The sequence below is a fragment of the Quercus lobata genome, chromosome 1 (assembly GCF_001633185.2).
Source record: "Quercus lobata isolate SW786 chromosome 1, ValleyOak3.0 Primary Assembly, whole genome shotgun sequence".
In the NCBI taxonomy this organism is placed as follows: domain Eukaryota; kingdom Viridiplantae; phylum Streptophyta; class Magnoliopsida; order Fagales; family Fagaceae; genus Quercus; species Quercus lobata.
Window position 1 is genome coordinate 31,362,604 of NC_044904.1, and position 72,089 is coordinate 31,434,692.

General features: G+C 34.5%; 2 protein-coding genes and 1 long non-coding RNA gene across 5 annotated transcripts; 1 reads left to right on the forward strand and 2 right to left on the reverse strand.

The window, feature by feature from the left end:
• The first annotated feature begins 9,332 nt into the window (after positions 1-9,332).
• On the forward strand, positions 9,333-12,512 carry LOC115986712. Its single transcript, XR_004090824.1, has 3 exons — positions 9,333-10,021; positions 10,337-10,403; positions 10,549-12,512. It is a non-coding gene; the product is annotated as an uncharacterized LOC115986712 (long non-coding RNA).
• Positions 12,513-13,220: 708 nt separating this feature from the next.
• Positions 13,221-16,411, reverse strand: LOC115986717 (scarecrow-like protein 33). Its single transcript, XM_031109985.1, has one exon. It carries the CDS (start codon positions 15,948-15,950, stop codon positions 13,662-13,664), a length of 2,289 nt encoding a protein of 762 aa, XP_030965845.1. The 5' UTR covers positions 15,951-16,411; the 3' UTR covers positions 13,221-13,661.
• A 39,718-nt stretch (positions 16,412-56,129) lies between these two features.
• Positions 56,130-62,901, reverse strand: LOC115986726 (telomere repeat-binding protein 5-like). 3 transcript variants are annotated; one of them, XM_031109996.1, is made up of 10 exons: positions 62,570-62,901; positions 60,946-61,147; positions 59,980-60,817; positions 59,626-59,835; positions 59,456-59,518; positions 59,274-59,353; positions 58,672-58,913; positions 57,770-58,087; positions 57,361-57,424; positions 56,130-56,695 (listed from the first exon to the last, which is right to left on the reverse strand). In XM_031109996.1, the coding sequence occupies exons 2-10, from the start codon at positions 61,024-61,026 to the stop codon at positions 56,525-56,527; spliced, it is 2,067 nt and encodes a 688-aa protein (XP_030965856.1). In that variant the 5' UTR covers positions 61,027-61,147; positions 62,570-62,901; the 3' UTR covers positions 56,130-56,524. The 3 variants fall into 3 exon arrangements, with proteins under 3 accessions (XP_030965856.1, XP_030965853.1, XP_030965860.1); XM_031109993.1 differs by having other exon boundaries at positions 59,980-60,820; positions 62,570-62,900; XM_031110000.1 differs by lacking the exon at positions 62,570-62,901 and having other exon boundaries at positions 59,980-60,833; positions 60,946-61,033.
• Positions 62,902-72,089: the final 9,188 nt, after the last annotated feature.

The window sequence follows — 72,089 nt, forward strand, 5'->3', positions numbered from 1 at the left end:
GTCCCATGGCAGGTTGAGGGAGTCCTATAGTAGCGTTTTTTTTTAGCCCTATAGTGACATTTTAAAGCCCTATAGCGGCATTCTCCTGTAAAAATTTTTCTAAGTGTGATTGTCCCATGGCAGGTTGAGCGAGCCCTATAGTGGCGTTTTTTAGCCCTATAGTGGCATTTTTGAACTCGATCTCCCTAAAATCGAGTTCTATGCTTTTTTTAAAAAAAAAATTTGATCGGACATAACTTAATTTTAAGGTAATTGAGTTTCAAAATAGGGGCATGCACCTATATAATTTGCAAACAGGGCATGTTGCCAAACAGGGGCAAAAGGCAAAATGCTAGATCCTCCTAATTTACCCTTTAAATTAAAATATATCAATCATGTTGGAGAAGAACGCGGGATAAGTTTTTAAAGTGCCAGATATTGTTGGCATTCTATGGTATCATCTTTTTGGCTGAATGCATTCTAGTGTCATCCATTTGAAGCATACACTTTTGCCACTTTGTACGACCCCAAAACAGAGAAAAGAAACAAAAACAAATAACCACCACACAATATGTCCCGTGACTTCCGTCGGCTAACAGAACAGAAGTGAATCTAGACATAGCTTTGACAGGAGGGGGTCCATCTATCTGCTGGGCCCACCAACATCATCCTCGGGGGGTCTTATTTATCATTATACAGGAGACAGTTTTCAAGTCAAATGTGGCAGAAATTTTAAGGACGACTTTTCCCTCAGAAGAACCTAAACTTTTATCATTCTATTTTATGAACCCTTGCTTATATGAATTTGCTTCAACATGGTCAACCTATGTGACGCCATTGATGACCTTGTCTCTGTTGCTTGGGAACCAAGCCTCTCTTTCTCTCTGTTGCTTATATACCTTGAGGACCAAGTATTTTGATTAGTCTTAATTAGCTCTCTTAATTTGGCCATATTTTAATGTATTTGCTTTAGTTTGCTCACATTCTACACTTTTGTATATTGCTCTCCTTTTGATTTCTTTGTTCCTTCTCCTGAATCAGCTGATTCAATCTAGCACCTACCCAAAAATTAATATAATTTAAGGTTTAGTCCATATCACAAAACTGCCTTGGATTGGACTATTATGCCTTCTCTTTTTTTCTTACTTTTCTTTTGGTTTTCCTTGACTATGTAATTGGTCAACATGTATGGATATCGTTGCCTTTTGCTTTATGAAGCTAGAAATTGTAAACCTAATTCTCTTTCATTGAATCAGACTTCTAAAAATGGGTTGCCAATGTAGACACCTCTCCTACTTGATGTGACACACAAGCTATTTTTTGTGGGTGTGGGGGTCCTTATCAGAGATTCTGAAGGCAGGGTCGTGGGTGCGTGTAGCAAGAAAATTCAGGCCACTAGGGGCAGTGGAAGTGGAGGCTAAGGCAGTTGAATTCGGACTGCAGTTCGCAAAAATTACATTCTTATATTATTCTATAAGTAATTTTGGTGACACAATTATTTACACAATGTGGTGAGTTGTGTACAAAATTGTACAAATGGTTGTGTCACCAGAATTTTTCTTATGAAAGATATAAAACAATAGATGATAGATCAAGATTAGTGAACTCTCCCCAAGGGAAGAGATATTATTACAAAGAAACTAATGTAAAAAGATGCTAACCGAACCTCTAAAAGATTCTCTAAAAAATTAAAATTAAAAAACCTTTATAAGAGCTATCCTTGTGGGTTAAAGTGATAATTCAATGATAATGACATTTTTTGTAGTTCAAATCTTAACCCCCCTTCCCAACTAATAAACTCTTTTCACCAAACAAGAAACCTAAGACTGAATCAAATTAATAAAAAAGAAACAACTTAATGTCTATGTCTTATACCAAAAAGCAATCATCACTAAATAATGTTATAAGTTCAAATCTCATAATATCTTTTAAAAAAAGAGTCACGTCTAACCCAAAATAAACCTCTTTAAAAGTAAGCTGTTAATGTATGTTTTCACTTCAAAATAAATATTGAAAATCGTATTTACAAATATGCATTTAATCTTTATTTTTATATATTATGGTATCACAATCATATCAATATTATGTTTTTCATAAACCTATGTTGATTGAGAAATTATTTAGCATAATCAAAAATCAAATAAATTATTAATTTTTATTTATAACTAAAAATAACATATATTATGGTATCACTGTCACATTAATATTATGGTGTTCGTAAATTTATGTTGAACACTATTCGAGAATATTAACATATATTATGGTATCACCATAATATTAATGTGAACACTATTCGAGAAATTATTTAGCGTAATATAAAATCACATATATATAATTAATTGTTGATCAAGTGCGATTTTTGCACCAATAATATTAATTAAAAAAAATTACAAATCAATGTTGACATATTATGTTAATTTTACTATAAATACATGTAACTATAAATTTGATTCATTTATTTAATTTTTCTCTTTAATAATGTTACAATACTCAATAATTTTACATTAGATCATTATCTTCACCATGGATCAAGTTACAATTTTATATATATTTTCATCAAGATTTTCAATTATCAAGATGATTAGAGACTAAAGTGTAGTGGATTCCAAGAAAATAATTAATTTAGTCAGCAAATAAAATAAAAAATCATAAAAATACGCATTAATTTGTTTTTTAATTGCACACCACGTGGTAACGATGGCATGCACCCTGAACAATTGGTTTTGGGTGAGGAGAAAATGGATCACAGATTCACAAATACTAAAATAATTGAAATGAGCTGTATGTGGGCATCTAAAAGTACCTAATTAAGGAACAAAGTTTAGACAATACAACATGACCATACATCTTGACGTTTGTGTTGCACTTATTTGGATCATTATTTATATCATATGCGACTTTTTTTTTTTTTTTGAGAATCAAATATCATATGCGACTTGATTAAAAAGTAAACAACTTAAATAAATAAATACTTGATTAAAGAGTAAACAAAATAAATAAATACTTGATACAGGTTTGCGTGATGTAATCACCAATTAGTGGTTCATAAAATAATAATTATAATAATGATCCATAAGTGTGAAACTGGAAATAGTGATCATTAATTAACTTAGAGGGGGGGCAGGTAGACTATTGGATAATTTATTTCCGGTTGTTTTTTTATTAACAATTCAACACTAATTTTTTCTAGAAACAATTTCGTGGTTGACAATGATCCATAAGTGTGAAACTGGAAATAGTGATCATTAATTAACTTAGAGTGGGGGCAGGTAGACTATTGGATAATTTATTTCCGGTTGTTTTTTTATTAACAATTCAACACTAATTTCTTCTAGAAACAATTTCGTGGTTGACACTATTGTGTAATTAATTTCTTCTAGAAATAATGTCGTGGTTCAATATTTAAATCACAGGTCAACTGTGAAGCTATTATAATCGAGAGAGACTCCCTTAATTGCATTCAATTTCAGGTATTAAGAAGCAAATTCTTGCAAGACTCATTGGAGAATTAGAAACATCATAGCAGATTTAAATTAATACAACTGGCAGCTCTATCTCCTATCCTTTCCTTCCAATATGGGTCGCTAGAGGAGTAAATATGGCGGCCCATACCATCTATGAGATATTTTTCATTCACAAAACTTGGGTTCTTTTGAGTAAATAGCCCAAACAAATAATAGTTTTGTTCAAGATATCTACCGGTAAATAATTCTATCACCTTCGGCTTTACGTAAATACTTGTGGACATCTTTTGTAAAGTATTTTTTTCACAAAAGCCTTTTTTGTAAATATTTTCCTGCTTTAAAGACCCAATTTCTAAATTGTTAGTAATTACTACAAATAATATTGTTGGATAAAAACATATAAGTACAACTTGACACATCGTCATAAATAATGACAACTAAATGAAGACACAATCTCGACATCCCCTTATATTCCTCAATGACAATCCATCAATATCAACTATTGAGCGCTCGAGCAAAGAGCTAAACTATAAAGGAGGGGTCTCAAGTAGGGGATTCACAAGCACTCCCTCAAGTAGATTGAACCATAACCTAACCTCAATCTTATCAAAGACACAAAATGCCATCGATTTTAAGTGAGTGAATATAATCATCCTTAAGTTGAACCAACGTCCCGACATCACATATGAGAGTTTGAGCTCGTGATCACCTACACTATACCAATACCCTAATCATTGGCCATAACTCCAGATGTTACACGACAAGAAGAAATTGATAATTTAGTTATAAAGTGATCTAATTACTGATGGAAGAGAATTGGGGGGAGAGGTAAAAGCGAAGCAAAAGCTAAGCCAAATTGGGCTACAAGAGTTGAGGAACTAGTGTCCCTCACTTGTCCTACGATTTTGCTGTCTACATTGACATGCTCAGAGTCAAAACATTTGATGCCATGCCAACACCCTGGTGACCTTAATTGGCTTGTGAGTTGTGACCCAAGCCTCTTTTTACTCTCTTTCATCTTTTAAACTAAATTTTTTTTCTATTGGATTTATTTTTGATAGATTCGAATCCGAACCTAAAAGCTAAATCCTGTAAAGATAAAGGTTCTTTTATTCATTAAGATCAAAATCATACTTAAACCACTTTGAATAAAGAAAGAATTACGACCCCCACTAGTTACGGAGAATTTCGTAATAAAATAAATAAAATAAAAATAAAAACTAATAGTAGAGTAAAGGGGTGAATTTGGAATTGAAAACATTCATATGGGGAAGAGAAAGATAACATGAACTAATCATCTCTTTTAAACAAATAAATAACTTATTAAACTAGTTGGGGATTTTTTTTTTTTTTAATTCCATCAAATCTTTTGGGAAGATCATCAAATCTTTACAAGATTATCAAATCTTTACCCATGTACGCTAGCCTAATTTAAGTGTATATGTGTGTGAAACTCCCTCCTAAAGACTGAAACTCTAACCCTTATCCCCCATACCCTACAAGTACTTATACTTATAAAGTGACCATCATACCAAGTATGCGCGGTGGTAATATTATTTTCTCTTGAAATAAGCAAAATTTAAGTGTGCATGTGATTTGGTTTTCTTTTTCTCAAAAAAAAATTTTGGTTTTTATTTTTTTAATTTATTTAGCTTATTTGTTTGTGTATTGTTTTTTAAAGCTCTTCTTTTTCATTTCTTATTTAATTAATATAACTATATTTTTTCAACTCATAAATAAATAGTGTCCTCTTAACGAGTGTTTAAATATAGTGGCTAAAATCAAGTTTTTTTATTATAACCTTTTTTATTATTGATAAATAGTTATTATAATTTCTCTCTTTTATAAACATCTCTATTTGTGCACGTTAACTTACAATTCTCTAAGTGTTTAGCTAAGAACAATTCAGCGAAAGAAAGAAAGAAAAAACAAGTGATTAGCTAAGGACTTGCCATCTTCCAACAAAAATGTAATATGTTGCCGTCTACCCTCTCATAAACTTCCCCCTTCAATATAAATAGAATTTAATTCCAAATCTTTGACTATAACAAGTATTTGTAGAGGAACAAAAACATTTTTTTTATGCGCCATGTTAGCTTAATGGGGTACATTTAGAATAATTATTAATAAATTATTTTAAAAAAAATTGTATACTACTTTTATGGAAACTTAAAAAAGGAGGTCAAAATATTAATTTTTTTTTCTTTTTTTATAAATATTTTCTTAAAATAATTTACTAACAAATATCTTTAAGCATTCCTTAACTTTCTCTTCTCATTGGAGTCTCGTCATTGAGTTTTGTACGCATTCCTTAGGTATTCTTTTACTTTTCCCTTCTCTTGTTAGAGTCTCGTCACTAAGTATGAAACAAAAAGGTCAAAAAGCCATGTGCAATAAAGGATGCAAGCACAATCACGGCTTTATATATATTAAACGAACACGGCTTTAAAACTTGGAAACGTATATAATAACTTCACAAGAATATTATTTGAATAAAAACAAATTGATATTTCAAATGATGTTGTTTCTTTCTTTCTTTCTTTCTGATTCGTTATTTGAAATGAATAATTGGCAATCAATCATTTTTCTAGAATCTTGTAATTTAATAATGAGTCATGCTATTGCTAGCTAGGGTAAATTAGAGTTTCCGGGTCCTGATTGGACCTCGTGCACCAACATATCCTTGCAACAATTCACTGACTGAGATCAGACCCAAAATCAAAAGTGAACACATATGATATGACATGGGAAAGCTAATCATAAACTAAACTAACGCAACATATACTTGTTTGCAAATAAAAATCCACCACCAAACAAAACACCATTTCATTTTCTTCTTCTTTTTCTTTTTTCTTTTTTCTTTTTTTAAGGGAAAGCAAAACACCATTTCTGCTTTTAGCTTTGTCCTCAATTTCAAAGCAAGTCATGATTTGTTGGTTAAAAATTTTCAAATAGTTGATGAATGCTCCCCCACTAGTTGTAATACATTCAACACTACCGATGGCTCACAGTTTTGGCTTTAATAATACCACCGCGGGTGTGGCATGGTGCCCATGATAATAGCCTCATTAAAGTTCTAGTAATACACAAAGTATTACATAACTGTTACCTCAACTGAGTCGATAAATTCACACCAAAACCTTTATTCAATGAAAAAAAAAAGTTTTGGCGTAAATAATAGTCATATATTTTCAGTGATACTATACTATTTCGATTTTTGAATGTCTATATATATATATATATATATATATATATATAACTCATCTTTCTCATCAGTGATGATACAAAAGAAAAGTTTTTTTTTTCTTTTTCAAAACAATTCGATCTCCTCGTATATTTCAAGTCACCAATTTACTTCTAGAATTCCCATTTGCTTAGCAACCTCCACAGTCCACTCCAGCAAAGTTAGCTATGTTGTGTAGTATAGTAGTTGTGGAATAGACTAGTAATTACAGGCCTAGATTTTTTTTTTTTTTTGGTGGAGGAACACAGGCCTAGATCTATAATAAATTGAAGCTTGTATAGTTAAAATTCTGACGCTTAATCTCATGGAAGCACTAGACCAAAGCGAGCAGACAATATCATTAATGTGTTGTCACCTAAGTTTAGCTCACTAGACATCATCTGAAACATAGTATATTCAAACTTCATATACGTTTATTTGAGGATTAATGCTAAGAACAGTAACTGTCATGCCTCGAACTCAACTATAAAGATAGGCACGTGACAACAGCCGCACGCTTATAAAGAAAACACCCTACAAGTGTACAAGGCCTTCTTAATAACTAAAATTTATCTTCAAAAATTATATTAAATAAATAAATAATACCTCAACAATTTCTTTATGAATAAATCTCCAATAATTCAAAAGGATCAAAATTCAAACCTCGTGTACATAATGCCAATTGACCAAAAGATATAAGACCATTTCAAGACCATCTAATCCGAAAATCACTAAGCTTCTTTCATGCTCACAACATAACAGCAAAACTCTCAAAACTTGCTATTCTTCACAATCTGAAACTGGAGGGAAAAAAATGGGGGTGACTTGACAACTCAATAAGTAACCAAAGTCCTAATAAGCTCTATCAAACAATAGATCTGTAAAGTATAAGATGTAATATGTGTTTTCAAAAGTGATAATATACTATGTGTTTTCAAATTAACTGAAGAAGTTTCATAGTATTAAAATAATAAGTTGCACATAAATCACATACTTTAATCTTACAAATATAACATAAATGATTTAGAAAATAGTCAGTTTTTCATATATCAAAAGCTATAAGCAGTTTTAGTGACTCAAAATAGTTCAAATATTCAAATGTAATTCATATTCTTAACAATCATATGACTATGGTCACGCTATATCCCTGTGACTGGGTATCAGAGTACCAATGAATAACCTCCATTGGCTGGGTATCAGAGTACCAATGAATAACCCCCATTGGTTTGGGTATCAGAGTCAAAACATAGTCAGATTGTCTAAAATCATATATATACCAAATCATAGTTCAAAAAAATATATATTTTATTCAAATACATATATATAATTATATATTCAATAATCAAATATATTTGTGATAATTCTTTATTCTTTACTTTAAATCAATGTAGCTAAAACAATTAAAATAAAATTTAACAACTATAAACAATTTTCAGTAGTTAAAATACGCAAAATAAAACCAATTAGATTAAGGTTACTTACCTCAATCCAAAGCCTATTCAAAATCCTTGCAGTTTCCCAAGACCAATCCAATGTAAACCTTTTAGCAAACTAAATAAGAATTTTCTCCAAACAAGTTTGTCACTTAGATCCTTGGACCTCAAATCTCAATGCCATCCAACACCACAAAGACAACAAAGCAAAGATGCTTTACACGTGAATAGACTAAATCCTTGGAAATCTTCAAATAATTGGTATTGGCTTCATCTTTTATCTATCAATGAGGAATCTTATGGCCTGTTTGAATAGAGGGGGGAAGGAGGGGGAGTGGAGGGAAGTAGAATAGAATTGACTAAAAATAAGCTAATTTTGTGCTAAATCTACTCTACTCTACTCTACTCTCCCCTCCCTCCCTCTCCCTCAATCCAAACGGACCATTAATGACAAGTCAGTCATGTCTATAGTGGCCAACAAGCATCTAGTTACGTTGCCTTCAATAAGAATCTTGGGATAAAAGTGTTGTGCTTTTAGTGGTGAAATTTTGCTTAATTGGATGCATACGGGTTGGCTTCTTAAATAGGAGAAGGGACTAGAGGAGGGGGGATGGATGACATGTCGGTGAGGAGGTGGAGGTGACCGATTATTGAGAGGCCTAGTGGTAACGGTGGTTTCAGTGACTGTGACTGTGAGCTACTCTGCCATTTTTGTAGGTTAAAGATCAAAAAGAAGATTGAAACAAGTAATAGTATTAGTGAGAGAAAGAGAGATTTATATGAAATTTAGCACAAGAAATCGGTATTGATTATATGAAATTTTCGATTGCTTGGTTCTATTTTTTTATTTGTTGAGAGAGAGAGAGAGAGAGAGAGAGAGAGAGAGAGAGAAGTGTTTGGAGGCCGAGAAAATGAAAGAAAATGAAAACCCTGAAACACTATGCTTTTTTTTTTTTCTTTTTTTTTTAATGGGAAGGGCTAGGTTGAAATTGGGTATATAGTTTTTGGGTTAAATGAGTCTCAATGGGTTTTTAATTAAAACCCAATAATCACTAGGTCTAATTGGGTTGATTCCTATTTAACCCAACTAATAATTGGGTGGGTTTGGGTTCAATTAGAGTTGGTGAGTTTGGGTGGGCAAATGGGTTTGGGCTTACTTTGCCACCCCTAATAAATCTAAACAATATTCTGTCCTATAGATGATCTTTGCTCTTTGTAATCACTGATCTACCTTTAAAACAATTGATAAGGGATGCCCTGAAGGAGTTCATTAGTCTCTCTAGTTTTTTTATTATTAGGAACAAGAGTGGGGTATTTTGTGCTGCGATAACTCCTGATCTCCAGCAACAAATCCTTTTTGTTCTGCAATTCAAAGCAAGAAACCTCCCAATCATATTTTTTGAAAAAACTCTTTATCACTAGAAAGCTTAGCTCAAAGGATTGCAATCCTCTAACCGAGAAGATCACTGCTAGACTTAACTCTTGGATTGCAATCCTTTTTCATAGGCAAACTACACAATCAACTAGAATTACACCAATTAGAGTTTTTACAGCAAATTATATGCATGTGTCTCTCCATAAATCACCCAAATCCATATTGAGAGGTGATACTGGCTATTGTTTGATACCTGCGATAATTTTGTGCCTTTGGGACTATCAACGCCTATTCCAGTAAGAGTTTTTATAGCAAATTGGATGCATGGATCTGACCATAGATCCATGGAAGGCAGCTCAATAGGAATATAGCTTCTCATTGTCTTGGTTCACTTTTTCAACCATTCCAGCATGTTCCAAAGCTAGCCTTAAGCTGACCATGCTGCTATGATTGCTAATGAGCCATACCACCAAGAGAAGAGGAGGTGTACTAGCTCTCTGCCTCTCCATCGTTTCTCAGTTCTCACCATCACATCTCTCAAATCAAGGTAAGGATCCCCTCGCTCCTTAATTTGCTTTAATATTATTTTCTATATTTTGCTCTCTCTCTCTCTCCTCTTTAATTGTTCATAGAATTTTGTTGGTTTGTGGCTGTGGGTTTCTTTGGCTGCGTGGTTGGGCTTTGGTTTTCCACCAATAAATAGGGGTTTTCAAAAATTTCTAATTGTGTTTATAGGGCTTTGTTTCTGTTGCTTTTTAGTATTGCTTTGTTTCTGTTAATAAGCATATTTACACTCAAAAGCTGTTGGGTTAGTAAGTGAAGGTTCCAGTATTAATTAGCTCCTTATTTTTGTTCTTTGTAGGTACTTAACAGGATTTTGTAGAATTTTTGGTGTTTTGGCTGCTTTTAGTTCAAGTGAATTCCATGAGGTGAAATTGTGTTTATGGGGCTTTGTTTTTGTTGCTTTTTAGTATTGCTTTGTTTTTGTTAAGAAGCATATTTACGCTCAAAAGCTATTGGGTTAGTAAGTGAAGGTTCCAGTATTAATTAGCTCCTAATTTTTGTTCTTTGTAGGTACTTAATAGGATTTTGTAGAATTTTTGGTGTTTTGGCTGCTTTTAATCCAAGTGAATTCCATGAGGTGAATTCCAAGAGGTGAATTTCATGTAAGATGTAGTTGATATTTTCAATAGAAATTGGATGTGCAGTTGAACTCAAGCACTCGCATACATTTAAATCAAACAATAATGAACTATCATAGCCAGTGAGTGAGATGTAATGAACTGTCTGACCAGTGGCATTATTGTTAAGTTTTTCTTCTTTTTTTGTGAAAATTCATAGCTTCAAATATTTGAATAATAAATATTATTAGCTTTCATAGTTTACTTATCAAAAAAAGAAAAGAAGCTTCGTGATGAGATGAAGGAGTTTAGTGGTTCAACTGATACTTTATGAGAATATATTTTGTTCTACCACAAACAACCAATTTTTTAATCCTTTTTTTTTTTGGTGAAAGCACAGTTAATTGGAAGAAATTAGATCTTTCATGTTTAATTCAAGCAGTGTCATATGGATACTTTGAATTGCCTAGAATCAAGAAGCATGAAAAGGATGGAAATGCAGAGAAATTTCCATTACTTTATCTTATTTGTTTGGTGCTAAATTAGAATTTGCTTCATGTTGGAAAATTTACAACCTGAAGAAGTTTTTGAGTATCTTAATTGTACAAGAAAGGATTTGACCTTTGATCTTATGGAGTTCAATATAGATTGGATTTGTTTGGCTACAACACCTAAGGAGGAAAAGGATAGTAAAGCAATGTTAAAATTTTATATTCATCCCTTCTTTTTATTTTTCCATTATTGCTTGCTCAATCTCCCTCATTGATTGGTTCTTATATTCCTTTATCTTGCTCTAGGAAAAGAAAATAGTGAAGCTTTTGGGTTTTATGTGGATTCCTTAAAAATTATGACTCTATGGCTTACTTTTTCTTGATGATTTCGACATAACTAATGTTGAATATTGTAGTCCTAAATTTTTTTATGCACAAGTCATTAATCAAATTAAGTTGAAAAGACATTTTTGAAATTTCCTAATTAGCCCAAATCAATTCTTTAGTCAAATTTTTTTGAATATACCTTATCTGTGCTGAATAAAAATTCAGATTATCATAACTTCTTTAGCATTCGGATCTTTCTAATAATGACAACAATATTAATAGTGCAGCTGATGCTTAGCCCAAAAGTCAATGGAATTATATTTTTATGTACCATCACGGTCTTCTCCGTAGATGAAAAGGTAGTTTTATTTATATCGTTGATGGTTATGTGGTTTGTTTCTGGTGCTAAAAGTTCTTAATTCAATTCCATAATTTTGGGCATGGTTAGTTTTACTTTATGATTTTTAGTACTTGGGTTGAATGCCATATAATCTACTTATTTGTGCATCACATAGATAATAAAGGAAAAGTAAATATTGGGGCTCCGTCATGTGCTTATAGCATTTGCATGCATATTTCAAAGATGAATTTTTGTCTTAGACCCAAATTTGATGTCAGTAAGATCTTAGAAGCACAAAATTAATTTGCATTCATATTTTGGAGATGGATTTTTGTGTCTTATATCCTAACTTAATATCACTAAGATTTTAAAAGCATATCATTCAGTTTGAATTTCTATATATGTATTTATGTGTATGTGTGTGTGAGTCACAGTGCTATAGACAAAGAAAGTGTGTGTAGGAATTTCCATTTTGGATGGAGGATCAATTGGAGCATTTAATTTGGATGATGAGCAATCAAAGGGGAAAGTGAATGGTTCAAATGGAAGCACCAAAACCCTGGGGAGAACATAGAGAAATTACCTCAATGACTTGCAATGTACTGCACACAAGGATTAAGATGTGAGAAAGTTTCAAGTTAGCTACTCAGTAAATGATTGAAATATGTGATTATCTTTGAAAGATGATTTTATGTTTTCTAATTGTTTGATTTGTGTTAATTTACAAGATAAAAATGTACTACTATCATCTTATGGGTATTACAGTAACCTTTTTCACAATTTACTGAGATGTCAAGCTGTGAGCAGTGCACCATCACATTTTCCACCACAAAACTATTATTATTTTTAATTGTATACCAATCAGAAGATGCTATCTTAGCAGAAGTGAAAACGTTGAAAAAAACTAAAAATTTGTGTTTTAAGACAAGTATATAACCAGCCTTGGTATAACCTGGCTTAGTCTAAACTCGAATCAAATCTTTCTGCTTGCTTTAATAGCTATCAGATATCAAAAACCAGAGCAGAGGGTTGAGGGTTCCAATGAAATTGACTCTGAGATTCTCAACCCCTCTTCTTCTAAACCTGCGCAAACAAAAACAAAAAAGGCCAGCATCCTTACTCTGCCTGATACCTTACTTAAAAAACAGAGATTTCTTGAACATGCATTTCAAAACCAAAACATACAGCAAGAAAAAATAAAAGGCAATGGTATAATCATGACGCTCCATTTGATTGCATTCGTCAAATCAACAAGGCTAAAATGAATGTACCTCATGTACTCCATATGAACTAAATTAAAGGGCATGGCTTAATTCATAGAATCATAGCCCAACATCCATTGGGTAAATTTCATCGCAGCAACTAGGCAACAACAAACTGAGGAAGCTGTGGTCAGGTTCGAAGTGGGGCAATCCAGAACCCTCTACATCTGGCATAATTGGAAGACTTGTCGCTCAAGAGGAATCATTAAAATGCAATTTTTGCAGGTAAAAATGGTTTATATTTGCACAACTAGTCAATACAAAAGTTCTACTAACAGTAGTTGTGGGAGATGGTGCAAAGTGCAAATCCAATTCCCACAAATATATAAGCTGTTCTACTAAACCGTGAAACTTCAGATAAATGGACAGACTTTATTTTATTATACATATAATATTGTCTATACATGACAATAGTAAATACTACCTGAATCAGACTCTTGCTACAACTGTTCTATAACATGCTAATTATGTCAAGTGCATGATTGCAAGGCCCAAAAGCTGCCCAAACATTGTGTCCACATCTAATATGTTCAAGGAACTCAAGCTATTATATCCACCATCTTCCCAACTGAAACATTGACCAGTTGAATGCAGACAGCCCCAAAAAATCTGGAAACAGCCTACATGCCCATTCATGTTTCAAGTTCTAGGCAGGTATCCAGCAGGAGGAAGCACAGAGAATCCGGCCCTTCCAACCTTGAAGCATCCAGTGCCCATCTACGTCAACCACAAAATCATTATGGTACCCACCTTTCAGTTTAGCCCTCAGTTTCTTCATGATTTCATGATCCATTGGAAGCTGCCTAAATCCAGCCCTCATTTTCCGAAGCTGCCACTGCTTATATGTCTCAGGCCTCTCAACCCTCTCTAATCCTTCACAAGCTATGACATTCATGGCCTCCCGCCCAAAAAACTCTTTTTCAAACATCAATCTCATGGGATCTTCACGGGCAATGTTAGTATCAAGCATATCAAACAATGAGGAGAAGTGGAAGAGAGCCTCACGGAACCGTGTGACAAAGAATGGAGCATTGTAGGATCCATTAACAATAGCATGGACAAAAATATTAGGATTTATCTTCCTAATTAAGTTTAGAACAGCATCCCTCGGATTATTCACCACAACTGTCTCATCAAGCAGGTTTTTATACCGGTACAAACAATTCACTGCAAGTACCTCATCTCTATTAATTTTGAGGTCCTTGACTTGAATAGTTTCCCATTTCTGTGCAATTGCATTATACTCGAATGGAACGTTGAAACGCTCACAATACTTTGCCAAGCGACGCCCTGTCTGCTGTACTCTTTCCGCTGGCCGGAATCCACGTTGAGGAAGCTCTATCCCTGTAATGCGTAGCTTGGGAGGCCCTCCCAGTCTTCTTGAGAGACAATGGATGAGGGCAGGCCATTGGAAACCATATAGGATACCAAAATCAATAACATGAAGTGTTGCCGCATTCTCAGATGCTCTCAGAATCATATGGTTTGCAAAGATAATTGCAAGCTTCATGAAGGGGCAGGCTGAAACATATGCTTGGTAAGCTTTCAACATATCAGCAGCTGATGATTTTTTGGGAGCTAGAGCAGTGTAAATTTGGGTCCCTGTGCCAGCTAAGCGCGCCTCAATGCAGTCTGCAAAGTAATGGGCCAACCTCTGCGACCCATCACCAAATGGGGAAGAGTGCTTCCTAACCTGTTTTAGTACTTCAGAAGCAGTCCTCCTATCATCAGAGGAGACTGCTTGTGAACACAGCACCAATAGAGTTCTCAAATCCACAACATCCTTCTTATTGCTTTGTTTCTTGGCACGAGTCTTTGCACCACTAGATACATTTGATTGTCCATTCTTCAGCAGGTTTTTGTTTTCTCCATTCTGCAAGCTTTCATCAAAGTTACACACTGAAGGCTCTCGTTTTGCCCCAAAACAGAGCAGCACCTTATCAAACATCTCCGATATCTCACTCTCATCCAGATAAACAGCTGATTGCTTGTTACTCCTCCCATCTTCTAAGTCTGTATCCTCTCGCTCATGATTCTTCCTTCCTCTTAACCTAGAAGGGGAGTGCTCCCTCTCATCTATCTCCAACTTAACCAACACTTCTGGAGCCTTCTTATTCAAAACAGGAGAAAATGTGTTCTTCTCCAGATCAACAGTCAGCTGATTCCCTTTAGGAAGGAATTTATTAGCTTCCTCTACCCCTCTCTGGAACTGCAAAACTGATTCGGTATTGCTTAAGAAGTTCTGAACCAGAAGCTCATTGACAGATGAGCCCAGCAGCCCATTACCATCACTAGTGAGGCTGTTTGGAAAGTTAAAAGATGATGGTGGACTAGACTTTGCAGTGGACTGGAAAACAAAGTCAGTGGGGAGAGGATTTTTTAACAAAGAGGGTTTGTATTCTCCAAAATCAGCATGATTCCACTGAAAATCGTTCAAGTTACTATTACCAAAACTAGAACTGCTATTGCTACTATGATCACTGAAGCCACTCAAAAAACTATCATCCGGACTCTCAACATTTTGATCAATATAAAGTGGGTGTTGATCCGGGGACGTAGGGTACTTCCCGCCAATGACTTCATACAACGATTTCTCCGTGGCTTGAAGAGCCAACGGGTCATGGAACATACATGGCTTTGACTCCATCTCCTCTTCCATAAGCACCTGGCTTATGTACTTAAGGACACTATCAGAAAAGTCACTGTCATCTGTGGGAGAATCACCCTCTAAGCTCGATTGAGCAGAATTACCGGGGCTTGGATCAGGGCTAAAAACTGGATTGTCCATGAAGCTAGGACCTAGAGTGGGGCTATTGAATATAATCCCATTTTCAACAACTGGGTACTGATCTGAATTGAGAAAAAGTGACTCTATATCAAATTTGAAACCGTTAATTGGCCCAAAGTATTGGGGTTGTTGTGGATCCATGAACATGTACTACCAACACCCAATACTCAAAAATCCTATACCCTAATCGTTACTCTTTTAACTCCCAATAAGAAAAAACAATTACTTGATACAAAATTATAGCCTAAACATGACAAAATAGCTAACATCAAGAGCAATTCAGATTATGCAATTAAACCCTACACATATGAGACCAAACAAAAACAAAAAGGAAAGGGTAACAGAACCTAGGAAAGCATTATAGATTGAGGGAATTTCTGGGTTCGTTAGAAATGAAATTGAGGAAGTGAAATTCGAGAATTTTACGTCAATTGTGCGTACCTGAGAGAAAGACACAAAACCCTAATAGAGAGAGAGAGAGAGAGAGAGAGAGAGAGAGAGAGAGTAGAGCAGAGGCCAATGTTCCAAGTACGAGACGACAACGTTGTTTGATTGTACTGTTTGTTTGATGTCTTTAACTTTTTAATCTTGTGTATGGTGTTTCAACGTCAAGAGAACGAGGAGATTGTCTTTCCTCAGTTTTTAATACTGTACCCATTTTGTGCGAATCTAACGTGGCTGTGTGTTATTGGCTGGCGAGGATATATTCCGCGTTTCAGTGTCTTTTCCTTAAAAGTTTATTTAATTTTATTGCAAAGGTGAGTCGAGGATGCAATTGTTATCTTGATGCACGTCCTCTCTCCACCGACCTAAGGGGATATCCCGCTAATGAATCTTGGGTGATTGTTTTTCATGCTAAAATCAGGGCCGGCGTAGGCCACCGCCAAGGGCCCTATTAGAGGAAGTTCCAAATTTTGGAGCAAAAATTGATATATTTAAAAATAAAAAATTGGAGATATAGGTATAAATTTTAGTTTAAAATTTTGTTCACTACTTATAAAAAGTCTCAAAGAATTTAATAATTATAGAAATAATACAACTTTAAATACATGAGTTTTACAAATAAAATAATACTACAGTTACAAACTATTTTATAATGTTTTTACAAACTATTGTTGTAGCCAACTTCTTACTGGTTCTCATCTAGGCCGACCAATAACATTACTTATTTATTAATCTATAATCACTCACCATATTATCAGCTTGTAAAAGTTTTTGTAAAAAAAATTGTATCTCTAGCATTTTCCCTTACAAATATATGTATCACTAATTGCAAGAAATGATTCAGATAAAAAATGGTAGAAATATTATTAATTGGACAAAATTTAAGTACAGTACCTTAGATGCTGTTCCTTAGGTTCTCCTTTTAGGATTCAGCCATATAGCTACTTAACTAAAAAATTCACTTCCATTCCATGAGAAAAAATCTACATAGCGGAATCTTAAGATGAGAACCTAAGGAACAGGACCTAAATACTGTACTTAAGTCTTACCCTTATTGATTTTAATTGAAAACTTTACAAATTGATATGACAATTGATGGAGAAGTAGAAAATTAGTCTCAACTCCAGTTCGTCCAAACGTATCGTCCAAAGCCAATAAAGCAGGTTGGACCAAGAATCATCCCAGAAGAAGAATATCTGTTCATGGACGATAATGTTACTCTTTATCAGTCAAATCTCCCATGGACAATAAACTCGTCCATGAAGGTCGTCCATGGACGATCATCAGATGTCCAAGGACGACCAGATCATCATACACTAGACGGACGAATACGCAACATTTAGAAAACTTTCGAGTCTCTATAGCGGTTACTAAACCCATAGCCATCGCCATGAATCCCTCAAATGAGTTAACTTCCCTTAGCGGTTACAACTTTAGTAGCTGTTGAGGAAGTTAACTCCGGACTCATTGGCTGCCACAAATCTTGGGGAGGTTATTGAACAAATAACCGTCCCCAGGATCTCTATATAAAGGACCAGTCTGAACCCGTGAAAGGTAAGAACATTCTGAGACTTGACTCCCAAAAACTTGGAACTTCATTCCTGTGAGACTAACTTTGCCATCGGAGGGGGTTTGGTCGGTCTTCTCCGGTCCCCTTTTTGACAGCGTTTGCTTTTTGCAGGCCTTCCACCGCTTCAGTAGCCCATCGAAACCAGAGCATCCACCTTACTGATTCAGAGCAATATCAACAATTAATATGATATGCGGACGTCAATAACCTATTATGGGGGCCTTTTTGCATTGATGGGCATGGACTCGTTTGCTACACCAAGGCCTGTGAGTTAATGGGTAAGGGAGTCAGGACTGGACCCTTGAGAGTTATACCACAGGCTAGCTTGTGCACAAGCCAGGCATGCCCAATGTTAAGACAACTTGAGAATGGTGCAGCAAGCTGGGCATGACAGATATGGTTGTGAAGGAATAACTGTCTTGCATAGCAAAGGATACTACAGCAAAATGACTTCTACAATGAAATATGCTAAGTGGATGGGTTGCAGCAGAACAAATGATCCAACAGAAAATAACTAATACCACAAATAAGATAACTAATACAGCAGAATAACTAATACCGCAGATAAAATAAAAGAGGGTTACAATAGAGCAACTGATACAGCAGAAAATAACTAATACCACAGATAACTAATACAGCAAAAAGAGCAAAAGATATCACAACAAAATGGCCAATAACATAAAATGCTTCAACATAAAAAGAGAAGAAAAGAATAACAACGGAGGTGTCAAAGAAACTAAAGATTGTTTAGTAGGAACGGGTCCAAAAAGGGAACCGAACCCCGATATGGATAACCTCGTCACAAACTTCTACCATTGAAGTTACCCGTGCTAGAGAAAGAGCCTAAATGGTTTTGGGTTCTAATTTACAGAGTTTCAGAGGGCAGGAATGTCATGAGGGAGAGAAAATGTGGTCTACTGATGCATGCCCCTATTTCTGTCGTGTTTTCTCTATTCCTTCTCTCTTTTTTTACCACTTAGTTTTCTTTTTGTAATCTGGTTCTTAGTTTCTTTCTTACTCTTTTCTCCATCCCTCTCTCCCTTATTGTTGTTGTTCCCCTAATTACCTCTCATCCTTTTTATACCTCTTAATTCTATGGGATTTCTCCCTTTTGTCCCTTGGGCTTCACCAACCATTTTTGGTTCCTTGTGGGCATCTCTCTAGGCTTGCCCACTAACCCATTGGTTGCCTAGCCACTACCTCTACTCAAAGTGTGCTTGTTGTACCATTCTCCACTCCTAGAAAAAACTCCTTGTTTTGTTTCTCCCCTCTCTCAATTTCTGCATTACTTCCCCATGGATAAGGATTGAAGGCTCTCTCTATACCTACCCTTATGGCATGCATCAAGTGGCCCCAGCCATGCTCACCTCTTTTGGGCAAAATGTCATCCCAACAAGGCATTTCTCCAAAAGAAGTTTCAGCAAGAACCTCAAAATAGACCTCTTCTCCCCCCCCCCCCGGCGCCAAACCACATCCTCTAAATCCCTTGACCAAGGGACCGCCTCTCCTGCAATGGATAGGTACAAGTAGGTGGTGTCCTAGCCTTTGTGTGAGTTCCACTATCCTTTGGTTTGTCATCTTTTACTCCTACACCGTTCTTGCCATTCTTGCATTGTCTTGTTCTGCTGTGTGTACTGGGTTCGTGTCTATCTTCCACGGCAAGGAGGATGTGTGGGTTTTTGGGCTTACACTGCTTCCCTTCGTTCCCCAATGGGCTGGGTACTGCTTGGGTAGAAGCTCTTGTTTGTTTAGCCCACTGGACTTCTATTTCTGCTATTCCTCTTCCTACCATGCCTATGTGCCTTTTGTGATTAGTGATACATTTTTGTAAGCCTCATATTGTAAAATTTATAATATCCCCAACATTATTCATTCAAATACTTGTTTATTATCTTCTTTTAGTGTCACTACTTGCATTCATTTCTACATCATTTGTAAGTTTTTTTTAGTAAAATTTGTTATAACTTTAGCATTTTTCCAAAAAAAAAAAAGCATATTACAAAGTAAAAGGAATGGATTTTTGTTATTAAAAAAATTATTATATTAAATACTAGTTAAATATTATTTAACTGATAACAAAAATGCCCTATTTAAATATATCGTCTTAGGCCTCCAAATTTGTTAAGCCGCCCCTGGCTAAAATCAGCTCCTTTTACCTTATAAATACAATAGCAAAGCCACTAATTCGCTATGTGTGTGTATGTGTGTGGATGCTAGATATGTTTTTAGTATTTTGAACTCTTTATCCACGATCAACAATCTTGTTTCAATTCTTAACTTTCTAGTCAATAAAATATTAAGATACTAAAGTTATTTGGTTCTAGATCCAGCCAAAAAATTAAAGAATCTACAGTCTGTTTGGTTAGAGATTTCTAGTATAGTTGTTTAAGTGTTGTGGAAATATTTGTGGGTTAAAAAGTGTTGTGGAAATACATGTAGAGGTGTTTAAACACTGAAAAATGTTGTTTAAACTAGGGTTGTCCACGAGTTGGTTTTATGCTCAACCTAGACTCGACCCGATATTTTCGGGTGGATAAAATCAAAACCCAAAACCGACTCAGAATTCTCGTTCGATCGGCCGATTCAGGTCGTTTCGAGTTGTACCAGTCGATATCGGGTTTCATCTCCAGAGCTGAAATTTAGCCGAATCTGTTGAGATCTGGCTGATATCTTGCCGGATCTGTCGGGATCTAGCCGATAGATGGCCAAATCCATCGTGATCTGGCCGATATCTTGCTGGATCCTTTAAGATCTTGCTGGATCTCGAAGGATCTGGACTAGATCTCGACAAGATCACTCCAAATCAGGTTCGGATCTCAACAAACAGAGAATGTGAGTGAAATACCATCGGTCAGTTTGGTTTCCGTCGAGTTTTGAAACCTAAAACTGCCACTCAACCCACACCTTTCGAGTTTCGACATCAAAGACCCGCTGCCGACCACGGGTTGCTCTGAACGGGTCGGCCTCAATTCGGGTGGCGCCAAGTCAATCGATTCCGGCAGGTCATCGATTCACCTAGACACCCCTAATTTAAATACCCCTACCAAACACCCCACATTTTTCTTTTCACTGTATTTTAGAGACTAGGACAAGATAGTTCCTTCCCTCTTTTTTCTAACACTTCAATTTTACAAGTTGTGACCAATGGCCAAGCCCCACCACACATCTCTTACACAATGATACTCTCTTAAATATATATCATGCAATAGTAAGAATATATAAGTTTTGTGAGGATGAGGATCTCTAATCCCATCTTAATTGATTGCCAATATTATTTCCAATGATACACCTCAGACCTCGGGGACAAGCATTGGTTGACTACAAGGACGAGCACCAACTAACCTTGGGGACGAGCATCAACCATGGGAGGTGCATGAAGTTAAAATATCACAGAGGGAAGAAAGCAAACTTGGAACAAGTTACGAGGAGGATAAAGGGATAAGGGTGTAAAAGCCATCCTCTCCGCATTAAATGCAAGACAACTACTCCTTTGACTGCATTAATGAAGAAATGACCATGAACAGTGGTGGCACAGCTCAGATTGCAAGGTAGAAGTTTACTAGTATGTTCTGGATGAGACAAAGGTACTGGGAATGCAATCTCAGCCCTCCAAATGTAGGATTAAGGTAATCTATGTGTAAATATAAAAGGAAAATGAAGATTCCTATGAGAGGGATCCAAGAAAAAAGAAAGGAAAAGAACTTTGTAACGGAGAGCAAAGAAACACACATATATACAACAGACCATCCTCGGACGTGACTGAGGATCCTTTTCTTTTCATAATTTGTGGTCTTAGTCATTTCATTGGCGTCTTATCTCATTGTGATTAAATTTAACTTGTTAAGTGATCAATATCCAACCCATTCTCTATCAAATCTATTGTAGTGGGCTTATTGAGCCACAGTCTGGGTCATTTCTTGGGCAGTGAACTAATTTGCATCCTTAACAAGTTTCTTCCCTAACTGCTTAATTGCTTTCCCCCAAAAAAAAAAAAAACTTCTTCTTATCACTAAATTTATAATTGATATCTTTTGTTTAAGGCAGAAGTATATATTTCTGAATTCTCATTCATATTTGTCTTCATTCAAAATAATGTTATTACATCAATATTAATCCTTAATGTAATTTAAGTATGTCCAAATTAAGAACTATTGATATCCTCTTTGGTAAAATTACACTTTGCCACCCTAAACTATGCACTAAATTACACTTTGCACCCTAAACTATCCAATTGCACACTTTACACCTTAAACTATCACACTTATCAAACTTTGCACCCCGGTGTTATTTTTGTTGTTATATTTAATAGAATTTTGCTACATATGACAAACACATGCTTCTTGCTTAGGTGGAATAAAGTTAAAATACTAAAACACCCTTTCTCAAAATAAATTAAAATAAAACCCAAAATTTTCCACATCTTGCACTGCATTCAAGATTCAACAAAATACATTATAACTAACAAACAATTAAAAAATAGTACAATAAGCAGAACTTATCTCAAATGAGCCAAGATTCACTGAATTATGCATTGACTTAATCTCCACATAAAGTCAAAACTGCCTTCTTGAATCAAGGAAACACTCGTTCCAAATATAATATGGCTTTAATAAGAGAAGATTCCGGCTTTGACTACATATTTCCATATGAGTCTTCTGTTTGCAAGCAAACAACCTAACATCCTGCTAATACTTGTTTATAAATCATAATAAATAAATAAAACAATTAATTTACTATTTATAAATGATTTGAAGGATATTGCAATATCATTAGCAGTAGAGTGAAATTCCTCCTCCATCGAAGGATCTTGGGCCATCTTGTCCTAGAATTCAAGCCACCATATCCATGACAGTTTGTTATTCAGAAAATGACTTCTTTTTTAAGGCAAAGATAAATGAAAAAAACTTTGATTTAACCTGCCATTCCAACATATACATATTAGCAACCTGCGCACCGGCCATCCCTCCGGAAATGGATCACATATGCCCTCATCTCGATTACCTAGAAAAAATCCACCTCAATTAAAACCATGTGGTTTGTTTATGATCTAAAAACTTAAGGTCCTTGTTTCAAAAGATGAGAATTCAGTCATAAAATAAGTCTAATTTTCTCTGATTTTCCGATTCATATTCTCAGACCGCAAATGGAAATCTGAGAAAGAGTGAGGAATAGAGGATGAAGTGTGTTTTAGGCTTTCAATTTTGTTCTACCTAAGCAAGAAGCATGTGTTTGTCACATGCAGCATGATTCTGTTAAATATAACGGTAAAAATAACACTAGGGTGCAAAGCGTGATAAGTGTGATAGTTTAGGGTGCAAAGTGTGCAGTCGGATAGTTTAGGGTATAAAGTGTAATATAGTGCATAGTTTAGGGTGGTAAAGTGTAATTTCCCATTATTCTTTAAACAAAAGATGTTAACAATTTAGAAAGCACAAATCCATACTTTTGAAGAATTATCTTCAAGTACAAGTGTTTAGTAGATAATTTGGTTGTTTATATTGAAATGAAAATTGCTAAGAATTTTTGTACATATTTCAAATTTGATAGTTGATTATTTTAATTGTTTGAAATAGGGATATATAGCAATTTCAGTACGAGCCTTTTAGTTTTACATATTTTTTGCTATATTAGAAAGCAAAACACCTGCGTATTCTACTATAGAGACTTTAATTCCCAAGTGTCTTAAGAATCTTCATGAACAAGTGTTTTTTGTAGATAATTAATTTGGTCGTTTATCATGAAAAAGAAATTGCAAAGAACTTTTGTACATATTTGATACTTTATTATTTTAGTTGTCTAAATTAGAGTTAGCTAGATTTTTAATAGGAGATATTTAATTTTTGTATTTTCATTTCCTTTATACTGATATAGTACCTCCATGATTGATGGAATCTAGGTTATAAATATCTTCTTCTTTTTTCTATTCTTCTTACATTATTATTAAGTTTGATAAACAGTTTTTGTTATACATTATTTAATCAATGTTCATATAATTTTTATACTACTATATATAACATAATATATAATATCTAAAAAGAAAGAAAAGATCATTTTTTTTTTTTATTTGGCCCCTCAAAGATGAAAACCTTGCTCTGCCAATACACCACTTCTCAACAAGTGAAGAGAAGCATACTTTTGCACTGAATGTCACAAGAGAGTCAATTCTGTATCGTACCGGCCGGTACCGCCGAAATATACCGTACCGACAAACAATCCGGTACATATAACTCCCTTGTTTCGTACCAGAAAAAATACCGGCCGTACCGGCCAATTTCTGGCAATACCGGCCGGTACAGAAAAAAGTTTTTTTTTTTTTTTTTAAGTTTTGTCATTTTTGAATTTTTGTTAGGGCAGAATGGTAACTTATTTGCATTAACTTATTAGTATTATTTGTTTTCTTAGTATGCAATGGTAACTTTTAAGCTTTCTATTTTTTATATTGTGTTTTTTTTTTCTTTTAATTGATACTAAAGTCTAAAACCATGAATAATTAATTCTGAATTGAGGAAATGTTTTATGGTAAACTTTTATATTTATTATAATATATGTATATATATTTATAATATATATACATATATTATAATAAATATAAAAGTTTACCATAAAAAATAGCGGTAAACCTGAAATGGTACACCGGTATTGACCGGTATCCGAAATATATCGTACCACTAACTAAACCAGTACAGTCTCCGATACGATAGTGACTCCCTTGGTAAGTCAATGCGTCATTCTCATTTCTCATGAGCACTCTATTTATCAATTTATTGACTTAACTATCCAAGTCTCCTTGCCCAATCTTTGGGTTGGTCAATCCTGTACTAAAGTTTCTCCTTGTTATCAAAGTACTTGTCAGGTTGCTAGGATCCACCATTGATTGGTCCGCATCAAAGTTCCTACCACAGTCCCCTCTATTGTCCAAATCTCACCCACCTACATATTTCATACTCACGGTTATTTACACATTCATATTATTTTAGAGCTTAATTCATTTAATACTCAAATCTAAATTTAAACTTAATATTGCTCATTTCCTAAAAGTAAATGATTATAAACAATTTTTTCTGGAGTTAAATTAAATTGTTCATAATCAATTCGGTTCATTTATTATCCGTTTCCAAATGGACAGTTAATAGCGTTTTTTACAATTTTCATTATCATGGTCCGTGAGGCAAGAGTGATGGGATTATTTTACAACTTTTTGAATTTGTTTTCATTCAGGTTTTACCCGGAGCAATAGCAAACAATATTTTATGATGTTTGATCGGGAAATTTGATCTCCTTGATTTTTTTTTTTTTTATCATGTTATTTATTGATATAAGTATTTTTCATAACAATACGTATATTATTACAAGAAATCTGTCTCCCTCGAGCAAGTTTGTTCTGCGTAATCTATATTTCTGAATTGCATATCTTTTTGAAGATTTTTTTTTTTTTTTTTTAATGCTTGACTTTTGGTTAATCAATTAAATTTCAATTTGTGTACTCAAGTTTTTTAATCGTTTTTGTAGTATGGGTCAAAGCTCGATAATTGAGGATATTATATAATATTATAAGTATTCAGAAGTTTGGAATGGTGGAAAACACTCGAACTTACTCCATTGTTGTTGTTTAGTAAGAAGTCATCTTAATGCCGCGTGAATTAAGCAAAGAAACTTCATAGTCATGAAACAGAGTCTGTCTCTGCCTGTGCAGTAAAACTTGCCCCTTGGATCACGTTTACGCGTGCTTCTCCTTCTCTGTGCATAACGCGCATGATACTCTCTACTTTTCAAAATAACGGAATACAAATTTTCTGTCCATTTTATATCACATGCATCTAGGTTATTTGTAATAAATATTTTAAGATGTTGTAGTTTATGTCTCATTTCTCTCAAAAAAACCTATTATTTAGGGAAATTATATAAGTCCGTTTAGTGGACTCCTCTATCCTCTTATGGTAATAATTAGTTCATGTATTTTTCATATGCATCATCCTTTTCTCATTGAAAATTGTGGAAATTAACCACCTAGCTTGTACAATAATTTCTTCATCATTTCAGCCTTCATGATTGATTGCTTTAGATTGATGCCATTTTTGCTCTCTTAAAGTGTCTTTAGATGACCACTGCCCACATTAGGTGAGATGATACTTCTCCAAGCCTTAAAGGATTTATGGGTTCATAGACCGAGGTTCGAGTGGTCCCAAGATGGGGTTATACTGTCAATTGTCAAAAAAAAAAAGTGTCTTTAGACCAAGAGTGGAGAGCAAAATTATTCACTTTCTATTCTATGGAAGAAGTCCTGCCCCTTCTCATAGGTGGTGTGAGTTCTATCATGGATCCCACACAAGAACTCATACCCCTTGTATAAGGGGGTAGGAAATCTCCTATAGGAGTGAATAATTTCTCAAGTAAGAAAGGAATGAGGATGTTTAATTAATTTTGTTTGGATTTTTTTTTTTTTTTAAATTGGCGTGTGGGGAAGGGTTTGAGGGGATTTGGAAGGGCCCTCATTTGTTAAAAAAAATTCCCAAAAATTCTCCTTTTAATGTTTCTCTGTTATAAATAAATAGACCACTTTTGCTTCCCACAACTTAGCCTAGCACTAGGTATACATTTCCAATCAGTCTCAACTTATTATTATCTTTGATCGTCCTTTTAGAGTTGTAAACGAACAAAACTTTGTTAAGTATTGAATGTTCGAGCTTGACAATAGAAGTAAAATGTTCAAGCTTAGCTTGAGCTCAAACCAAACCTAAAACTAATGCTCATACTCAAATTCATAAAAATAAAAAATTCAAAGGCTTGAACTCAGCTTGATTGATTAGTCAAGTCAAGCTCAAACTTAATATTAAGCTCTTGAGATTGAGATCTAGCAAGTGTATTATCAAGCTCATATTATGTATATTATCAAGCTCATTTGGTTTGGACGAATGGTTCAAACTCCCAATACTTAGTGCAATATAGGTTTATTTTTAAGTTCATATTAAGTTTATTACCAAGCCCATATACGAGCCTATCTCAATTTATGTTTTTATCAAGTCTTATTGTTCAAGAGTTTGTTCATGAACAAATTTATTTATTTTTACTTGAGCTCATCTCATTTATTAAGCAAGCCTAAAACTAAACTCAAGATTAGCTAGTTTATAAACAAACAAGCATGAACGGGTTTTGAATTGAGCCAAAACCGAGTTGTTTGTGAATGACTTGATTCAAATACATCCATTTTTCCTTTGTTTCTTCTTCAAGTAGGAGTAAAAGATGGATAGGGTCTAGGCTCTCTCTCTCTCTCTCTCTCTCTCTCTCTCTCTCTCTCTCTCTCTCTCTCTCTATATATATATATATATATATATTATATATATATAATATTTATCTACTGATTCACATTGATGACATATTTAACTCTACATTATATAAGAGTCGGATTGTAGGTTTTGACGTTTTTAGGTTTGAATCTTTCTCAATATAGTATACAATCTCAAATTACTCTTTTTCACTAGTGATTAATGTCAAATTGTCAACTATAATCAGCAACAATATTCTCCTAATTAGTAATTCTTATTTCAACAGCTACCGAACAATTAAATACTGCCTCAAAGAAAAATATATCACTAGCTGATCTGCATATATATATATATATATATATATTTGTGTGAGAGAGAGAGACCTATAAATCTTTTTGAGTAATGTTAGGAATATAAATCTTTCAAGATTTTTTCACAAATGTTGACATAAAAAATTATGAATCTAGGGGTGTCAATTCGGGTTAGCGTGTCGGGTTCGTGTCGTGTCGAGGTAGGGGTATTCGATTAAATGGCTCAACCCTAACCCGACTCATTTAATAATCGTGTCATGATCTTTCAACCCTAACCCGACCTGTTAATAAATCGGGTTGACCTGACCCAACCCATTTGACACGTTTAATAAACGAGTCGTGTTGGGTTGACATGAATGTAACACGACCCATTTCAACCTGCATAATATTAAATATAACATCCATCTAGAAATAATTTTTTTACATCCTAAAAAGTAATGCATACACTTCAAGTCTTCAATCCACATTCAAAATAATATAGTTGAACAAAAATATAACATTCATCTAGAAATAAGTTCTTTACACTCCAAAAGAAATGCATACACTTCAACCCAAATTCAAAATAAAAAAGTTTTAAAAAAATAAAATAACATAGTTCAACAAAAATATAATATCCTTGGAACTCGCCAAATGCTAAGTATCAATATTGAAAGAATTTGAGCAAACAGTAAACTAATCCTGACCATGACCACCATTATCATCCATAGATTCTTTGTTGATGTCCAAATTTATAACATCTTCCACAAGCTCATCCAATTTCATTTGTGTAAGTTCTAAGCCAAAATATATATATATATATATATATATATATATATTAGTAGTTCTAGGATTTGTAAAGTTTCAATTTCCAATTATATCATTTGTAAATTTTTGTAATCACTCACTTTTCTTTTTAAATTTAAAATATATATTGGATATAAAAGGTATTTGAGAAATCTAAAATAAAATAAATATTTATTTGTTATACGAGTTAAACAAGTTGTGTTAAGTGGGTCATTTCGGGTTGACACAAATAAATTGGCGTGTCAAACGTGTCTATTGCGGGTTGACCTGCTTATGATACGTTTCTTATCGTATCGCTTTTGGGTTGACCCGTTTATAACCCAAACCCATTAATTCCCAACCCTAACCCAAAAAAACGCGTGTCGAGTTCGTGTCGTGTTCACGAATTGGGTTGAACATTAACACCCCTAATTATGATCCAAGGGATATCACTTTTATATAGACTTATTATTGACATAATTTTTGTTAGACAAAAACATATATTCAATTTCTGTAATTGTTTAAAAACTATGAAAAAAAATTATCCTTGATATAATCAAACCAAAACACCAATTAATTTTGGTAAGCAAAATTTGAATTTCAGATCTGTTATTTGATAACAATAAACTTTATCCATTGAGTTAACTGGAATCTACTAAAGAAAGTATCATTGGACTTACTGAATTTTGTTACTAATATCTCCAAACTACATTAAGTCTAAATATACAAGAAATTTCATAATATTTTTATTAATTGTTGAGATGACAATTTGCAATTTGTGATCTCATGTGAAAGTTGTGTTATACTAATCACAATATAATATCTCACATATTAAAATTAAAAATAGTGAAATTTCTTGTGTAGGTAACAATGCATTAATGTCAAAATTAAAGTCAAACGTGCACGATTACCTTTTGGACTTGCTAAGGTCCGGCTTCAATCCGCAACTTTATCATATAATTTATTGACTTGGACTAGCTTCATGTGAACCCATATAGAAAAATTAGAAACATGTATTAAAGACAAACAAGCGTGGGTCTCTCTTTGAAAAAAGAGAGACCCACGCTTGTTTGTCTTTAATACATGTTTCTAATTTTCTATATGGGTTCACATAAATCATACGATGAACAAGCATGGATCTCTCATAAAAAAGAGAGACCCACGCTTGTTTGTCTTTAATACATGTTTCTAATTTTTCTATATGGGTTCACATAAATCATACGATGAACAAGCATGGATCTCTCATCTTTATGTTGTCCATTCCTATAAATGATCCTATTCCAACTCTGATTTCCCAAAGCAGGCAACAACACTTTGATAAGAAAGATTATATTATGACAAACACAAAGGTGGTGATGCCCCACTAGTGTTAGAACATTGAACCTAATCCATTAATTTCCTAGCTCATAGTTGTTGTCATTATCAGTGATTTTGTTAGTCAAGAAGGCACTTGGACCTCATTAGTGTTCAACTTTCTTTTCTTTCTTTATTGCTAAGTTTTAATTGTGGCAGTTCTTTTCCTTGAATGTTTAATTTCTTGGGCTTTTACTTGGCATTCATACAATCAAAGACTAATAGGCAAATTCCAACGACTAAAGCAAAATTCATATCATTGAATTGACCCTTATAACCTATGGGACAAAACCATGATGCTAAAAGCCTTTGTTGCCATGCGGCCCATGCGTGCAGCTGAAGAAATCAAACCGGTGGTACCTACAAAGCATTTTAACCATTTTAATATTATTTCCTTATTCTATACGTATCAAGTAAGTTAGAGACTTTATTCAGCCAAAAAAAAAAAAAAAAAAAAGTAAGTTAAAGACTTTCTCAAAAAAAAAAAAAAAAAAAAACAGTAAGTTAAAGACAATTTTTGCATTTATCCAAAAAAAAAAAAGTAATGTGAGAGACAAATATTTTCATAAAATCCTTTTAACATTTATTTACTTTATTAGTTGTGATTGAAACACAATCATTTTCATATAAATAAATCCCTCTTCCTTGTTTCTCAAAATATATATTCCCTCCTTGTCACTATTTTTATGCACCCCCCCCCCCCCAAAAAAACACACACACACACACACAACCACACTATCTTGGCTCTTTGCTTCTTTCTGTTGAAATTAGCACGAGGCGGCTTGCAGTACTTAGTATAACACAATAATTTTCTTTGGCATAGTGTCTCAAAGATTTGAGCCCATGGTAACTAGGTGCTGACGCTAGTTTCATGTCTAGTTAGTTTCATGAATGGTAACTTTACATAGGGGTGGCAAAATTAGACACGACCCGCTAACTCAACACGACACAAAATTAGTAGGTTATAGGTTGAGACTTAATGGGTTCGTGTCATATTCAGGTTAACATAATTGACCCGTTTAATAAATGGGTTGGGTTAGTATCCATCACATGAAACTTGTTTAACATGTTTGACCCGTTTAATTAAACGACATTTTACTAATATACCTTTCAAACCCTAGGTATATAAACTTATTAGTTGTTGTGGTTTATTTTCTTTCACATATTATAATTGATTATTTGTGATATTGAAATATGCTTTAGTTTTGAATAATTATTTGTGATGCAGTTACTCATTAATTCTGAATTTTATATTAAAAATATTTATTTCTTTGATTTTTCATAATTCATATCAATTTGGTTAGAACTAAAATTAGTTTTTTTTTTTTTTTCATTTTGATAAAATTTGATAGACAGGTCGACACGACTAACCCATTTACTAATTGGGTTGTGTTAGGATTGAGGAATTCTGATCCGTTTAATAAATATGTCAGGTTAGGGTTAACCTATATGGTTTAATACTTATGAGTCGACACAACACGACACGAACCCGACATGCGAACACGATTAGGGAAATGCCCCTCTTTTGAAACTCGATTTTCTCAAAATCAAGTTATAAAAAATAAAAAAAAATAAAAAATTTGGAGCCCTATAACGACGTTTTAAGGAGCCTATAGTGACGTTTTAAGGACCTATAGTAGCGTTTTGTAACTAGATCTCTATGAAGTCAAGTTACATGCAATTTTTTTTTCTTTTTTTTGCTTATAACTCGATTTTAAGGAGCTTGAGTTTCAAAACGCCACTATATGTCCTTAAAACGTCACTATAGGCTCCTTAAAAACGCCACTATAGGGCTTAACTCGATTTTGAGAAAATCAAGTTTCAAGAGATGGACATTTCCCTAATTAGTTTGGGAAATGAGACAAAATGCTGGATTGTTTTTTTAAAAATGGCAAAGGCCAATTTTTCCTTGGTTTGCCTCTTTGGAGTCCCAAAAGTTAAGATGATAATTCTTGATTCCCAATGAAAGAAAAGTACAAAGATCAAACAGGTTTTCTGCCAAAAGAAAAAAGAGAAAGTAAAGGATTTTTTGAAGTTTATAGTAACTTATAAATCATGTCAAGTGTCTGCTATCTCATATAAAAAAGCAAGAATCCAGAATAACTTTTAATTGTAGTTAATTTTGTGCTCATTTTTAATTTTAGTTTTCTTAATTTTTGTGTCAAATGACTCATTTATAATACTTAACATAAAAATGTTGGTGACCACTTAACTCGCCCAAGACTAATAGACTATCCCATCATCGTTAATGTTGAATATGTTTGTGTGTAAGCACAAGTTACTATATCGTTTCAAAAATAGTGATGTTCATTCTTTGTTTGCCCTTTGGTGTTTGGAATCGTTGAACTCCCAATGCGTAAGACGTTTGTTCTTTTTTTTTTGAGAAACAAGACGTTTGTTCTTGATTCCCAATAAAGGGGAAAAAAAATTTCAACCATATTTTATGCCAATAGAAAAGGTATAGGATATCTTGAAGTTTATAGTAAATAAAATTTTATGTATGAGAAAAAGATCAAGGGGTTAACAAGACACTTCACTAGGTAGGTTTAAATGAATCAAGATAAGACGAATTGAGTAAATAATTAAGATTGTTCATTTAATTTTATTTCAAACACAAGTAGTCAAGCTTGATTCATTCTTTTTGTCAAATTAGTTTGAGCTTATTCACAAGCTATCTAATTAAACTATTCTTTTCTTATATATAATAAGTACCACAAGTAAAATGTGTTACCCAAACACAAATCTATGGTAATAATTAATAAGTAATTGTAATTAAAATTATATTATTCTAGTTGATTAGATAGAATAATTTTTCTTTATAAACTTTTATATTTAAAAAATATATATACATTAACCTTGTATTTTTTTAAATTATATATAATTTTTATTACAAAGTGAATTATTTATATTATCAATAATTATGAAAAATATTTTTTCTTATGAAATTATTTACTAATAAAGATAATAACCCTAATGCAAGTCAAAGCTCAAGCCCAATCTTATTTGGAGTATAAGCAAAGTATTCTACTTTTGTAGCGAGTCTTGTAATCATGGTTTAGTGTATGATTCACATAGGGTTTAGCCTCCTATAAATACCTCACATTGAGTTTATTTCAAAATAAAGGGTTTCTTGTTATATCTCAAAAATTAGTCTCTTAGGAGTAGACACCTAACATAGAATGTAAAAATAATTAGTGTTAGTTTTGGTGTTCCAATGAGTATATTTTTGCTGTTTTTATTGAAAATATTAAGAGATGTCTATTGAGCTACAATACTCTAGCAATTGAATTGTTCAAAGACAAATAAGTGTCTCATTCTTTATTGTTGGAGACTTGTACCTTTTCTTATATCAAATTTTAATTATACAAAATATTCTAAATGAAGCTGTAATATAAATCTATAAACAAAGGTGAAGTTCTAGAATTTATTTGTGCTGTGTGGCCTGTGGGTTAAAGAGAAGACAACAAAACATCGCCGCAAATTTGCCAAATTATAAAATTAAAGAATCAAGAAAAGACAATGTTCCTTTTTATCCGTATTTAAAAAACAAAAACAAACAGACCAAAACCAAACATACACAAACTTGATTTTTGCTAGATTTTTTTTTTTTTTTTTTAAGTGAAAAGATAGAGATTTTTGCTAGATTTAACATGATAAAAGTTTGGCATTTGTTGGCCCAATTAAGTGCTCCATTTTGTTCACTCAAGAAGAATTGGCCCACCAACTAAAATTAACCACAGGCCATAAGTCAATGATATAAGTGACTTTTGGGCCAAGAATTGGATTTCGCAAAGGTTTGCCCAGCCTCGACTTTAGTTGAGCTATGCCATTGCTAATTAAGGTTGCAGAGAGCATCAGGGGGATTCAGAGAATAATATAACGATTTAATGAGAGCCTAAAGCATTGATAGTAAACGTCCGTTCTTGTAATTCAATTGACACATTTTAGTATGGATATGCATGGGTTGACTTGGAGAAAATTTTCAATCCAAACCAACCTTGTTGGGTTAAGAATTCTCAACTCAACCTAACCTATCATATGTGTAGAAACCAACCCAACCCAAATTACATAAGTCAAGTTAGGTTAGGTTGAGTCAGTGGGTTGTGCTTACATAATTATGCTTTGAAAAAAGAAACTGAACTTTAATAAACTATTTAAGTACTTTTTTCAATAAATCAATAAAATTCACGTAATGTCAAAGTTATATTTTAAATTCCCAAATTTATCAAAACTAATTCTCAAAATACTGAAATAAATCAAACAATAATAAAATAAAATCAAGGTAATAAAATAAAATTTTGAATATATATGATGAGTCAAGTTGGGTCAAATAGTTTGAAAAACTATTAACCCAAACTAGATCCAATCGAAGGCTTAAAATAAATTCCCAAATCATCCAAACCCACAAAAACCAACCCAACGCATTGGGTTGGGTTGGGTTGTGTGGGTTTTGTCAAGTTGGTGAGTTAGATATACACCCCTACTTCTTTGTATTTTTAATTGAAATGTTCAGAATTCAACTCTCCCCTCCCAAACTATAAAAAACAAATAAACAAAGAAAATAACCTCAAAAAAATGTTCACCATGTGTATTTGATAAGAAGGATGGAAAAATGCAAAGATAAAAATTAATTACTATTATATCTTATTGTAATTTAAAATAAAGGAGTAATGGAGAAAATTTCCTAATTTCATTGCTCAAGCCATTTTTACTCCTATTTTCTCCCCAAATTGAAAGGGGCAAATATTGTGGACCTTTCATCTCCCTTTTCACCCCCAAGGGCCCCAACCAGGCACAGCATTAGGCTATATCAATTTTTTTTTTTTTTTTTTTTTGTGGGCTGGCAACAAAACTGGCCGAGTTTGTATCAAACTTCGTGACTCTTAACATGGACTAGCTTCAAAGGGCCTATTTGTATAGAACAAAAAATTACTGTAGGCGCTTACTAAAACCCAAAGTCCATCGATGTGATTAAGGACTGTGAAGGTGATCCCAAAATCCAAAAACCCATTAAGAGCTGGGTTGTAGAGATTAACTAACTACATTGCCAACCCTTCCACACTCAACAAATTTGTGGATCTTCTCCTTTTCCAATTTCTACCTCTTTTTTTTTAACATTATTTATAATTATGCTATCAATTTTAATACAAAAGGTTACAAAATGACATGACAATGAATATAATTGATATTACATTAATAACATAATACATAAGTTCTTAATTACTTTTTCATTCCATGCATAAAAGTTAACACATTAGTTTATAAAGTTTATCTAATAAATTTCATAGTACCCCTATCAATATCATCACTGTAATTGTATTATAAGTTATTTTTTGGCTATCCTATGCCCTACTTAGAACTTACTTAGCCTACTTCAATGGTTATTATGCAAACTCCCTGTTTGGGTCTAAGCTTATCGTTAGATAGGGATTGGCAAAGAGTTCCCATCCTCGATGTGTTAGTTAGACTTGAAAAAATTGGACTTGGACTTGATAACCCGCTTGAACTCAAAGGAAAAATATGAATATAGGTAGGGATTTTTTGGACTTAGTGAAAAAATTGTTCAACCTAAATCCAACCAATTAAAATGTTGGGTCAAGTTGTGTCGATTCACGGGTCACACAAGTTGATCAATTTTTTTTCCTTCAAAGGGAGTTTTTTTTTCTTTTCTTTTTTATTTTAGTTTTTGCTTCTTTTTTTTTTTTTTTTCTGACTTTGTATAAACATGTTTCACACTTTCACTTCTATCTTTTTTTTCTTTGTTTCATTTTTTTTTTCCATCTCACAGACACCCATAAATTCTTTCTTGTCAAGGTCGAGGCTTGAAGGCTCAGTTTAGTGAACCTTGAACTATGTAAAATTAAGAATTTATATATTATTTAACTTTTTTTTTTAATTTTTGGGTGATTTTGTTCATTTTCACTTTTTTTTTTTTTTTTGGAGACAAATTCATTTTCACTTATTTGTATAGGAAAGAAGATAAATACAATATTATCAAGTTTCTCTTTCTTTCTTTCTTTGGTTTTTTTTTTTTTTTTTTCATGTGAAAAGATACGGATCATAACAGGTTGATACAAACCTAAAAAACTAAGATAACCCGTTTCTAACCTAAACCCAACCAACTTGACCCATTTACATGTCTAATTTTAATTAGTATATTTGTCCATAATTTCATTCCCCCTTACCAAAAATAACAAAAGAACAAATGAAGGAATTGAAAAGACGTTGCATCTTTTACATATTGCTTTTAGGTGGGAATTATTATAATATGAATTTAGTATAGGTTTTTTTATCATGTGAAAAAATATAAATTTCTCAATCATGAGTTTGGAATGGGAGGATAAAAGAGGAAAAGGAAAACAATGGAAGGAATGTGACATTGGGGGTATTAGCCAAAAAAAATAGAGGGACAAATTCATTTGTTTTAGCTAAAGGTCCTTTCCATATGTCCTACACATTTTAGTTTTTTCCCTTTGTTTTTTTGTCTCCTTCCCTTGAGTGGGAAAAAAAATGCTTGAGATTACATTATTTAATTTAAATAATTTAGACTAGTGCCATACCCCCACTCCAACCCAAAAAGGTCTATACATATAAAAATAATTTTTCAACCACAAATTAAATCAGTCCTTCTCCTCAAATAAATAAATAAATCAGTCCTTTCTTTATATTCATATATTGTAAAATTTTTGGATTATGCAAACATGCTTCCTTCACCAAAAAATAAAAAGTAAAAAGCACCTCATCTTACGATTTTAATCCCTTTTTTATTCCCCAAAAAAAATTCCTCATATTTTCGTAGCCACTTAAACTAGAATTGGCTTAATAGCCATAATCTATATCCACAAGAGGAACTAAAATGTGAAAAGAGACAGCCCATCTATTTGGAGCCATAAAGAGCACTAATCCTCTTTCATTTATATTTATTATCCATGTATTTTCAATTTTTATATAAAAGCATGCGGAAATAACTTTTTCATGATGGAGACATAGCAAGAGAAGAGCATTTAATGACATGTCACCAATAAAAATGACTCCTTGAAATAATGGCTTATTGTTTGAGTTCTTTCTTTCGTATCAATTCAATTATTCGAAATTCGAATGCCAAGGCAATAAACGGCATATTCTTTTGCCTCCCACCCATTCCAAAGAATCTATCAAGACAGGCTTCTCACATGAAATTGTCATCATCAAAATTCATAAATAATTAATTGTATAATTGACTAATATTGTCATGGCGTTTTTTTCTTTTTTCTTTTTCCTTTTTTGGGTGTGAATCAAGCAAATGCATTTTTATTTAGAAGTACAAGTTTCTGTGCTGGTTTCTTCTCCAAAAAAAAAAATTATGTGCTGGTTTGGTTTGATTTTATGTTATTTTATTTTATTTAACTTAATTGTTTATGTGTAGTTTTTAAAATTTTCATTTTTTAAAAATACAATTGTATTTTTACTTAACTTATCTTTTAAGCAAAATAAATTATATACTAGACCAAATTGTCTGAGGAATGAATTTAAAAAGTATATGCCTATTACCTATATGGTATTTGCTAGGATTAATTTTTTCTATACTTAAGTTTAAAAATAAAATAAAAATATTACACAACCTATGAAGATTAGGTAATGCCATAAACACCCATGCTCAAATCAATTAATTTAGAGCCTCTTCTCAAAAAAAAATAATAATAATAATAATTCTAGCCATTAACAACTAGTAACTTAGCACTAACATAAGTTTTATCTCAACAGCTATCACCAGCTTCTTTTCTTTTCTTTTTTTTGGGTTAAGAATAATTTGAAAAAGGGAGGGGAGGATAAGATACCCTTAAAACTTAGCATAAAAAAGTAACGAAATTTCCAGTATATATACATTTACAAATTTGATAAAGTGACAAATTGAATCCTAATTTTTAATTAGGACATTTTAAACCTTATATTTTATACATTGTGATGGGTAAAGCTTGGGTCCTTCAAAGACACCAATGGAGAAAATATGTGTGTGTGTTTAGGAAAAAAAAAAGTGACATATCAAACCTTATATTTGATCATGTAAAACGTATACTTCCAAAATGAATTTTGTTTCATTAGTTTATTTGTAATAGATATGAACGGAGGGTTTATATTATTGCATTATAAAATATAAAGTATGGGTGTTATCATATCACTCTTACAAATTTATTTTATCACTAAATATATATATATATATATAAAGGGACGAACCCAGGTTGGGGCCTAATGGGGCCCAGGTCGCCCCAGTCCAATTTTTTTTGTTTTTAATTAGGTATAATTTGCCTATTTTAAGGTTGGGCCTTTCTCTTCCAAAGCCCTGGCCCCCTCCCCTAACAGCCCAAATAGCTCAATCCAAAAGAAATTAAAAACCCACCCACAATTACAACTTATAGCCTTAGACAAACCAAATTTAGGGGGAAAAAAGAGATGGAGAGAGAGAGAGAGAGAGAGACGTGCAGTGATAAATATGTTTGCAAAGGGAGTGGTAAGAATTCAGCGACTTCAACATTCTTTAATCTCGCATTTGCTGCATAGTGCAAGATTTTAACAAAAATGAGAAGAAGCAAATGCATATCCATGACTTTTGAAAGAGGAGCTAAAGGAGAAAGAAACTAGAACTTTAAACAACCCATATATCCGATGAAAATAACAGGAAGATAAAGAGGTGGTCAAGTGGGTAGGTTGGCAGTGGGGTAGGTGGGTAGTTAATAGAGTTTTTTTTTAAATTGTATTTAATTATTCATAATGTAGTTGTAGAGAGTCACATTGTAGTCTTACATGAGATATTTTTTTAGGACTTTGATAGAATCAACCTAAGAAATGGTGGTTGTATTCAAGGGTTCTTCAAGGGAACCAACCTCCAAGGAAAGAAACTAGAGAATAGAAAGATTATAGAGCGATTTAGAGATTAGGAAGGAAGGAAACAAAAGTAAATTGGTATTATTTCAGCTTAAACTCTCGTTCTCACAACTCTACCTTATATACAGTTGAGTACAAGTTTGTAGTTACAATTAGTTAGAATCATTAGTCAATCCTTAGCTAGCACATACAGCTGGCACCCTAACCAACTTCCTATAACTAACTTCCCAATTAATATGCTCAGCACTAACATACTCACACACACGCATACACAGAAGCACAATACTCACACACTTACACCACATAATTAGTATTAGTATACCAAGTCAATTAACTACTCCTATCAATCCAGCCCCCTTAAAAAAAAACCTTGTCCTCAAGGTGCCAGACAACCCTAACAATGTCCCCCCCCCCCCCAACTTGAAGAACCTTGCCCACATGGTGAGGAAATTTTTTGTGAAGGACATAAAGGGACTCCCAGGTTGCATCTTCAGCAGATTACCCTTGCCATTGAACCAAGACCTCAATAATGGTACGACTCCTCAACTGCTTGGACCTTTGCTGCAAAATTGCAACTAGTTCATGCTGAAGTATACCAGCTGAATCCATGGAAGGAAAAGAAGGGAGTGGAGTAACCTGAGCCCCAATTTTTGTCTCAAACAAGAAATATGGAACACAGGATAAATAGAACAGTCCTTTGGCAAAGCCACCTTGTAAGCCACCTCACCAATACGTTGAACAATTTGAAATGGACCAAAGAATCTTGGAGAGAACTTATTATACCCTTTCACTCGTAGAGAAGACTGCCTATAAGGCTGGAGCTTAATGTGAACCCAATCACCAACACTAAGGGACTTATCAGACCTGTGTTGATCAACCAAAAGCCTCATCCTTGCTTGTACTAAAGTCAAATTCTGTTTCAAAAGAGGAAGAAGCTCTTGTCTAGTGCATAGGAAGCTATCTACTACCCCCACCTTCGTGACACTAGGAACATAATCCAAAAGTTTAGGAGGAGGTTAACCATATAAGGCCTCAAAGGGAGTCATTTTGGCAGAAGTGTGGTAATTGGAATTGAACCAATACTCTACCAAATGCAACCAATCAGTCCAAACATGAGGTTTGTCACTCACAAATGCCCTTAAGTACTACTCCAAGCTCCTATTAACAACCTCAAATTGTGGATGGTAAGCTGAGGACATGGCCAATTTTGTGCCTTGTAACCTAAATAACTCCCTCCAAAGGCAGCAGTAAAAATAGCCCCCCTATCACTGACAATTAACTTGGGCATGCCATGTAATTTGAAGACTCCTTGCATGAAAACAGCAGCAACCTTGGTAGCAATAAACGGATGATGAAGAGAAAAGAAGTGCACAAACTTGGTGAGTCTGTCAACCACTACCAAAATAACATATTGTCCATGGGATTTAGGCAACCTTCAATGAAATCCGTGCTAATATCCAACCAAAGTCTATCAGGAATTGGGAGAGGCAGCAATAGGCCAGCTGGTTTAGAATTATCACTCTTGGTTCTTTGGCAAACCTCACAACACCTGATCATATGATTCTTTATGTCCAATATCATGCCCTACCAATAGAAATCTTGCTTAATCCATTGAAAGGTCTTGAGGTAGCCTGAATGACCACCAATTGGACTATTATGCATCTGTTGGAGGATCAATGGTATCAAGGTAGAAGAAGGACTGATGAAAATCTTATTCTTGTAAAGAATAAGACCATTCTGTAAAGAATAACCAGCTGGAGTAAGGGTGGAATCAACAAGTTTAGAAAGCAATTCCTGGTAAACCACATCAGAATTGTAACTGTCCTTGAGTAAATCCAACCATAATGGACAAGGAAAGGAGATGAGATAGAGTGAAGAATGTTGATCAAGGCTGTCATCAGAAGGTTGCACTCTAGAAAGAGCATCAGCAACCCTATTTTCTCTCCCTTTTTTGTACTCCACCACAAACGAATAACCCAACAATTTTGTAATTCACTTCTGCTAAGTGGGAATACCAATTTCCTATTCAAGAATGTATCTGAGACTGTGCTAATCAGTCCTAATGAAGAAGGGATTGCCAACTAAATAATGTCTCCATTTCTTAACAATCTTCACCAATGCTAAGAGCTCCTTTTCATAAAGTGGAAAGATGCAAGCACCTTCCTTTGAGAGCCTCACTATGGAAAGCTAAGGGTCTATTGTCTTGCATCAAAACAGCACCTAACCCATAACCAGAAGCATCACATTCAATCACAAAAGGCTTCAAAAAATCAGGTAAAGCCAAGACTGGTGGATTAGAAACAGCATGTTTAAGTGCATTGAAGGCCAATTCAGCATCAAAGAACCAATGGAAAGAGTCTTTTTTAAGTAAAGTAGTCAGTGATATAGCAATGACTCTATAATTTTTGATAAACTTCCTGTAGTAACCAGATAGTCCAAGAAACCCTCTCAAAGCCTTAACTGAAGTGGGAGTAGGCCAATTCTGCATAGCCTCAATCTTCTTAGGATCAGTTCTAACCCCCTCACTTGAGATCAAATGTTCTAAATACTCCACTTCTTGACACCCAAAAACGCATTTGCTCATTTTAGCAAACAACTGGTTCTTTAGCAGCACCTCCAAGACCAATTTTAAATGAGAAACATGATCATCTAATGTCTTACTAAATACTAAAATATCATCAAAGAACATCAAAACAAACTTCATTAAGAAGGGTTTAAAGATATCATTCATTAAAGATTGGAAAGTGGAGGGTGCATTTGTTAGGCCTAAGGGCATGACTAGGAACTCATGATGGCCCTTATGAGTCCTAAATGTAGTTTTTGGAATGTCACATTGTTTCATTCGAATTTGATGGTAACAAAACCTAAGATCCAGTTTAGAAAAGATTGTTGCTCCACACAATTCATCAAGTAATTCATCTACCACTGGAATGGGATACTTGTCCTTGATAGTGGCTTTATTAAGTGACCTATAGTCAATGCACATACGCCAACTGCCATCTGCTTTTCTAACCAACAACACAGGTGAAAAAAATGGACTTTGGCTAGCTCTAATAGATCCTGCCTCAAGCAACTCCTTAACAATCTTTTCAATCTTAGATTTTTGATAGAAAGGGTACCTGTATGGCCTTTCACAGATTGGTTGACTATCCTCCTTCAAAGTAATTGAATGTTCATGGTTTCTGAGTGGTGGGAGACCAGTATGTACTTCAAAGACTTTTCCGAAGTCCTGAAGTAATTGGGTTAAAGCAGGATGTGGTTGCACTGGTGAAGCTGCTGGAGGTGTGGCTACAATCTACAGCAACAGCCCTTTCTTAACAGCAGGTGTCAAAAATTTATCACCCTCTTGCAAAGAAGGCCTTGAGGGTTGTAAACCCCTAAACAGAATAGAAATGCCTTCATACCATAATTTCATAGTGAGATGCTTGAAGTCCTACTGAATCAACCCCAAGGAATACAACCATTAGGTTCCCAAGACCACTGCATAATCACCAAGGGGCAGTATGTACAAATCCACCTTAAAGGTGTGGCCTGGAACATTAAGTGGAACCCCATAACTAATCCCTTTAGTCTTGATTAAGGCACCATTAGCAATCTGGACCTCAAATTTATCCTTGGATGACAAGGGTAAATTCAATGCCACCCACATATCTTCATCTAGAAAATTATGTGTGCTGCCACTATCAATCAAAATAACCATTTCTTGTTGCTTGATCCTTGCCAAAACCCTCATTGTACCTAGAGAAGGACTACCAAGTAATGCATAAAGAGTGATCTCAGCAACGCTGCCCTTCAACTCTGCAGTTCCCTCAATGCCACTGCCTCTTAACCCTGCCATATCATCCACCACTCCTTGCTCTAATCGACCGGATACATCAGACTCCACTTCTTCCAATTGGACATCAGAGTGGAATTCTGACAAACCTTCCATAAGGAAAATTTTTGGAGTCTTGCATTGATGACCTGCATGCCACTTTTCTTCACAATGAAAACAAATTCCTTTCTTCCTTCTTTCTTCAATCTATGCAGCAAGTAGTCTCTAAATAGGTAATTTGGTAGTTTTTACATCTATCTTTTCATTCTTGATTGCTGGTGGTGGTCCAAGAATAGAGGGTTTAGGCACATCTATCCAAGGCTTAGTGGTTTTCTTGTTACTAAGGAGATACTCTTCCTATATTTTAGCGAGGCCAAATGCTGAATTAAGGTTTTGTGGATTAAACATCTTGATAGGTAAAAGAATTTCATCCCTTAACCCACTCAAAAAGCAACTAAGTTTATGTTTTTCAAACAATTCCTTGATCCTATTTGATAAAGCTTCAAACTGAGCCTTGTAGGAAGAAACAAAACTAACCTGCCTTAATTTTGTTAATGCTTCCATCGGATCATCATAGGCCAAAGCTCCAAATCTGGTATGCAAAACTCTCACAAAGGCTTCCCAACTGGTGAATTGCCCTGTCTCTTCAGCTTCTTGAAACCAGATCAAAGCTTCATCCTCCATGTGATAAGAAGCTAAAAGAATCCTTTGATTGATGGGAGTGTTGTACAATTGAAAAAATTGGTGAGCCTTATAGACCCAACCTAAGGGATTTTCTCCTCTAAACCTTGGAAATTCCAATCTCATTGTCTTTGGAACTGTTGTGAGTGAATCCAATGGTGTTGTTGTAGTAGCTGGAGATGAAGGTGCAATCCCATGTTGCCATTGATTTCCAGCTTCAGTGAGTCCTTGCACAGTTTCTATCAATGTCTGTAACACCGAAGTCATAGCATCTATTTTCTAATGAATGCCTCATATTTCTTATTCATGCTGGTCAGAAGTGAATGAAAGAGTGTTGTATTTCTCATTGAGAGCAGCCAAGGATCGTGTTTCTGCCATGAAGACAGAGTAGGCTCTGATACCAAATTAATAGAATTAGCTTACAAAATGGTGGTTGTATTCAAGGGTTCTTTGAGGGAACCAACCTCCAAGGAAAGAAACTAGAGAATAGAAAGATTAGAGAGAGATTTAGAGATTAGGAAGGAAGGAAACAAAAGTAAATTGGTATTATTTCAACTTAAACTCCCATTCTCACAGCTCTACGTTATATATAGTTAAGTACAAGTTGGTAGTTACAATCAGTTAGAATCATTAGTCAACCCTTAGCTAGCACATACAGCTGGCACCCTAACCAACTTCCTATAACTAACTTCCCAATTAATATGCTCAGCACTAACATACTCTCACACACACACACACAGAAGCACAATACTCACACACTCACACCACATACTCAGTATTAGTATACCAAGTCGATTAACTACTCCTATCAGACTTACATAGTATTAATAATTAAACAAAAATATATAGTGATATATATAATATTATATTATATATAAGAAATGTACAATAATATTTGATATAAAATATTAAAATATTAAATAATGAAGTATTAATAATTAAAAAAATATATATAGTAATATATATTATATTATATTATATATAAGAAAAGTACAATAATATTTAATATAAAATATTAAAATATTAAATAATATTTCATTTTAATACAAATTTATTATTACATTATTGTTAATTTTAGTTATAAACTTACTATATATAAAATGTGGATTTGTTATTTTACTTTTCTAGATATAAGATCCTCTTTGTTGTTCTTACCAAAACAAAAAAAGATCCTCTTTATTACATTTTGCTATTTTTATTTTGCAAATAAAGATATAAAATGCTAAAAACTTACATAAATTCTTTAAAAAGATGTTATATATTTTTCAAACATACATAGTTATTACTATTAGCTTATTAGTATATGAAAAAAAAAAAACTTATTATTTATTTATATAATTTAAAAATTATTAATCAAATTATTTATGACATCATTGGTTCGATTCTGGTAGAACCATAAAATCGATAACTAGTCCCTTTTGCGGTTCTTTGACTGTACCAATTTTTAAAAGCATAGGTTTACTGTAATTTCCCATATAATTAAAATGTCACACAAATTTAAAAAATAAAATATAAAATAAAATTTGGTCTTGCCCACATTGCTAACTTATAAAATTTGGACTTGTCCACTTTTTTCTTTTTTCTTTTTGTGGCTTATACTCTAACCTGTCCCTTAGCTTGAAATCCTGAATCCGTTCCTATCTATATATATAAATATATATAAATATATATATATATATATATATTTATATTTTGGAATTATCCACACAAAAAAAAAAAAAAGTATTTTTAGTATTAACTCCTAAAGTAGTGTAGTGATTGAGGTACTAACAAACCACCATCCATCTTTCTTTTTTAGAGATGTAAGGGATCGAAGGTTTTAGGGTTTTTTTTTTTTTTTTTTTGGGATATGAATAATTTGAGAAGGGGAGAATAAAAGGATGAGGCCCATAGTCTAACTAAGATAGCTTGAGCATACATATCACTTTCTTCTCCTAACTTTATTAATGATATTTTCCTATTCTTTAGTGCACTTTTTGTAAATATAGGTTATAGATTGTTGGTTAAATTCTTGTGTCAAGACAATTGTTGTAAGGGTGGTTTTAATTATTTTTGCTTAGTATTAAATTAAGCTAAGGATAACAATTTTAGAACTCAAGTTTTAGAAAATCACGAGACACTTGCTTGACCTTTATTCAACTAAAACTTAAATTGTTCGTTCATGAGACCTTTTAGTTACACTTGCTTAACTAACATTGTGTGAATAGTGAACTGGCATTGATGTGTTGCTTGTTTAACTCAATTTTCTCTATATAAATCAACTCTTTTTCTGTTAGTTTATATATACGGAGAGAGAGAGAGAGAGAGAAACCTCCTAGAGCCTAAAGATTTATAAATTCCCCTCCCCAGATTGTTCTTCTTGTGAGATCTTTTTAGAGTTTCTTGCCTTGAGACTTAATCAAGAGATTATCCTTGAGTTTAACACATCATGAGTGTTGTTTATCCAAACACAAATATCCTAAACCTTTGCTAGTAAGTTCATTGGTACAAAACCTCTAGATAGTTCTTTGTATCACAAGAGTTCTAGATTGTTATTGATGTGTTTAATTGTGGAGGAAATTTTAATAAAAGGATTTTAGAGTTCTAGGACCACTATGTTAGGAGGTAAATGGGTGTTTGCTAAGGTTACATAGAGAATATTTTTTTAAGGAAAAAGATTTCCTCCAAACTAATTTGGAGGAATCTCCTCCAACCCACTATGTGACGATTCATAATACCATCTAAGTTTCTTACTTAAATAAATCACATGACTCATTAAAAATGTCAAGTGATTAAAAATATACATGAATGATCCTTTTAACTATCACATGGTGAGCTACAATAATTTTACTCCAAACTAGTTTGAAAGTAAATCTTTTCCATTTTTTTTACGAAGGTTTTATAAGTCTAAACTTTTAAAATTGTTTCTTCTATAGTGAATTTCTTATAGGGTTAGGTATCTTCATATTTGTTTTTTCTTTGAAGAGCTATTCATTGGTTTCCCAATTCATCACCAAAATATTTGTGTTGATTCGACTATTTTTATTTATTTATTTTTAGATTTGGTGATTTATTACTTTGATTGGACTTTTGTTTAGGGTCCAAATTTGAATTTTTCGCAAGATAAAGGATAACTGTGTAAAGGGTGTAAGAACCCAAAAAAAAAGCCCAAAAGTTAGACCCAAACACATTAACCCACTTGAACCCTCATGAATAAAAGGATATCAGTAATAAGAATGACAACTCATTTTTCTATCGACTCATTTACAACATATGTTTGTATACTAAAATTATATTAGATTTTCTATATTGTAGATGAAATTATTAATGACACTACTTGCCAACGTTATATGCAATTCTCAAATATATAATTTCCAATGTTAAATCTACTACTATCATTGAGTAGTTTATTCATAAGTTCATTATATATTTTCATGTTAATTGTTTTTTTTCTTGTTTTTGTTTAGTGCTTTTTTTTTTCCCTTTACCTATATGTGTAAGTTTGGATTAGCATTTTTCTTTTAGGTTTGTAGATTATATGCTTATGTACAACTTTATAAATCCTCATTTATTTTAAGTACAACTATACTTTTGTCAACTTTCAACAAAAAACTAATCTAAATACACACTTCGTTCTTTTTTAGAGGCGAATTAACTTTATTTAATGTTTTATGAATAACCTGCATATGCATTTTCTTTTCTTGTTTTGTGGAATTATTTGATAGTAGACTAACATGACTAAACATAAGAACTAATGTATTATTCAATTTCTATAATCAGGGCGTTTTATTTGTTTTGAAAAAAAAAATAAAAAGGAAAAAAAATAAGATATTTGAAAGTATGTTAAGATTCGTCTCTCTCTCTCTCTCTCTCTCCCTCTCTCTCTCAAAAGAGAGAGACGGGGTTTTATTGAAAGAAATGTTAAAAAAAAATTCACGAGAGAGAGAGAGAGAGAGAGAGACGAGATTTAACCAACCCATCAAAAACACCGCTATAGGTTGAGGGTTTATAGTGGCGTTAGCCAAAACCACCATAATAGGTGACATATAGCTATATTTTTTGGAAACGCCACCAAAAAAAAAGGCCTATATGGACCTTTTCTTTCTTTTTTTCTTTTTTCTTTTTTGTTGGTAGTGATACCAACCTGTTTTGGGCTAATAAGTTTCTAATCCATAACTAATTTGGCATGTATCCATTCATGTCAAACTAGTCCCAATTGACCTAACCCATTAACTAAGTCTAAAAATTCAACCAAATGTCAAAAAGTTAGTTATGACTTTGAAAAGTGTCAAAAATACCCCTAATCTAATTAGATAATCCTTATTCTTAAAAAAATAAAAATAAAAATTTGGTTAAAATTATAATTCAACTAAATTCAAAAACAAAAACAAAAAAAACTACCAAAAAGCTTTTTTCCTAAAAATTAGCACTCTCTATTTAAATATATTTCACGCACATTTGATACATTATTTCCTAAAAACTAGCACACACTAAACCCAGCAGTTTACTCTATTTCAAATACTAAATTTTAGTTTCTTAAAAATTTCTTCCTGTGTAACCTCACTAACAATAGATAAATTCAAAATGAAAAATTATATATGTGTGTGTGTGTGTGTGTAGGGATAAAGGGCCCAAATATGGTTATTGGGCCGTGGGCCGTGTCCGAGGACATCAAGTAGTCCAAGGACAGGTAATGATGACGGAGGCATACAAAACAATGGTCCGTGGAAGAGGCTTGGTCATGAGGAGTTAGAAGTGTTATCCGAGGTGAAGTACCTCCTCGGCTAAATAGAGTAGAGGTCATAAATCCAACCTTTCATCAAAAACAAAACAACAAATGATCATGCTGTCAGGGATAAACATCAGGTGGGGATAAGACAAAAGAGAGTTAGAAAATATCTAAGAAGAAAACTGCTACCACTACATTGAATGCTCTGCAGCTAACCCCTTGGCCACATTAATGTGGATGTGATACCTGAACAGTAACATTCAGCCTTACTGCTACCTACCAAGATTTCAGGAAGGTGTTGATGGGACAAGTATCGAAGCCAGCAATCTGATCTACACGTGGAGGGCTGAGATGAAGTAAGGAAGGGGAATATAAAAAAGAAAAATCCCATTGTAAATGGATCATCTGATAATTTGTAAAAAAAATCATTTTACACTCAAGAACTGTAATTGTAGTTAAATTTAAGAGAACTATATAAGACAACCTTCCTTGGACATTGCCGAGGAGGATTTTCCTTACCAAAACCGTTTGTTTATACTTGCCAGTAACAATTAGCCTACTGTGATCATTGTCCAACTCATTGAAATTCAGTTTCTAGCCCACTCTCTACAAATTCATTATTTTGGGCTTTTTGGGCCTTTATCCATTTCACTTGGGCTTTGGGAGCAAAACAGGCCCTTACAATTGACGCCGTCTGTGGGAAACTTCGAACATTCTTGAGTTCATCACCCAACCATGGTAGGTTCTGGGCCAAACCGTGAAGAATCTGTGGGATCCCAACGTCAAGATCAATTTCTTAATCTTGAGCGAAGGAGAGACCGTGAGGTTAGTGTACACACCACCCATACAAATATGAGTCATTCTAGAAGTAGGAGTCATGTGTCCCATGGAGAAAACACTAGGAACATGTAGTTGGAGATAGACCACTTATGAAGTTACGCCGTAAGCGATGGAGAGGGATTCCTTCAAGCTTAGAGCCTTCCTCTAAGGATGATAATGATGATAGCTACAGGCCCAGATCAAGGACTCCCCCAATGAGTCTTTTTCATGTGATGAGGACCACCACTATAGGCAGAGAAGCAAAAGTCCATCTCGCAAGGGCCTAGGCAATGATGCTATGAGTAGGGCCCTACGCCAAATTTCTAAATCACCGTTTACACGGAGGATTAAAAGAGGAAAACTTCGTTAGCGGTTTACTCAACCAACGTTTACCATGTATAATAGTAGGACAGACCCTGTGGAGCATGTCAGCCATTTTAATCAAAGAACGGTTGTTCACTCAAAGAATGAGACCTTGATGTGCAAGGTGTTCCCATCTACTTAGGGCCAGTTGTGATGAGATGGTTCGATGGTTTGAAAGAAAGTTCAATCAATTCCTTTCAAGAGCTTCCTAGGGCCTTTAGAGCCCGTTTTGTTACTTGTAGTAGGGTTCCTCGTCCCTTGGATTCCTTGCTATCTATGGCCATGCGAGAAGGGGAGACCCTGAAGACGTATTCTGACAGGTATTGGGAGATGTTAAACAAAATAGATGGAAATTTTGATAATGTGGCAATAAGAACTTTCAAGATCAGCTTGCCTGCCAAACACAATTTAAGGAAGTCTTTGACAAGGAAACCTGCTAGGAGTGTACGTCAGCTCATGGATCGAATTATTGAGTATTAACGAGTAGAGGAGGATCAACAACGAGGAAAGGGAAAGGCTAAAGTAGTTTCCCAAGACCGAAGGGATTTTAGATCGGAGAGGTACAACAACAATCGACCCATGAGAGATTTTGCTGTGCATATTGGACCTACAACTGCCTAAGTAGTTAGCACTGTGTTTAGAGAGCCTGTGCACAAAATCTTGGAGAAAATAAAGAATGAGTCATACTTCAAGTGGCCAAATAAGATGGGTGGGGACCCCACAAAACGCAACCAAAGCCTTTACTGTCAATACCACCAAAACTGAGGACATACTACAGAAGAATGTAGGACTCTATGGGATCATTTGGAGCAACTGGTCAAAATTGGGAAACTAAAACAATTCATGTACCAGCCCAATGGACAACGGAGCCAGCAAGGGTCGGCACACCAAAGGGATGCTTCTTCAGGACCACCCTTGGGGACAATCAGTGTTATTCTTGCTACCCCAAGTAGGACTGATTCATATCCATTCAGGGTGATGTCTAGTGCTTGGCCATATGCTGAGGACCTGATCCCTGATCCTAAGAGGGTAGAATGGAAATCCGACCAGCCCTAAGTTTTTCTGATAAGGATAAGGTGAGAACCCTATAGCCACATGATGATACCCTGATGGTTACCCTTAGAATTGGAGGGTATGATGTGAAGAGGGTTTTGGTAAATCAATGCAGTGGTGTAGAGATCATGTACCCTAATCTTTACAAGGGGCTCAGGCTGAGGCCTGAGGACCTGGCCTACTATGATTCTCCTTTAGTGGGGTTTGATGGGAAGACAGTCATCCTAAAGGACCAAATTAGATTACCTGTTCAGGCAGGGTCAGAAGTCATGGAGGTGGATTTCATTGTGATAGATGCATATTCCCCCTACACTGCTATTATGGCAAGACCTTGGCTTCACGCCATGGGAGCTGTTTCTTCCACCTTACACTTGAAGGTGAAGTATCCATTAAAAGATCAAGTTGAGGAGCTGATCGGAAGTCAATCTATGGCTAGACAGTATTTAGTGGTTGTAATTAGACATCAGTCTGAAGGTGAATCCTCTACCTCTGCAAAAAGAGACTTATAGCAATCAAGGAGAACCGTCCCATCCACGGATGCAGTGGTAGAAGGGGTAAAGTGTGAAGAGTTAGAAAAAATCGTCGTTGATAATGATAAGGAGAAGTTTTTCCAAGTGGGAGTTTAGTTACCTTTTCCGGAGAATGAAGAACTTGTTGTTTTCCTTAGGAAGAATGTTGATGTGCTTGCGTGGAGTGCCTTTGAAGTTCCTAGTGTGGATCCAAATTTTTTTTGTCATCACCTAAATGTTAATCCATCTATCACCTCTAAGAAACAACCACCTCGGCGTTCTTCCAAAAAGCATTTTGATGCTGTTAGGGAAGAGGTGATCAAACTTAAGCGGGTAGGAACAATAAAAGAAGTGTTTTATCTTGAGTGGTTGGCCAATACAGTTGTGGTAAAGAAGAAGAATGGGAAGTGGCGAGTATGTGTGGACTTTATTGATCTAAACAAGGTTTGCCCCAAAGATCCCTTCTCGATACCTCGGATAGACCAATTAGTGGATGCAACAGTTGGTCATCCTCAAATGAGCTTTTTAGATGCCTTTCAGGGGTACCATCAAATACCATTGGCTCTGGGCGATAAGGAGAAGACTGCTTTTGTTACACCCACTGAGAATTACCATTACAAGGTGATGCCCTTTGGACTGAAGAATGCAATATCCACTTATCAGGGGTTGGTAACTAGGATGTTTGAACCTTAGCTTGGCAAGAATATTGAAGTCTACATAGATGATATGGTGATGTAGAGCAAGGTGGAGTCCAAGCATGTAAATGACCTCGAAAGTATTTTTGAAGTACTATGAAAGCACAAATTACGCCTTAATGCTTCTAAGTGTTCTTTTGACATCAGTTCAGGCTAATTTCTGGGTTATATGATCACTCATCATGGAATTGAAGTTAATCCTGATCAAATTAAGACAGTTAACAACCTACAACCTCTTCAGAATCCCAATGAAGTCCAGAAGTTGACAAAAATGACTGCAGCCCTGAACCGATTTATTTCACGGTCCACTGACAGATGTAGGTCTTTCTTCCAATTGTTGCACAAATGGAAAGGATTTGAGTGGAGTGAAGAGCATGCCTTGGCTTTTCAACAATTGAAGGATTATCTTTCTCGGCCACCCATTATGTCTAGGCCTGAAGAGGAAGAGGTTCTTTTTGCCTATATTGTTGTGGCCTCTTATGCAGTTAGCTTAGTGATGATAAGGGTGGACAGCGAAGTACAAAAGCTAGTTTATTACATGAGCAAGTCATTGCATGAAGCAAAGGTTTACTTGTCGTTGGAGAAGGCTATTTTGGCCATGGTGCATGCCACACGAAAACTCCCTCATTATTTCCAAGTTCACTCAATTGTGGTTTTAACCTAACTTACTCTTCAATCATTGCTTCAAAGGGCTGATTATACATGGAGAATTTCCAAATGGGGAACAATTTTAGGAGCCTCTGATATCAAGTATATGCCTCGGACCTCTATTAATGGCCAGGTTCTTACAGATTTGGTGGCAGAATTTACTGAATCCCCAGTAGAGATTGAGGACAAGGAACAAAACTTGGGAAGAAAACCAGATGAAGCAATCTCCCTACAAGGACCCTCATCTTGGAAATTGTATGTTAATGGTGCAGCTAATCAAAGAGGATCTGGGGTAGAGCTGGTTGTAGTGTCCCCAGAAAAGATTACTGTTGAGAAGTCTTTAAGGTTAGGTTTCTCATCCACGAATAATAAAACCGAGTATGAAGTTCTGTTGGTAGGGATGGCTATAGTTCAAAAAATGGGAGGAAAGGCATTGGAAGTATTCTCGGACTCGAGGTTGGTGGTGGGCCAAGTAAAGGGAGAGTTGGAAGCTAAGGATTTGAGAAGGTAAGAGTATTTGAATCAAGCTAGGCGCTTGCAAACAAGTTTTGAATTTTTCACTTTGCAGCAAATCCCTAGGAGTAGAAATACACATGCAGATTCTCTGGCTACTTTGGTAACTTCCTCTACACAAGGCTTACCTCGAGTTATACTTGTTGAGGATTTGCATAAGCCTACTGAGGAGAAGAAGGAGAAGGACTAGGTTCACAAGATTAAGTTCGGGCCTAGCTGGATGGATTCTTTAGTTTTGTTCCTCAAGGATTGTACTCTGCTTGAAGAGAAGGGGTTACTTCTTCCTCAGCAGTGCGTTAAAAGGGCAACTCCACCAATTGTGTGCCTTCTGGAGCAAGACTAGTAAGAAAGCCCAGTACTGTGATGTTGATTTGGTGTAAGCGAGGGTCTTTCACTTTGATAACGTATTTGGGGGCTTGAAAGCTAGCAGAGATGGGATCATTACCGAGGATGATGTGGGCTGCTCTTAACTGTCCATCAGTGTGAACAAAGATCTCAACCTTCAATATTCTTGTCAAGTCAGGTTTGTTGACGAGACTGAAGTTGAAATTGCAAAGTACTTATATGCAAATTCACCAAAAAGAAAAACATGGTTAGAATATAACAGAAGGAAAAATAAGAACCAATTTGCAAATGAAACAGAAGAAATGAACACAAAAATTATTAGTAAGGGGTATTGTTAGAGTAGTAAACCTAAACCTAAACACCCCACCTAAAGTCCCATCTCGTGTTAGGCAATGAAGTCTATCATGCCACTCCCCTAAGACAATTAGGAAATTTTTATCCATACCCTTGTTAGTATCAGGGAGACACGATATCAGGCTGACTACAGGGACCCTGGTTTTCAGATAATACTTTTGGCCTTTGAGGTGTTGACGATTGTATATCCAATTAACGTTGTGATGGGTGAGGTTCACACCTATCTTTTTGTTAAGGGCATCTACGCTACCTAAAATCCTAAACACGTTAGGGGCACACTGGGTAGGAGAAAGTCTATGAGTAATAAGGTAGTCCCTAGTCACTCTACCCATAGGGATTCTCATCCCTCCCTCTATAAAGGCAATCATAGGGATTACTACTTCACCTTCTTGCCTCAAGGCATGCCATTTCCCTCGGCGAAAATACCTGGTGGAAACCCTAGGCGAAATACGGTAGCGGGCTTTAAAGCTCTCTATACCCTCTGGGGTGTCTACTAAATTTGCAAATCTACCCATTTGAAAGATAATTGAAGATGTCAGGGAAATGAGGTGAAATTAAAGAGGCCGAGGAAGAAAAGGTTTTAAATTTAAGAAGAAATGCTAAAGGTAACTTATGAAAGTGAAGAAGGGCTCCTCAGACTAGTTCTTGAGAGTTAAAGATGCAAAAAGTGGAACGGCAAGAATCTTCAAGTAATATATATAAGGAGGGGAAAAGTGAGCGGGAGAGTTCCCACCCAAATCCCCATAAAATTTCTCCACCGTAGGATCTCCATCATACCGTAGGACATGGGGGACAAGGCGCCGAATGAAATAAATGTTGAAGCATCCTGGATGTCGAAGCGTCAAGAGCGTGCCTCTTTGCAGTTGAAAAAACACCTACACAAAAAGAAATGACATAAGTGTGAGGAAAGCAGTCACTAGGAAATCGAAATCCCCTTTTTTTCCTGAGGAGCAAAAGAGTGGAATTTTGATGGGCTATTATAGGGATAAAGGACCCAAATATGGTTATTGGGCCGTGGGCCGTGTCCGAGGACATCAAGTAATTTGAGGACAGGTAATGATGATGGAGGCCTACAGGACAATGGTCCGTGGAAGGGGTTTGGTCATGAGGAGTTGGAAATGTTGTCCAAGGTGAAGTACCTTCTCGGCTAAACAGAGTAGAGGTCATAAGTCCAACCTTTCATCAAGAACAAAACAACAAACGATCATGCTGTTAGGGATAAACATTAGATGGTGATAAGACAAAAGAGAGTTAGGAAATATCTAAGAAGAAAGCTGCTACCACCGCATCGAATGCTCTGTAGCTAACCCCCTAGCCGCATTAATGTGGAGGTAATACCTGAATAGCAACATTCAGCTTTACAACTACCCACCAAGATTTCAGGAAATTGCTGATGGGACAAGTATCAAAGCCAGTATTAATGTGGAGGTAATACCTAAATAGTAACATTCAGCTTTACAGCTAACCACCAAGACTTCAGGAAAGTGCTGATGGGCCAAGTATCAAAGCCAGCAATCTGATCTACACATGGAAGGTTGAGATGAAGTAAGGAAGAGGAATATAAAGAAGAAAAATCTCATTGTAAAGGGATCATCTGATAATCTATAGAAAAATCCATGTACACTCAAGAACTGTAATTGTAATTAAATTTAAGAAAACTATATAAGAACAACCTTTCTCGGACATTGCCGAGGAGGATTTTCCTTACCAAAACCGTTTGTTTATACTTGCTAGTAACAATTAGCCTACTGTGATCGTTGTCCAACTTATTGAAATTTAGTTTCTAGCCCACTCTTTACAAATTCATTGTTTTGAGCTCTTTAGGCCTGTCCATTTCACTTGGGCTTTGGGAGCAAAACGTGCCCTTACAATATATATATATATATATATATATTTCAATAGGTCCGACACTGCATTTTTTTTTTTTTTTTTTGTTGGGTAGAACTTGTGCTAATCATTGCTTTCAATAAGCACCTAGATTCCATTGTGAGACCCATTTTGTATGAAAGCAAGTGGATCTAAAAACCCCAAATGAACTTATATAACGGTTAAACCTCATTTTCTAATACATGCACTCATGTGCCTCCGTAAAGGTCTCACTCCCATCCTAATATAACTTTAGGCTGCGTTTGGTTGAATGTAAAATATTTTCAGATGAAAATGTTTTCCGGAAAGGAAAATATTTTTTTAGTGTTTGGTTGCATTTTGAAAATTATATTGGAAAATATTTTCAAGTGTTTGGTAATATTCTGAAAAATACAAATTTTCTACTGGTTTCTCATATTTTCGCAACTATTTTCTCAGCTTCCAAACAAATTTATAATAGAAAATTGAAAGATGTAAACTTTTGAAAGAAACAAAAATCAAAATAAAACCATTAAACTTTCAAACTCGGTCAAACAGAAAGGGGGAGGAAGAAAGAGTGAGAGATTGAAATCGGGTCAAGGCTCCGATTTGTGTTTGGCATTGACGACAAGCTTTAGCGGCGACGAGAACGAGATAACAAGACTCCGATTTGTGTTTGGCGGTGACTTTTCAATCCGTAAAACTTGATTTGAAGGTATGGGTTGGTTCGAACGAGGGATGCGTCGATGGAAGTGGGTCGGTGAGGACAAGGATGAGGGATGGGCCGGTAAGGATGAGGGATGGGTCGGCGGAGTGGCTTGCATGCGACGGCGGGGCTGTGTGTCGAGGGGTGGTTCTAGGCATCACTGGCAAGAATGGCTTCTAGGCTTCTGGGCATCACTGACGAGGATGGGTTTTGGACATCACCGATCGTGTGTCTGTGCTTGAGCTCTATCTCTTCTCTCTCTCTCTCTCTCTGCGCGTCTGAGTCCGAAAATGGTTTGAAGTGAAAATAGAAATGTAAACCAATTTCCGAGTCAAAGCCATAAAACACAAGGTCAAATGAAATGCTTTTCCGGAAAATTCTATTTTCTATGCGCAACCAAATAGCTGATGAGGTGTAAAATCATTTCCTGAAATGGTTTTACACCAAAACAAACACAGCCTTAATTTGCCCGCCTTTTTGTTAACTTCTGTTTGGCTTAAGTCCCAAGAAGCCAGTTAGGTCAAACTCGAATAAAGAATTCTTTGATGTTGGACACATTATCATACTGGGATATTGACATAATTCAGAAGTACCAATTTGGCATCACATGACAATAATGCTTCCCCTAATAAGATGTTGGCTATATATTACGATAGTTATAATAAACAATCAGTACAAAGTTCCTAATAAAAGTTATAGCTCCAATAATTTAATACAGAAAAAGAAAATGCACCATTAAAATAGTATTCAACATTTAACTAATCCGAACAATAAATGGTAACAATATACAAGCGCTAACAATTAAATTATGAACAGCTAAAAAAAAAGAAAATGCAAAGATAAGAAAATAACATCATCTTTGCATGGAATGAATTCGGGTTAGCAAGCACTTATTCCTTGAACTATTTACGAGTGCAAGGCCTCTCTCCACACAGGGAAAGAACCATGGCTAGAGCAACTACAATATTACAATATACTTCTTCTTCATACTTCTATTTTTCTTTTTTCTCATTACTTTTTACAACATCATAACAAATTTTACAGAAATGAACAATTAGAGTCACCTAGACAGACATCCCTCTCTTCTAAACCCATCTCATTCTTCAGAGGAGAAGGCAAGTCTCTGGCTGCGGTTTGAGCTGTTGTTTTGCTTGCTGTTGGGACCAGTAAGCATGGGCACATAGGACCCTATCCAAGAGCTCTTGGGGAACAGGCTCTCCCCTCCTTTGCTGAGGGGATATTCTTGCCGTGTGCACCAAAGTTTTCCACTTATCCTACAAACCCCCAAAAATACCATCACAATCAAAACTCACAAATCACATGCCAGCACCTAAAAAGTTACCTACCAATAAGATTCAAAATACAACTCATGCTACACTTTTTTACTCTAAGCCAATTACACAAGATTCACTTGGCAATATAGTAAGCAAAAGGAAAAGGAAAAAGTGGGTACTGTATGTCATCTAATGAAGGGCATTTTAGTAACGAGAGATAGGACTACATTTAAAAAAAAAAAAGTGTACACAAGAAGTCGTAAGGGATTAGGATTGAAAAGATTCCTTGAAGAGAGCTGTGCTTGAAAAGCTAAAGCTACAGATAAAGCTATAAACTATAAAGAACTAGCTAATCATTAGCCTGTGATACAAGCAACCATTTGCCTGAATAGATTAATCAAAGTACTCAGTGGGGGCCCCAAAGTCTTAAAGTTATCTTTTTGAAATTTAAAATCTTTTTGAAATTTAAAACAAGTAAAATACAACGGCCATGAAACAATCTAACAGCCTCATCAAATGAGAGTCATGAATTTAGCAAGAGTCCAATTAGGAAAAATAGCCATAAATTTCAGTCAGCATGATGTATAAACTTCCCAGTAAGCTAGTCCAAGAAAAAACAGTACTGTCTTAGAGATTTTCGATAAGGTAGCAAAAAAGCTCAATACCTTCAAATCCACGTAAGTTCGATGTTTTGCATTATCAAAAGCTCGTAATTTAACATCGCGCCACCTACAAATTAAGAAAGCCTTTTAAAACTCCATTTTGAAGCAAAGGGATATTTTATAAGATAACAAGAGCATCAAAACAGCTGGCTCAAAAATCATATCTATCACAATCCCAGTCATCCCAAAATAAAATGCAGCGCAAAACCTAAGAACCGCAACATAAGAAACTAGACATGCTTTTTCACAGAGGTAGACAATAGGCAGAGCCATGGGCCTGATTAATTAAAATTTAATTAGGCATTGTGAAGTGGCACAAGGCCATTCAAAATTTAGCAAATAGGAAAAATTCAGGCTGACTGAAGCTCAAACAGCTGCTTATAGTTCCTAGATTGATTATCATCAAACCTACCTTCCAGTTCCAAGTTTCTCAACCGCTTGAACCAGTGCTTCCACTTCAGTGACAGAAAATGGTCTACGGATTCGACGCTGTGCCATTTCAGAACGCTTCAATTTCCGGTGAACTGGAACCACAGCTAATGTATCCACATCCATTGCTGATACAGCAACCAGAGCTTTAGAATCTGTGGTACTTTTGTCAACTGATGTGTCAGTAGGAGAAGGTGCTGAATCATGATCACTTTCAATGAAGGTGCCTAAATTGGCTGCATGAGGTTCAGGAGAGGCATGAGAATCGCCCTGATGAACTACAGTTGAATCAAGTGGATACCTGAAAAAATAAAAAATAAAAATAAAAAAAAGATCATTGCAACATAAGCTGACTGCAACTCATTTACCTACTTTGGGTCTGGAAGAAACCCTAATATAACAACCAGACTATCCAATATGAAAGAATCAGTCTCACTGTTGCAAATAAGTGGATTATGTAACAGAAAAAAATCTATTTTGGAGACAACACAGCATCAAATCATTTTACACAAGAATAAACCAGTATGATAGTGTACAATTTGCTGCAAACCACAGAAAGAAATGGTACAAATCTTGAGGAGCTGTGCTAATTTAACAACAACTCAATTGCAGCACACATTAATTCTGCATGAGCATTTTGACAACATAAGAAAGGTTTCCACTTTCCATTCATTTAAATCTCTCTTTCTAGAAAACAAACTCCAGCACAGAAACTACACTTTTACTTAATGATTTTTAGCATAATTAACTTTGACAATGAGCAAATGACTGAAAATTCAGTTGAACAACAATAAATTAAGCTAAACAACTAGCAAGTTTGAGGATTGACTGAGAAGAGACTAAATGAGGGCTAGTTCCAAAAAGTTCAGAGTGAATTCACACTACCTTGTTAAAGGCTGAGGCGCGTCACAAGGAAGCATGCAGGAAGAATCTCTGGGGCATAATGGTGGGGGATTTTGTGCAGGGTTAGGCTCCAGGGTAAAACCCAAAGCATCCAGAGGGTAATCATGAGCAATTCCTGTCTGCTGTAGAGTTTTATTGTCATCTCTAACCTTCTTTCCCTGAAGAAGTACACCAACACGTAATCCACCTCCAAGTATGGAAGTCACTGCCTCCATAACAGCCCTCTAAAGAACATTTACACAACATCAGACTACACACTTGAAACCAAGTGGCTAATATGGTAATTTATGCACACAAACACCAATAACTTGATGTAAGGAAATACAGAATATAGGAGTCCCCACAGCTCGTTGCCCCATGTCCTAAAATAATATGTATGCAGAAAATGCAGATACGTGTGCTTCTGCATAAGTGACATTGGACTTCTTAAAAACAATGTCCTAGTTTCACAATGGCACATGAGCTAAGAATTTCAGGATATTGAATGACTCACCCTCTTAGGGAGTAAAAGGACCAGGCAGGCAGGCAGGCATAATATGAAGTAGCTACATGATGTTTTATCAAAAATTAAAAGTTCATTATACCTTCAAAGACCCAACAGTTGCAGTTTCTGACATCTCAATAAGAAGCTCCGGCACCCTGAAAGACTTTATCCTAAGCTTCACTGAGTAAAAGAAATAACACTTTAGTGCATAAACTTCTTAATGTCAGAAACCAATCAAGTCAAAAGAGCATACATGAATAACTCTATTAAACATTCTCATACCATAAGAATCCCTAGATTGAATTGAAGTATGTTGACCTACTACTGAGGATGATGTCCCAGATGCTGCATGATGATTTTGATATTTAGAAAAAGAAATGTAGAGAGCAAAAAATGCCACACACTAACGAGAAGATTAATTCAAACCAAAAAGAAAGTGGTTCAAAACAGACCTCCATGCATCTTCAGACATGAACCTAAATCATCTCCATTGATGCCCTTCTCAGTTGAATGAGAATTGCGCTCATAGCTAATCCATCGATCAGAATTCAAAACTGAGCTACGCTGAAAAATTTTCCTCTTTTTAAAAGGAATATTCATTTGAGATCTTTGGCGTTTATAATAGCCCTTCCTATTGCGGCAAATGAGCTTCAAATCCCCATCTAAAGACATCAAACGAAAAAAAAAATCAATTTAAAAGAACAGAACATAGAAGTTGAGGTAATGACACTTAACCAGAAATCAAAAGTGAAAAAAAAAAAAAAAAAAAAAAAAAAAACCCACCACATTCAAATTAAGCAACTTACCAACATTAGAGAGCGTCTCTTCCTTCAATTTCGAAGATACCTTCCAATACTTTGAAGCCAAAATCTTCCTTATTCTTCGGTCTGCAATGCGTGATACCGGCCTAATGGACTTTGCTATGGTGCTAGGGTGAGTGCACCCAGAGGAATTTTCGTCATCATCTCTACTAACTATTTTTACATCATCCCGAATTGCGGGAAAAGAGCTACAGGGAATGTGGTCCCCACACAAAGGTACCTTGACACTGCTATCAGAACTGACTAGTGCTGGAGGTCTCCCATCACAAACCACTGGATCCTCCAAACTGCACATATCAGCCCCAACACCAACAGGTACCTTCCCAGTCTTGTGCAGGTCATCTTTTATAACTAATTTATTTTCACAATCTAATTTACAATTACCAGAATCCCTATAGCCAGAGAAGCCTAAATCTGCATTACTAGTAAAACTTCCCATTTCATTATTGTTTTCTCCATTCACCAACTTCTCCGCAACAAAGATCTCTGAGCAATCAGTTGTTACTACAGAAGCTAATCCTGAATGGACATCATTCTGAGGAAGTGGGGATTCCCTGTAACTAAAGTTTTGATCACCAGCTTGATGGACAAGCTCAGAGACTAAAACTCTCTTATCACTACTTTCTTGAAAAGAAGGTTCAATTTTCACTGGTTTATCTTCATTCTCCCATGCTTTTTGAACAATCGCACACCGATTTTTTTCATTTGATGTATTACTAGTCGTTGGCGAACTCTCTTTCTCAAACATATTACCAGCTACGGTGGCCAGTAAGTCAAATGCACACATTTGATTGTCTTCAGTTCTCTTTCTAAACGTTCCCCTCTTCTAAAAGACAAAACTAAATATCAATCATATGGATCAGCGTTTCAAAAAAAAAAAAAAAAAAGACCCAAAACAAAATTAGATAAATTGCAACAATTTGCAACATTAGTATAACAGCATATATTTACCCTCGCTGATCTGGTGGCTCGAGGCATGGGAGGCACCTGATAGCCAATGAATCCATAGTCTAACCTCTTCTCTAACACCATATCTCAGAAATCATAACAAAGAAGGATATATCAAACACAAAGTACCAGCAATCTTGGATCCATTTTCAACAAATGTGCACTTCACCAGTCGTCCAAGCTCACAGAATCAAGAGATAAGACCCTGATGAAAAATCACCACAAGGGATGAGTCTGATAACATTGTTGACAAGATTTAATGTAAAGCCAATAACAGTTAGATTGGTAAAAAGCAACCCATGCGCTATTTATGCATCCATAAATAAAAACTAATCAAAAAAATAAATCCTTCAATATCTAAATGACTTAAAATATGTCAATCGAAACTAGGAAAATACCAAACAGCATAATAATAATAATAAAAACAATAACAATGCATTTGGTTGAACAGAATTGCATTTGGATTAAAATCCAGTTCCATAACAACCAAAGTTCTTTGCTTTTCACAATTTATAGTGTGATTGTTTTTCCAGTTTGAAATATACAGAGTTTCTATTAAATTGCAGGCCTCCGGTTCCAATCCCAAGGCCTTGATTCCATCCAACCAAACCCAACCAATACAAGTTCATAGAAATGGAAAATGGAGAAATTAGTTTACAATTGCCAACCAAAAAAGAAGTAATAGAAGCAAAGATACAATTCAGTAACTTCCAACAGATCCACGTGATCTTGCAACCAACATCATGTTCATAGCAACCCAAGTCCACAATTCATCAGTAAACGAAAAAAACATAAAATCCAACAACAAAATTTAAAATTTTGACAACCAATGGCAGAAGTTTCAGGTATCAAAAAGATAATAACAACTTGTCAGAAATAAGTATGCTTCAGCTTCAAAAATAAACAAATGAAACCCACACATCCCTACTCAGTTTCGGTAAATTCCAGAAATAAATATCAAGGATTTTCCTTTTCAAGAGAAACAGAAAAAGAGGGAATAACTGTTCAAGAAAAAGAAATTCATAAACCACAACAAAACCCTGATATAGAGGACCTAAGCAAAATAATCTAAAACATTTTACTAAGAAAAAAATTGGACACAAATCAAACCAAATAGAATTTTAAGAGATCTAAAACCCTCGTAAAAGACCGATCTTGAAGAAACAGTCTTAACAATTTTAGCCAAAAACAACTGAAAAGTAAAATTCTGGATCATTTCCAAAAAATAATTTTAAATTTTTCTATCAAATTTTCTTCTGAACGATATAAAACCCACCAGAATCTCAGATCGAAACCATCAAAACCTGAACTTCGAACAAACACAACTTAACCAAACAAAAAGGCCAAAAAGTAACGAAATTCAGAGTGAAAATCAGATTAACAAAAACAAATGAAGATCCATTTGACTCATCAAAATATCTAACAAAAAAAAAATTAAAATTTTGAAATCGTATAGAAGTTTGGCAGTTGAATTGCACGTACATTTACAAGTTTCCCTATCATTTTCCCACGTTTTCTTAGCAACCAAACACCCAATTCAAGAAAAACCCCGCCTTTACAATAAAACCCACATAAAAACACAACCTTTAGACCTATCCATGCAAAACAAAAAACTCCGCATACTCACCTCCACACAACAATTCTTCTTGCAAAGTTCGAAACTTTTTCCGTAGAAAACTGGAATTCCGGCGAAACTGTTAAGAATTTTCCGGCGAAAGTAAGATCGGCGAATTGTCGGAGAATTCAACAAATAAAAAAATAAATCAGAATTTTCTTCCCATCACTAAAAAACTTTCCATCATTTTCTATCCCATATTTTCCCAGAAAAAAAAAATCGATTAATTCTTTGTTTTAAACAATACCCATTTTTTCTCTCTCTAAAAAAAAAAAAAAACTCTCTCTCTCTGATCACCAAAATGCAAAACCCTCTGAAAACCACTCAACCTTTTGCTTAAACCCCCAGCACTTATACCATTGACCCCCTTGTTACCGGACCTACCGGTTATCACTTATAAAGTTTTTTTTTTTTTTTTTTTTGGGGGTTAAAATCACTTATAAAGTTTACTGGCTATATAGCAGGTCAGTGCGAAAACTACCTTAAGACCGGTTCTTCGCGATTGGGTGACCCACCAAAACTGTGTTTAGATCATGACACGTGTATAGCTTTTGGTTCCTGTGGTTGCCTCAGCTCCACACGATCGAGAAAAACGTTGGGTCACGAAGTGAGTGAAAATTTTAGTTTTTTTTTTTTAATTATTTGTTTTTATTAGAAAATATTTATTTTTTATGAAGTTTTGGTAAAGAGTAGGGAGTAGGGACAAGATAAAACAATTTGAATTTGGGTGATGTTTGGTTACCAATAAAAAGAAAAAATGCATTATGGAATGAATGAATTTGCAAAACTTTTACTTTGCTATTGGGGAGGGTTTGGTAATATAATAAGATTTGCGAATGATATGTACTAACTAAACCCATGTTTCAATCTAATATCTTGCTACTTGAACTAAAACTATTAAAAATGTAAATAAATTATCCTCCAATTAAGAATCCATTGGGGTTTGATGGACTATCCAAGTAACGTTCCCATTATCAGTGTGAAAACTATTAACATACGTACAATGTATTCCAATTGAAAAATACATTAAATGATTAAACAAAATCGAATGTGGCAATTGACAACATTGGTCAAGCTAAAATTTATAATCCTACTAAAGGATACAAACAAGATTAGTTGTTACCTATAAAAAAATCTATATTACTATATAGAATATGTAAATAACTAAAATATCCAAATTTACACAATTACCCATGCATATAATTGATACTATGGAGTTAGAGTTAGGATCCGTTTGGATACAACTTATTTTTGCTGAAACTGAAAACTGAAAACTGAAAACACAGTAGCAAAATAATTTTTAAATGTGTGAATAATACCGTGGGACTCATTTTTAATATTTTTTCCCTGATGAACAGTACACAAACAGTAATAAACAGTACACTGTCTCCTAAAAGCTATTGCACATGAATCAAAAAAAAAAGAAGAGGAAAACACTCATTTAGTGTTAGTTTGCTCTAACTTGTTTTCAATTTATTTTATCAATATACACTTCTTAATGTTTTTTTTTTTTTTTTTTCTAGGTGTTCTTTTAATCTTTAACTAATTGATGGTTTGTGAGATTATGAAATTTTTTTTCATTTTATATTTGTTGTCATTTTCATGTAGACAACTAAACAATATAAAATAAAAACGTTTTCAGTAAAATAAAATATTTTAAGGCTACGTTTGTTTTGGCTTCAAACGATTTCCGGAAATCCTTTTACATCTTTTCATCTGTTTGGTTGCGCATGGAAATAGAGTTTTCCGGAAAATCATTTACTTTGACCGTAAAATTAAGGCCTTTGACCCGGAAAATGAATGCAGGTTCTGTTTTACCTTCAAATCATTTCTGGGTTCACAGGCGCAAAGAGAGAGAGAGAGAGAGAGAGAGAGAGAGAGAGGGAGAGAGAGAGAGTGAGAGTGAGCTAGATCGCACCTCACCCCAAACGCGTCGTCAAGTTTCGCACCGCCGAGATCATCGGCGCCATCTTTCTCGACCCAAAGCTCATCAGCGTCGTCATTACCGATCTCGTTCTCATTGCTCATCGGCGTCGTCATTACTGATCTCGTTCTCGTTCTCGACCCAAAGCTCATCGACGCCGCCGATCTCGTTGTCTCGATCTCATCGCACCAATGATCTCTTCATCTCGATCTCGTCGTCGTCTCTCTATCCCTGAAGTTTTGATCACTCTGTCTTCCTCCTTTTCTCAGTTTGACCAAATTTGTATGAAGTTCAATGAATTGTTTTAAGCAGATTTTTGTTTCTTTAAAGTGTATATATTGAAATTTTTGTAATAAAATTTTTTTGGATGTTGAGAAAATGGTTGAGAAAATATGAAAATTTGTAGGAAAATAGCTATAAGGACTCAATTTGTAACGACTCCAAAGTGATATTAGGTTCGCACGTTAAGGACCCAAACAATATAATTTGTAGAGCGTGGGTTTGAAAGGCTAGGCCTTGGTCACCGAACGGTGGTTAGTCGTGGTGTTCATACAGAACTAAACCATGTTCGCTCGAGAAGTCTATCTCCTCGATACGATCTGGGAGGCTCTGGTTCTTGGCCTTTTTTTCCCAGCTCCTTTTTTAGATTGCTTACTTCCCCTTTTATATTAGCCTGCACCCCTCATCCAGCATTCACGTTTAGGTTCGATTTTCCAGGACTGATACTTGTCCCATCAGCCCATACTCAAAGTGGTTGGGGGTGGTTGTAAAAGCTGAAAAGCATTGCTCTGTCTGACTCAGAGTATTCAATGGCAGTAATGACAGCTTTTCCTTTATCCTTTGTCGTCATATTATCCAAGGGTTTCTTTTTTATCAACGCGGATGAGTTTGGTCCTTCCAAAAACTGTTCCTATGTCTTTCTTACCCTTTCTTTTAGGAGGGCTTTGGGGATGCCGAGGACAACTCTGTCCTCGGCTATGTCTCAAGGCTACTTGGACTTTTATTGTATGTCGTCGGCTATATCCCACCTCGGCTCGGACCTTGGGCCCTAAGGTAAAATGGGTCAGGGTCACAATTTCTTTGGCCCTACAATAGCATTTTCAGAATGTTACCAAACACTAAAAATTGTTTTCCAATATAATTTTTAAAATGCAATCAAATACTAGAAAATATTTTACACCCGAAAAATATTTTGCACTGAACCAAACGTAGCCTAAATTTAAAAATATTTTACTTCAAAACAAACAAAATATAAAATTAAGGTCTCTAAAATGAGCTGTTAATCTAGCGAATGAGAGATAAGAAAGATAGTGGCTTTTGTTTGTTTTTTATGCATGTAACACGTAAAAGTAACAACCGAATTAAATTCAAAGTTATAATAAGTAGTAGAAACGAAATGCATAACAGGTTACCAAAAAAACGAAATGCACAACCATTATAGGTTACGTAGTTTACCCGTACACAACTGACGGGGTAAGAAGCAGTTATTGTCACGTGGGAAGCAGATCTAGGACCATTATTTTATGTTTGCTTCTAATCCGATGGCAAAGATTCTCTCTCTCTCTCTCTCTCTCTCTCAGATCTAACAATGAGGGAGGACCTTAAACTAGACTAGATCGAATCGACAAGGATACATTGGTAATTTTAACGAAATGTAGAGAGATGTATATCGATAACGTAATATTGTAATAATGTATTCAAGCAGTTATCCCGATAAGCATGTTGCGCACCTTTTTCCTGTTCTTGGTATAAATCTTGTGGTTCTTTTTATTTATTTTTTGGTCGGATTTAAGAACACGTGACACGTAGGATTGATTTTCTTAAAATCCTACGTGAATAAAGGAAAGGTGCCTTTTGGTTGGTGTTTTTTCCTCCGTGTTATCTTCATCTTTAATATTTACACAATAAATTATAAGTGTTAAGTTGTTTGAATGTTTCTCAAATAAAAATTCTAACTTAAACAAACTATTGAAAATATTATAGACATAGGATTTTTTTTTTTAATTTAAGAAATATTATTGACAAAAAAATGACAATTTTTCACATCAATTAATGTAATATTTTATTAGTGGTAAATAAAATTGTGATGTCAATGATTAGTTCAGATAAGAACTAGTAAGTTTAACCACCGTACTCCCTTGGTGCGATGGTCATTCCACAAGTATAAGTGTTTGTGGAGTATGGGGGGCAAGGGCCGAGGTTCAAGTCTCCAAGAGGAAACTTCACACACATATACACTTAGATTAGGCTAAAGTAAAATTTTATCTTGTATAAAAAAATAATAAAAAAAATAAAAAGAACTATTAAGTTTATCAAAAAAATAGATAAGAACTAGTAAGTTTATCCAAAAAAAAAAAAGAACTAGTAAGCATATATCAACCCAAATGCTATGAAAAATATTGTAAATTTTTTTTTGTGTGGGTCAGCTTGGGTCAGTGGCATGTATATTGGACCCAATAAAATGCGGCCATGTTTTCAAAAATTGCCATATGGCAACATCCCATCAATCTAGTGTACAAAATGCCTCTTCGTTTTATTTATGTAGAATTTTTTTTTGGGGGGGGGGGGGAGGGATTTAGGAACATGTGCCATGTAGGATTTGAGTTTCTTAAAATCCAATGTGGAAAAAGGAAAGTTGCCTATTGGTTGGGTTTTTTTTTCTCAATATTATCTATCAGGGATTAATATTTTTTTGAACGTTATTGAGAAGGAGCTATCAAATGTGACTAACGGAGTGGGGTATCTGCCGTGAGAGATAACGTTGACAATGAGAGATACGTAGGTGGTGGAAAGCCAAAATAGTAAACGGCGATAGGATCAAAGATAAGGGGGGCGTGGTTTTGTGGTGGGGCCACTAGGAGTGGTGGGCCCCATGGTTGAATAATTTGAAAATAAGTCTGATTTTTTTATTTTTTTCAAAGAAAAAAAATAATAAGAGTGGACTAGTTTGGAGAAATTATAAGTTCCTCATGGTAGAGAAGTTACGTGGTCCATCATTCCACTAAAAGATTCTCACCTATTCCCATAGCAACACCTATTCCCACTTTGACACTTTTAACTGTTAAACTTGTGAGAAACTATACAGTCATTATGGTGGACCATATCACTTGTCCACCATTCCATTAAAAAACTCCAACTTATTTAAAATTGCTAAGTTAGAATTTTTTTTTTTAACAGAAACTAATTACTGACTTAACAATTTTAAACAAGTTGGAGTTTTTTAAGGGAATGGTAGACAAGTGACATTGTCCACCATAAGGACTGTATAATTTCTCACAAGTTTGACGGTTAAAAGCGTAAAAGTGGAAATAGGTGTTGCTGTGGAGTTTGATACATTTCATACGAGAACAGCGGCTCACCAAGTGAGATAAACATGGTCAGTATGTAATGTAATGACAAGTGGTAAGTGCAAAACATTTTCACAACACTTTCGTAATAAATTCAAGTTGGTAAGTTGTTATTGGTTCTAATTTGAATTTGTTAGTTAAATTACTTTTTTACCCACTAGTGATAACTAAACAAGTAACAACTAGTCACTTAAAATTTATTGTGAAAATATTATGAACGGAGCATTTCTCACAATGTAATACTATACTATTTTTTTTTTTAGATATATGTAATACTTTTGCTTAAAAATATGATTATGTAATACTTTTTTTAGAAAAGTGTTACGTCTATAATATTTTCTTTCACAATAAATCATAGATAGTAAGTTGTTATTGGTGCTAATTTGAATTTATAACTTAAATTACTTTTTTGCCCACCTGTAACAACCAATAACAACCTATCACTTAAAATTTTTTGTGAAAGTATTGGGGAGTATAGACATAGCATTTCTTTACTTTTTTTTAATGGGAAGATATATGTAATACATTTTTTTGTCTTACACGTAATGTGTATTGTACAATGTATGACTATGTGAGTGTCTCTAAGTTTGAATAAATCTAGTGACACATCAAATGGCACATTTAAGTTCACAACTTGTTAATTTACGTAATTATGAGCCGTAAACATTTTTTGTATATATGAATTTATTATTTTTCGTCGACCACTTATAATTACACAAATCAATAATTATGAAATTTGGTATGGAAATAGGTGTCTATAATCTTGTGTTTACAGTTTTGAATTTGATTTAAAGTAGTTACAAATACAACAAATTTTACCATATTAATGTTGCAAATTGATATATCACCAATCATAAAAAGACAATTTAAATATTCAATTATGAATCACATTCGTTACTAGATAATTTGTGATATTTTTAGCATTTTTTTGTTATTTTTTTAAAATAATTTCAACTTAGGGTATTTGCTATTGATAATAATTTTTTATCATCAAACTGAGATATTAATTGATTTTTTATGTAAATGAGAGAATTAAAACCTTAGATATCTTATCTTATGTTCATGTAAATTATTATATTCATGGTTTTGGTTTTTTTGTTTTTTTGTTTTTTTTTTTCAATTTTGGAACTTTAATAGGCGAACTTTGGGTTTGTTTACATACAAAGGACGTGAGGGGGTTTAACTACACGTGGCGGAGCGGGAATGGCGCTCCACCATGTAACTTCTATTATGTCGCCGTTTGTTTAGCAAAGAGGTAGTTACGTACACTAGGTGGGGAGGGTAGGTAAGACTACGTTGGAGATTTCTTATTGGTTGTTGAAATCTCAAATCTGGGTCATGTATTCCACGTACTTGTTTTTTTATCAGAGATGGGTTACGATTTGTTCGGTGCTTGGTGAGTTGGTCCATCACGTGGAATTGGGATTGGTTTTTTGTTTTTTGTTTTTGTTTTTTTTTTTTTAAATGTATGGTATAAAAAGTAAAAGCGACTCTATTTTTTTTTTTTTTTTCCAAATTCACACCATTTGAAAAAAAAACACAAAACATAGATTCACTTGCTTCTCACCAAAAAAAAAAAAAAAAAAACATAGATTCACTTTTTTTTTTTTTTTTTTATTTAAGAAACACACACACATATATAAGAGAAAGAGAATGAGATAAGGAAATACACTCACACGCCAACACCAAAAATGCATGCCAACAGTTAGTGTCGCGAAGTAAGTGATAAACTCCTTTTCAATATCACTCCTTTTCAATATCACACCTTACTGATGTGGGATGACTCAACAACACTGAATATCTTTTTTTATTTGAGACACACACATATATAGGGGAAGAATGATGAGATAAGCGAATACACTCACACGCCAACACCAAAACTGTATACTGACAGTTTATATCGCAAAACAAGTGATAAATCCCTTCTCAACATAAATTCACTTATGATTGAACTTAGGGCTATCCACAGGTCGGTCCGGATCGGGTTTGTGCCCAACCCAGAACTAACCCGTTGGAATCGGGTGGCAAAACATTGAACCCGCCGCCAACCGCCAGAGTAATCGGATCAGGCAAATCAGACCATCAACGGGTGGCAGGCGAGTCAGTCGGAGTCATAGATCTGAGAAGACGGTAAGAAAATGGTGAGAAAAACTCAAATCCGATGAAAATCTCATCGGATTCGATTCGATGAGATTTCGCCAGATCCGGTCAAAATCTCACCAGATCTAAGTTAAATATCGCTGAAATTTGGAAAACTTTAGCTGAAATCTGGGTTTTTTCACCGAAATCTGGAAAAATTGGCCGAAGTCTGGAAATTTTCGCCGGACTCTATGTTTCTTCGGTCGGTTCAGTTTTTTCGAGTTTTTGGGGAGGAAAACTGAAACTGACCTGCTAGAATTGGTTTCTAGTGTTGAAAATTCGCCACTGACCACCAAAGTAGTCGGGTTGGTCGAAGTCGGATTAGATCTGGTTGGTTTTTTCGAATGGGTCGAGTCTCGGATCATTCTGGATAGCCCTAATTGAACTAGCTAGGGCAATACGTGCAAGACACGTGTTTATCATGGAAAAAAAAAAGTAATTAAAGTCAATTATAGATTTTATTGTATCACAAAACAAATATATAAATCATTTAATTTTAAAAGTACATAAAGATTTACATTAATCAAAATAGACATTAATTTTAAAAATTTTGATAATTATATCATGAAAAGTTAATCTCATTTGTATTAGAATTTTGATCAACAACAAAATTAGGATAGTTATTTAACATATCAATATCTATTTTACTATAATAGTTTTTTAGTACCTATTTAGTATTTGCTAAAGATAATATTTCCACTTACTAAAAAACTTCTAAGAATAATAACGAATATCATCATATTTCAACAATAAACAACTGAATTTTGCTAAGAAAATAAATAAAAAAGATAACAAAAGACATGTGTCATCAAATTTTCCATTAGATAAATTATAAGTTTTAAAATTTTAAACCTAGAAAATCAATGTTTTTTAGATAACAAATAAAACATCTTATATCATCATTCTAACTTTCCAAGAATTACTACCATCTAAAACTCAAAATGCGTGAAAATTTTTTTTGGGATATTAAAATTTAGTGGGAGTATTTTAGACATACACAATAAAGTATTTTAAGAATCATAAGCTTTCATAAGGTTTTAATTGAAAGAATAACAATATGACATATTTGCTATTTTCCAAAATATTAAGGGAAAAATTGCTTGATTTTAAAGTTTAAGGAGGAATTGTAAACTACCCCAAACATAAAGGATGAAAAGTGTTTTTATCCTAAGTTTTTGTGTGTACAACTATATGTTTTTATTTAAAATGATGCACAAAGAAAAAAAATAAACAATGAATTTTGGCTCAACAAAGCTGACTAAACCAACAAAAAATTTCTAAAAACACAACAGAATAACACAACATTTTCATAATACCTTTTATAATTTTGCTATATTTTATTTTGACTTATAAAGAATTGACAGCTCAGCAGTTTTAAAAAAAATTGTGACGACAACAAGATATCTTAACATTTTCAAAAAAAAATTCTATATCCACGACATTTTCACAATAAATCATAAGTAGTAGATTGTTACAAGTTGTTATTGGTGGGTAAAAAGTAGTTTCATTGGTAAGTTTAAATTATAACCAATAACATAACAATTTATCACTTATGACTTGCTATGAAAGTGTTGTAAAAAATATTTTGGATGTAACATTTTTTTTTTATATAGGTATGGATGTAGCACTTCTTTTTTAACAATACCTTTATATTTAGTTGTGGTTGGTTCCAGTATGATAACCTATAAAGAATTAATACCTCAACAATTGTGAAAATATTGTGCTAATTTGTTGTGTTAATATATATTTTTTTAGAAAGTTTCAACTTATAGAGTCCGCTCTTGATGATAGCTCTTTATGATCAGACCAAGTCACCTATCAGTTTTTGTTATAGGTGGAGATTGAACCCCAGATCTCTTATTTAACCATTAGATATTTTACCAATTAAGCTAACTGGAACTCAAGCTGTGTTAATATTTTATTATAACATGAAACAGTGCGAATTGGACAAACCAAAAATAATGTAGCAAATCTACTGCAGTTTTACACATTCACCAAAAAAAAAAAAAAAAAAAAAAGCCAGCGAAACAGTAAAACTTGAACAAACCAAAACTACGTAGCTTTTTCCATTCACTCTTTTTATATATAAAGATATGTACCAAATCGAAATACAAAGTCTCCA

Excerpts from the sequence above, each read along its gene's own strand:
- LOC115986717 (XM_031109985.1), bottom strand. The coding sequence starts at position 15,950 with ATGTTCATGGATCCACAACAACCCCAATACTTTGGGCCAATTAACGGT.
- LOC115986726 (XM_031109993.1), bottom strand. The coding sequence starts at position 61,026 with ATGGTGTTAGAGAAGAGGTTAGACTATGGATTCATTGGCTATCAGGTG. Across the intron at positions 59,354-59,455 it reads TCAATCTAGGGATTCTTATG|TGAAGCTTAGGATAAAGTCT; the intron begins GTATGAGAATGT and ends TCTTTTACTCAG. Across the intron at positions 56,696-57,360 it reads GAACTTACGTGGATTTGAAG|GATAAGTGGAAAACTTTGGT; the intron begins GTATTGAGCTTT and ends GGGGGTTTGTAG.